This window comes from Lissotriton vulgaris, chromosome 10 (assembly GCF_964263255.1).
Source record: "Lissotriton vulgaris chromosome 10, aLisVul1.2, whole genome shotgun sequence".
NCBI lineage: Eukaryota > Metazoa > Chordata > Amphibia > Caudata > Salamandridae > Lissotriton > Lissotriton vulgaris.
Window position 1 is genome coordinate 1,075,655,672 of NC_141698.1, and position 72,089 is coordinate 1,075,727,760.

Sequence of the window (72,089 nt, forward strand, 5' to 3'; positions counted from 1 at the left end):
TCACTCAGGAGAAGCGGCGGCAGGAAACCATGGCTGCGAGCGGCTCCCGGGGAGCGGGGGCCGCGAGCCGTAAATAGCCACAGGTCAAGGGGGCGGGAAGAGGACCCAGGTGCGCTAGATGATGAAGTGCACAGACTGCTGGTCCTCGCAGTCCCACTCCTCACACCCACACCTCGATACAATAAGGTTCCAGTAGGTTTAAACAAGTCTTAGCCCCAAATCGGCACGAAGACGGAAACGGTCCTTTTAAAATGAAGCTATCACTCAGGAGAAGCGGCGGCAGGAAACCACGGCTGCGAGCGGCACCATGTAAAGGTCTCTTGAAGAGGTATGGGTCCCAGGCCATGAAGAGCTTTAAAGACCAGACACAGAGACTTAAACTGGACCCTCTGCATTATAGGCAACCAATGAAGCTCTGCAAGGGCCAGTGAACCCGACGAACGTCATGGTTTCATCAGTGCCAGCTTGGCCGCCACAGTTTGAACTCTTTGGAGGCACTCAATCAAGAATTTGGGGGCCTCTAACAGTAGAGCATTACAGTAGTCGAGTCAACTGAGGATGATACTACCAACAACCAGCGCTCTGACCGTCTTTGGCAGCAGCAGGAAGATCTTTCTTAGGGCTTTAATCAGGGAGAAACAGTTCCACACTACCTTAGTCACATGTAACTCCAAGGTTAAGTTCACATCAAGCGTCACGCCCAGATTACGTACTGCTTTAGATGGAACCAGAGTAGACGTGGTTGGAGAGGGCCAGAAATTGTCCGGAAAAAGGGAAGGACCTTTCCCACGGCGCAGTATAAGACTTCAGTCTTATCTAAATTAAATTGAAGTGAATTAGTTCTTAACCAGAGGGCAGTAGCCTGCATGCAATCATGAAAAGTTGTCAGAGAAATAGACTGATTTCCCTCTAGGGAGATGAAAAGTTGGGTGTCGTCGGCATAGTTTACCACTTTCACACCATGTGCCTTCATGATTCCAATTAGGGGTCTCATATAGATATTAAAAAGAATAGGGCTAATGGCCGAGCCCTGAGGAACACCATGGTGGATGCTGGAAAACTTAGACTGATACGGCGGAAAGGAGACCGCCTGACATCTGTCAGAAAGATAAGAGCGAAACCACTCTAAAGCCGTCCCTGACACCCCAACTTCTTCGAACCTGGTCAGCAGAATACCGTGGTTGACCATGACATTGTGATGCATCACCCTAGATGCGTCCCGTTGTAAATGTGTTGCAATGTGGGGCATTGTTTACGAAGCCGCTGCGTCACAAAAGTGACACAGCGAGAACGTAAAAATGTCACAGGGGCTTGTAAATCTGCCCCCAAGAGTTACTTTGAGATTCAGAAAATAGCGGTCAGCTGGCGCATTTACTGTTTTGGTTACCATGACTGATATGTATCCTCTTGACGCAGGGGTTCTGGGTGGACCCTGTACGCACCTCTAAATGTTTACTGGTTAGAAATTTGTCACCTGAGAGGGGCGGAATCCTTTTAGACTTAATTGCCTGAAGGGCAATAGGTATACTGCCTCAGCCTCCTGTAAATACCAATATCCCACCAAGGAGTATTGACCGGGAGCCTTTATTAAGGGAGGCAATGTTTTCCTTACGGCAAGTCATTTTTGTTAAGCGTAAGTTTGGGTTTCCAACATTGTTTGACTCTTCCCATAAGACAACATTTCGCATGATTCAATTTGTCAAAGAGCCGGAATGGCAGCAAATGGAGGTAGGATCATTCTCTGATTTAGTCTACCATGAGGGCTCTCCCTGTTATATAGAGATCAGAGAAGTCAAGAGAAACTCCCAGCAGTTGCTGCGTGTTATTGCATTTATGTAAAATATAAAAAGATTGAGACAGTGGGCCGAGTTCTGATTGCTGCAGCTGATCTGATATTTCAGTGCCGAACCTCTCTGTGGCAAGGTCTGAGTCATAATCTAAATTACTTCCAGTATCCAGCGTGACCCTGTTATTTGGGTCGTCATTAATAATAGCTACCAGGGGCACTGCAGCATCCAACACAGGTGTCAAGGTATTGTGGTAGTTAATACTTTTTCCATGCTATCTAGACTGCTGCCAGATAACTCTAAGACCTCCCTCTTCACTTGTCCTAGGTCACTTTGTATTTCGGCGGGCATGATCAGCTTTGTCACTGCTCGGCCAATGGTTACTGGTCCTACCATCTCTAGAGAGTGGTCACCACAGCCTGAGATTTTAAAGCTGATGAGAGAGGTAATGTTGCTATTTGGACTTTCCATTTGTAGGAGTCTTCCACTTTGAGGTTTGTTTCTACATTTTCGGCCGCTGGGTAAGGATTCCCCTCGTGAAGTACCTGGATTACTGATATAATGTACAGAGTTGGTGGAAACCCCATAGAGGGTGGTATTACACTTGGCTGTGTATTTTTGGGTTTGGCTGGGAATTTGACCTTCTCTTCCAGGTCGCTTACTGTCCTCAGGCAAGATTTCTTCTCTGGGTTGTTTTGGATGGTAAGTTTTGGTTAGAAAAAAAAGGTTCTATATTACTTTGAGATTTGATTTTGTATTTAATTGTTTGGTATTTTTATGTTCTAAGCAATTAAAATCCATGAAAGGCACATACATATTGGAAATATGTAGAGCCAAAGTAATTCCTGCTCTATTATATGGAGCTCCAATTTAAGCTTCATCATTGCACAAGAACCTTGAGAAGTTTTACTCAGGACTAATCCGGGCTATCTTTCCACTTTCAAAAAGCAAGCTAAGACTGGAATTGGATTACTGTTGGAAGCTGAAAATGGCACCTGAGGAGTCCCTAAAAAAATTGATCTAGAACAAACTGGCATTCCTGACTGGACTACAACATGGTTGTATTCCAGTCAAGACTACAACCATGTCAAAATAATGGCTATAATGGCTGCCAGGAACTTAAGTTTCAGAACCAAATTGTAGGCCTTCAGAAAAGTACAAAAAGCACACCTCTTATAGCCATTCTTCACTTCTCCCTCTCTGCAGCCGTATTTACTGATCAATCAGAAATGCTCGAAACATATCAAATACAACAGATTCCATTTATTACCCTTAAAGACCCATCAACCAAGGAAGTTCAAAGATGATTACTTGTGTAGGTGGATTTTTTATTGCTATTTTAGAATTGGCACTTTTAGAAAGTGAGCATTTCTCTGTGCTTATAACACTATGTGATTTGCAGCCTGAGTTCATTCCAAATTCTAGGGTAGAGGGGCATGTATACTTTGTGCATACTTTTCATGCAGTCATCACACAGGTTGCACTGGGTACATCTGCACCCTGAATAGTCTACCGGGACTGGGACACACAGAGGGCTTGATTATCCCCTACTGATGTCTGGAGTCAGGGCTGGGATTGAACAGTTGTGTTGTGCACTTCTAAGATTCTTTTGAACTTACCTCCACATCAAAGAGATTTTGAGTATAAGTACAGGGCTCTGACATCACATTTTTAGATCACTTCTGAACCTGAAAGAACCTCAGCTGGAGTAAAGGCTGCTGCTCCCAAAGAATTGCCTCATTGCTGTGACTGACTATTCCCAGGAACTGCTGCCCTGCTTTGATGCGCTGCCCTGAAGGCTGCTGAACTTTGCCCCACTAAGAAGGGCTACATACTGCTCCCAAAGTGACACCAAGGGCATGCTGGCTTGTACCCTGTTCTACTACAATCTCAGGGCCATGCTGCCGAGCACCTCTGCCGTGGGACTTCATTGCCCTTTAGTCCAGCAAAAGCATGTGCTACTTGGGAACCTATTATCCAACAGCACTTGTGGGGAGTCCCATTTGTGGCACAAGCGTGTAGAGCTCTATCTGCAGCTCCTTAGATTTCCTTCAACCACAAACCAGTGCATGTAAAGCGCATTATGTTTGGCTGCCTCTTCGCTCTTTAAGCTGCACAATAGTGCATGGCAAACATGCACCTCAGCTCCTGGACAGCACTGGTTGCCGCCTCCTTGCTGGGGAAGTGAGAAGATATGGAGTGCCTAACTCCTGGCACTGTGAGATTGTTTGACACCAGAAGCTTTTGTTTAAACTACAGCCCCCAGCTGAGGGGGCGCGCGATGGGCAGCCTTGTGGGAAGATACTAAGTGACCCCAACTCTCCCCTAAATGATCCCTGAGTTGTCTGTCTGTAACCCCCCAACTCCCACAAGGAAGGCACAACATGGGTAGAAGATCTCTTCTGGTGCCCCCCACCACTGACTCATAGAGTGGGTCCCCAAGGACCACTCTGTGCCTGCACGGAGGGCTGCACCTGAATCCCACTCTCTAGTGTGCCCCCAAACACTCATCAAGACATGGCCGTAACCTCCCTAAAGGGAGCACCCACATTCCTAAGCTTGGGGGACCCAAGTCCCATTGGCTTACTTTTTTCAGTGCTGACACGTATTGCCCCATAAAACAGTTTCCCAATCTCCCCGCTTCACTTGACAATCTGAGGTTCCGTGACGATTTGAACCCGTGTTTTCAGCATTGTCGTAAATACATAATTTTGGTATCAGTGAACCGCAAATGATCCATTTAGCATATCCTAGTGTTTTCGCTATGCTACGAGTAAGAGTACTCCTGTTGCAAACACATTTCTGATCTACCCATGGCATCCATCTTAGAGTATGGCAGCCATTTTGTGTTTCTTGCCCTCACATAGACAATGGACACGCAATGACCTCTGATTACTTCATTTCGATTAAGGACACGTAGGCTTTAGCCGGAGATTCACCTCTCCAGTGACACGTGCACCTTAGAACAGAACACGCCATGGCTGCATGACTCGGCAGAAGCTGCCTCCTCTGCCCGAGGCCAGTCCTGCTATACTGGTTCTCGTGTTCGTTGGCCTGATCATGATTAGGCGGCCGAAGCTGGTATCCTTGCCCATTTACGACCCACAAACATCTCTTATCCTACTTTTCTATCTTCTGCACCTGGCTCTGCTCCTTTCCTTCTGGGCCTTTATTAGGGGGAGGTAACGAAATTTACAATGAGGCGGTCCGGGTCTTGAATGAAAAGTTGACATGAGATTATGATGGAAAAGTGGGAACCCCTCGTTCGTAATGTTTTGACATCAGACATTGTCGACGATTCCTGTGCAACGCCAAATATTTATTGTTTAGGACACAAAGGTTTGGGAATGTATTACATGTAAAGAATTTGCCTCAAGCTCAAATTTTAGTATATAAGGAGCAACCCTTTTTGTACAAATCGAACAGGCTCCTAGACACTGCCCGTGTGTAGTTTCTGTGACTTCTGTGTCCCTGCAGTAATAAACCTTTGGTCTTTGACGCCACCATCGAGAAGCCCGTGTTTCTGTTTATTTGTGCACCGAGACAGGTAGAACTCCGGGGTCTTCGGGTGTTATCCCTGACACCTCTGGACGGAACCAAAAAGTCCAGAACTCCAATTGGCGCCCAATGTGGGGCGACGTCATTCGGTACCGGTCCAAAAGCCCGAAGAGTTCGAGAAGCTTCGTGTGAAGATTCCTGAGGGAGGCGCCCCACTTCATCGATCCCGGCATATCGCAAAAGTGGCCCGACGTTCTCTTCCACGAGGGTTCCCGTTCAGGACGGCTGCAGTGGTCCGTTGCCTTGACCGTCGCCCTGTCTTGGACCCGAGGTGCAGTCCTTAGGACGGCGAGACGTGACGGGTTTCTCCTTGGTGACGTCTTCAGTGCCTCAGTTAAGTATTAAGTGGTTGCTAGTTGGTTACTTCGTAAGGGTTGTTCCTGTTTGGATAAGATCCTTTTAGTTCTTGGTTTGGTTTGATTTCGTAAGATTATCACTGGTTGTTCTAGTTACGATAATCTATTGGTTTAGTTTTGGGTATCGATACATTTGTTCGCTTTTGGTAGGCCTAAGTTCTTGGTTCGAGTGCACATTTCTGTTCGTGTTTTTGTTTGTTCTGTGTTCCGGGTTCTAAAATGGTAAGTCGGAAAAATTGTATGTTGTCGTGTTTTGGTTGCAACAGTGATTCCCGGTTGGAAGACTCATGTCTGGTTCCTCCGATCGGAACTCCTCTATATGATCTATATTGTAAGTTTGGAGTGGGTCCTATATCTTATAATGAGGTATGGGTCCGATATACAGAAAAAGACGGTGTCCTTAGTTGGCCACTGTATGGTAGTTTTGAACCCCAAGTCATTGATAATTTAGAAACGAAATTGTTCAAGAAGAAAGCCCGGCCGGCAATGTTTGATTCTCTTCGTTATTGGCGAAAAGAATCTAAACAGAGAGAAATTAAAAAGTTGAAGAAAGAACAGAAAGAGCAAGAGTTGACTTTAGAGCAGTCTGTTAAGCAGCTGCAAGTCAACGAATCCGAGAAAGCAATGGAGGTGGCCAATAGAGAGCGTAATTTAGCGATAGACAAGTGCTATCCTGCCTTGCCATCGAGTACAGCTAAGATAGTAGAGGACCCCGAAAATGATCCTCTGTTGTCTTACTTGTTACGGTCACCTCCACCGTATGCACAGGGTGCTACTGCTCCACTATTACCGGTTGCTGGACAACCTGGTATTCCTGCTCCTGCTCCCCAGAATCTAGCTCCTGTACCTCCTGTTGTCAATGTTAATGTTCCTTCGGCACCCCCTCTTCCAGGGTTGCCGACTTCTTTGCCTATACCTGTATCACTTACACCTGCTAATTCACAAGCTACTTTGCCTGATACTCCTACTGTTTCTGTTCTATCTGTTCCAACTGCTACCGTGTTTTCTGCTTCTGCCAGTATTATGACTCCACTTTCTGTCCGTCGGAGAATCACTGATTCTGTCTCGAATATTCTATCTCCCTTCTATAAAACTCTGATTAAGACTCCTACTTCTGACTCTGTACAGAGACGCAGTCAGCTTCCCAGTACTGAAGAACGGGGAATATTAGATTCCACAGCTCTTAGATGGATTTCGAAGAGTAGGAGATATAGTACTAGAGATGTATTAGATACATTTATGCAATGGAAGGAACCAACACAACGATATGTGTTCGACGAAATGTGCTCCCTTTTACGTGAGGAATTAGAAGAAGATGACTCTGAATCAAATTTAGAAGAATTAATTAGTGTTCAGAAAGAGTTTGCTGCTGGTATAATAGTTGGTCAGGATATAAAAGAAGCGATGGAACTAATTTTAAGTTATAGGAATGATCCATCACTTCGTTCACCAAGGGAGTTAGAGAAGAGTAGTACTAAGCAGAATCGCCAATTTCCAATGAGGGAGGTTCCTCCAATTTGGCGCGAAGCTGTACAAGCTGATGCAGTCCTTGGTATTGCTGCCGCTCCGGCCCAATTCCAAAGAGTGTGGATACACATTCCGTGGAAGCGAGCCGAAGTGTTAACAGTGAAACAGGCCTTGCCAGATCCGCGTAAGAATCCAGCTGGATATTATAAGGAGTTAGCGCAGACAGTTGAGGCTTGTGTGATGAATCTAGCGGACATTGACATGTTATTTGGGAATGTAGTTCCGCAACCAATTTGGGCTAAAATTCGTAAAGAAAATCATCCAGTTGCTCTAGGTGGTGATTGGGCAGCTATAATTGCAGCGGATGGTCAGCAAATAGGTGGTTCCAAACCCGAACCTCTAATTGCTAACCTACCAGGTAGAATAATTGACTTAATGAAAACTCTGATGCCAGCATTGCGCGTTAACTGGGACAAGTTGTCCGCATGCAGGCAAAAGAAAGACGAAAGTGTCTCCGACTTTTTCACAAGGTTCGAAGAGACTTTTGTAGATCACAGTGGTCAGGATATGAGCACAGAAGGAGGACAGAGACTATTCGTTGATAAATTTGTACACAATTTGTTGCCAGAACTTAGTAATAAATTGAAAGATTCCGAAAGTGCGTGGGCTGTCTCTACGACTGCGCAAATTCTTGCGACTGCCCAGTACTATGAAAACAGGGATAAAGAGGAGAAGGAAAAGTCAGAGAAGAAAACGAAAGATTTAAAAACTAAAGTTCTTTTGCAGCAAGCATATCCGCCTCGCACAAATCAAACTAATACACAGCAAGGGTCATATCAAAGGACAGATTATGGTTCTCATAGACCACAATACCAGTGGAATCAATGTGCGTATTGTAAGAAAGAAGGTCATTATAAGAATGAGTGTCCAGTCTTAGCGCAAAATAACGCTGCAGCAGCTCAGAGAGGTCGTGGTGGTTTTGTTCAAAATCCTAGGGGTCGTGGACGAGGTGCTATGCCTCCACAGACAAATGATCGCCCTTCTAATCATTTTGATCAGCGAAATGGACAGTCTGCTCAACAAAATAGATCTCAGCAATATCATGTTGAAGACTATTGTGAAAATGATGAGGGATTTCAGCAAAATGAGTACTAGGACAGCCATGGACAAAGAGAGGGAGTAGTATCAGTTCCAGTGGATCAGAGTGGGCCTTATGTCGCAGTAGCAACATCAGGTGTAGTCGAACCGTTTCTGTTGGATACTGGTGCAGCAAAAAGTTCTATCATACATGAGAAACTCCCTGGCGCACCTTTGTCTGGCTTAACAAATGTTTCTGTAGGTTTTTCAGGCGCCCCTGTTTATAACCCCGTATCTGGTCCTTTGTCTATTTCTGTTGGACCCCGTCAATTGAAAGCACCTTTGATTTTGACGACAGGTTGTAATGAAAATCTGCTTGGTTTAGACTTGTTAAAAAGACTATATGCGACATTGTACTGTTCTCCGGAAGGAGTACAGCTTACATTGGGTAGAAGAATAACCTCTCCAATGTACTTGTCGATGGATGCGCTTCCACCAGAGCTGCGTTCTCTCCCTGATACTCTTTGGGCGACTGGTCCTAACGATGTAGGTCTTTTAGAAATTCCACCATATGTAGTCACTTTGAAAGCAAATGTAAAATTTCCACGAATCCCACAATACAAAATCTCTAGTGAAGGTGAACATGCACTTTTATTGATTGTGCAAGATTTGATTAAGAAAGGCGTGGTTGAAGAAACTAGAGGAAATGTCTGTAACAGTCCTGTATTGCCAATTCTGAAACATACTGATCCTTCAAAGCCTCCAGTATATAGGTTTGTTATCGATCTCAGAGAGGTTAATAAAATTGTGATTCCACAGTTTCCTGTGGTTCCAGACATCACTGCATTGTTAACGTTGATTCCTGCAACAGCCACATGGTTTTCAGTCATCGACTTGAAGAATGCCTTTTTCAGCATTCCGATAGCCGAGGAAAGCAGAGATATTTTCGGCTTCTCTCTAGGAGGTCGAAGCTTCAGATTTAAACGTGCTCCACAAGGCTATTGTGAGAGTCCATCCATTTACAGCCAGGCATTAAAAAGTCAGTTAGATTCCTTTGTACTTCCTCCTGGTTCTGCTTTAGTGCAGTACGTAGATGATCTTTTAGTGGCTGCTGATGACAAGGAAACTTGCAAAGCAGCTACAATTTCTTTATTGCATCATTTGGCTAGTTTGAATCACAAGGTGTCACCTTCGAAAATGCAATATTGTTGCCAAGAAGTAACCTACCTAGGTCATCTCTTGTCAAAGGAGGGAAGGAAGTTGACCCCAGAGAGAATAAAAGCAATTACGCAGATGAATGTTCCTCGCACACAGAGAGAAGTACGTGCCTTTTTAGGTATTACCTCATACTGTAGGCAATGGATCCCAAATTTTTCTCTTCTAGCAAAACCATTGGTAGCCTTGACTGGGAAAAATGTTCCGAGTCCGGTGCCATGGTCTGCCGAATGTCAGGAGAGTTTTTCTGAGTTACGAAATGCACTGTGTTCAGCTCCTGTATTGGGTACACCCGATTACAGCAAGCCATTCACGCTCTATGTTCACGAAAGAGAAGGTTGCGCGTTGAGTGTTCTGACACAGAGATTTGGTGATAAACAACGCCCTTGTGCGTATTTTTCATCAACACTAGATCCGGTAGCTAGAGCGTTGCCTAGTTGTTTGAGAGCTACAGCGGCAGCTGCGGCTTCCATTCGACAATCTGCTGGTTTGGTGATGAATAACATGCTAGTGGTCATGGTTCCTCATGCTGTGGACACACTCATGAATCGAACTAAGACGCAACACCTTACCAGTGCTAGATTATCTGGCTACGAGCTGACACTGCTAGCAAGTCATATACAGATCAAAAGATGCAATGTATTGAATCCAGCAACATTGTTGCCGACTAATCAGGAGTCGAGTGATTCTGAACCCCATGATTGTTGTTTCAGAACTGAGGAAGAGACAAAAGGACGAATTGATTTAAAAGACACTCCGTTGTCAGATCCAGATGGCACGTTGTATGTTGATGGGTCATGCTTTAAATTGGAGAATGGTGATGTGACTGCTGCCTATGCAGTAACGACTTTGAGCACGATTGTGGAGACTGCAAGAGTGAGTCAGAATTCTGCCCAAGCTGCAGAATTGATCGCTCTAACAAGAGCGTGTGTTTTAGCAAAGGGAAAGAGAGTGAATGTGTTCACAGATAGTCAGTACGCGTTCGGCGTGGCCCATAGTTTTGGCCGTTTGTGGAAAGAGAGAGGTTTCATTACGTCCCATGGGACTAAGATTCAACATGGTCAGCTAGTTAACGACTTGTTGGAATCTCTAACCTTGCCGACTGAAGTTGCGATTGTGAAATGCAGCGCTCATAAAGCAATCACGGATGATGTTGGTCGTGGGAATGCTTTTGCTGATGAGACCGCTAAACAGACAGCTAGGAATATGATGAGTAGGATGTATGTTGCAACGTCTGCAAGATGGATTTCGGAGTCTGGAATGTGTGAGGATCAGTAGAAAGTGTGAAAGAAATTCAGAAGGAAGCGACTGAGGAGGAAAAGCGTGCATGGAAAGAAAGTACGGGTAAATTGGACTCAAGTGGGTGTTGGATTGATTTGTCGGAACAACAGCGTTGGATGTTGCCTGATGCGTATGTGCTTGCAGTGGTTACAATGGCGCATGGAGCAGCGCACATTAGTTCTAAAGGGATTTGTAAGATGTTGGCTCCAGTCTGGAAGAATGATGGGATTAGTAAGTGTGCAGAGAGAGTGGTGAAAAATTGCATGGTATGCCTGATGCATAATCCTGGCAAGGGAATCCCTACACCTGCTGGTCACTTCGCTCCCCCTTCTTGCCCCTTTGAAGTGATCCAGTTAGACTTCATTCACATGGATCGTTGCAACAACCTAAAATACGTCCTAGTGGTAGTTTGTGCTTTCTCCAGATGGATCAAAGCATATCCACTGAAGGACAACACTGCCTTGTCAACTGCCAAAATTCTTCTCAAAGAGTACTTCCCTAGGTATGGAATGCCACGGATTGTATGGTCAGATAACGGAAGTGAGTTTGTAGGGAAAGTTATGTATGTGTGCCGGTTTAGGGATCAAGCAGAAATTTCACAGTGCGAACCATCCCCAGTCTGCTGGTTTAGTTGAGGGTTACAATGGCACCCTCAAACTAAAACTTGCTAAAATACAGGCATCCACGGGTTTGTCCTGGCCAGATGCACTACCCTTGGCTTTGTTATCTACGAGAGCGACTGTACATTCTAGAGTAGGGCTTAGTCCTTATGAAATAGTTTTTGGTCGTCCGGCTAATGTTTGGGGAGTGCCAAGGCCAAAAGAATTCTGTTCTCTGGAATATCCAATGTTGATTGATTACCTTTACGACTTGACTGCTAAATTGAGTCTTATTCACCAACAGGTTTTCGATGCATTGCCAAAGCCACCGGAGAGTCCAGGTCATCAGCTGAAACCAGGGGACCACGTTGTTGTACGGAATTTTGCAAGAACGAAAAATCTTCAACCCAGATTCGTCGCCCCTTCCAGGTGCTGCTAACGACGAGAACTGCTATTCGTGTGGCCGGTCGGAAGAACTGGATTCACACGACGCACGTCAAACGTGTGCCCCTGCCACTTCCTTATGATAACTGGGTGAAGAAGGGAATTGGTGCCTCTGAGTTTGAACAGATTCCCAGGTTTATCCCTTTCAGCGATGCCGAACTAATAATTGACACATCGAACTCTGACTCTCCTCCTGAAATTACTCCTTTGAATTCTGAACATTTGTCCTCTACATCAGAAGAAACTTTGCCATCTGCGAACTTAAACATTGCAACACCTGCTGAAAATACACTGTTTCCAGATCAAACAGCTCCTGCAAAACTGAGATACAATTTACGGTCTCGCAATATGGACAAATAAAGCAGGAAACTGCCTATTTTACACATTTGAAATTCTGACACTTTGCCTCCAGCCAGGAAGTTTGCTATTGTTTTATTGTTTTAAAATTGCCTTGCCGTCTGGGTAGCCGTAGGGTCGTGGCTGTGTGCCTAGTTGAATCTGCGGGGGTCAGACACAAGGTCGATCTTTCTGTTAGTTCTGGGAACTCCCAGGGCTGATAGAGGCATTTTCATCTACGTACATATCATCAGTGGTCGCGAGCGGATTGTAGAAGATGGAGCTTCCTGAGCTGCAACGAGAAAATGTAATTTATGTTCGCAGAAATAGACTTTACAGAATTCTTTATAGCAAATGTTTTCTGATGCAATGTGCTATTACATTTTTAATTGTTTTGATAACGTTGGTGGGTGGAATCGTTTTTGGTGTGAATTTAATTTTTATGCTGGTAACTACAGTACCTCCCCTTGATCCTGCTACTTCTACTGTTTCTTCTATGCATTCTTTTCACTCATTTCCTGAACACGAACAAGCTCGACGCTCAGAGTTTATCAATAACACATTTGTACAACTCTTGCACCAACACCAACTAGTAGTCAACACTACAGACTGCTGGGTGTGTGGCTTGATACCCCACACTATGGATAAAGGCATTCCCTATCTGGTTTTGCCTTTTAGCTATAATGGATCATTTCAGGCCTTTCAGACCATTTTTGCCTATGCCCTTGAGACCTATCCTCCGCGTCCACCACGTTCCACTAAATACAACTCTGCCAACAAAGCTTTAGTCCAGGGAATTATTGACATGATAAAAGACGTCAATAATACTCCATCTTACCCTAGAGATGAATTACGGGTATATTTGAGTTGGAATTCTACAGAGTATCGCCTTAGTTTGGGAGAAAGCAAGCGTAAAAGCTCCACTCCAGTCTGGGTCGTGCCTCACCGAGGTCAAGTCTGTTTGCAAGGAAATGGGAGAAATCCGAGAGCTCAGCTGGGGAGGAGTGAGTGCGTTGAGACTTACGTGTTTCCGTCTAACTCTTCCCCTGCCTTTCTTACTGCTAGGGGTACCTACTTCATTTGTCAAGACAGAGCGTATACATGGTTGCCTGCTGACTTTTCAGGTTCATGTTATATTGCTCGACTATTGCCTCCAACGTACACTGCTTCTTCAGACTATCACAAGACCAGAGTAGCAAGAGGTGTCTTCAGTAAGGAAGATACCGCTGGTCAGGAAGCTGGAGACTTCTTCAAAGGTTTCCTTCCGTTCTGGGGGCCTATGGCCAATAGCAGAAATCTACGTCAGCTAACACGGGTAGTTGAATCTACTATTACCGAAACTGCTGGTGCCCTTAGCAACTTGACAGCTGAGCTTCAGGCGGATCGACTCATGACGTTGCAGAACCGTATGGTTCTAGACGTAATACTTGCAGATCGAGGTGGGGTATGCAGAATGATCCAATCGAGCTGCTGTGTCTTTATTCCCAATAACGCTCCAACAGTCTATGAGGCGATCTCTAAACTACACAAGATTTCCGACTCTATACACGTAGACAAGGGAAACTGGTCCTTCATGGAGTGGTTTTGGACTCTGATATCAGCGTGGGGATGGAAGGTTCTGATGGTCATTGGTGTCATCTTAGTATTCCTATTCTCATGCTGCCTGATTATCCAGTGTGGTCCAGCTTTGTGTAGTCTCTGTGCTGCAACCTGTTTCAGAAAACCACCTGCGTTTGGAGAAAAGGCACGAGAGAGGATGATGATACAACAGCATGTCACTGACCTGATGAGCATAGAATTAGACTCTGACATAGACTGAGTAATTGCCTATGTAAGGGCAAAAGGAGGGTCTGAGGTTCCGTGACGATTTGAACCCGTGTTTTCAGCATTGTCGTAAATACATAATTTTGGTATCAGTGAACCGCAAATGATCCATTTGGCATATCCTAGTGTTTTCGCTATGCTACGAGTAAGAGTACTCCTGTTACAAACACATTTCTGATCTACCCATGGCATCCATCTTAGAGTATGGCAGCCATTTTGTGTTTCTTGCCCTCACATAGACAATGGACACGCAATGACCTCTGATTACTTCATTTCGATTAAGGACACGTAGGCTTTAGCCGGAGATTCACCTCTCCAGTGACACGTGCACCTTAGAACAGAACACGCCATGGCTGCATGACTCGGCAGAAGCTGCCTCCTCTGCCCGAGGCCAGTCCTGCTATACTGGTTCTCGTGTTCGTTGGCCTGATCATGATTAGGCGGCCGAAGCTGGTAGCCTTGCCCATTTACGACCCACAAACATCTATTATCCTACTTTTCTATCTTCTGCACCTGGCTCTGCTCCTTTCCTTCTGGGCCTTTATTAGGGGGAGGTAACGAAATTTACAATGAGGCGGTCCGGGTCTTGAATGAAAAGTTGACATGAGATTATGATGGAAAAGTGGGAACCCCTCGTTCGTAATGTTTTGACATCAGACATTGTCGACGATTCCTGTGCAACGCCAAATATTTATTGTTTAGGACACAAAGGTTTGGGAATGTATTACATGTAAAGAATTTGCCTCAAGCTCAAATTTTAGTATATAAGGAGCAACTCTTTTTGTACAAATCGAACAGGCTCCTAGACACTGCCCATGTGTAGTTTCTGTGACTTCTGTGTCCCTGCAGTAATAAACCTTTGGTCGTTGACGCCACCATCGAGAAGCCCGTGTTTCTGTTTATTTGTGCACCGAGACAGGTAGAACTCCGGGGTCTTCGGGTGTTATCCCTGACACCTCTGGACGGAACCAAAAAGTCCAGAACTCCAAATCGCTTGCTAGCTCTTCTAGTTCTGGGTGCATTGTTGTCTTGTTTATGATGGACTTCCTTCACAAACTCTAACTGAGACATGGCTTACCCAGAACTACACCGCAATACCTTCTCTGGCTCTTCCCCAAGGCTACTCTATAAAGTACCTAAACAGAGTGGGTGGGAGAGGAGGAGAAATTGCAGTGATTTTTAAAGAGTCTTATACTTGCAGATTTTCTCATGAGAATATTTCAGACTGTGATAGCACTCTCTTTAAAATTGCACTCAATGATAATTTTACGTACTCAGGGCTGCTAATCTATCGCCCTCCGGGCCCGGCCAATTCTATAAAGGAAGCTCTGATTCCTTTGGCAGCTAAGCTGGCAATAGAGACAGCCAATTTTAATATCATAGGAGATCTGAATCTACACTTGGAAACAGCTCACAACACAGTCAGTATTAATTTTTTGTGAATTTGGGGGCATGTCAATTGAGGCAATGTGTTCCTGGTGCCATGCATTCCGCTGGTCATCTGCTTGACCCTGTTTTCTCTAATATCCCTTCGCTAAAGTTCCCTGTTCTTCTTCCGATGGCTTGGTCCGGCCACTCTCTTATATCTATGTCTATATGTCTTGAAGGCTCTAAAACAGGGCCCCATCATACTCTCACTGTTAAGCGCCCCTGGCATAAGCTTGATCCCAACAAATTCTGAAATCTTCTTTATACACAGAGCCCCAAACTGCCCTCCAACATGGAGGCAGCTAACAGTCCCCTTCATGGATGGATAAGGCATGACTTAGACAGCTGTATTCCAGCAAAACTAACACACAGTAAAATAATTCAGGCCATCCCTTGGTTTAGTGAGTCTTTGGCCTTAGCTAAGAAAAACTGCAAGGTCCTAGAACATGCTTGAAGACGCTCCTATGAGCCCGCAGCAACAATATGCTACATAGAGGCTATCAAGGCATATCACAAGCAAATTCGGAAGTCGAGAGCCGAATATTTTGTTGACAAAATAAAAAACAGTTATAACCCCTCTAAAATTATTTTATCTCTCCTGAAGAGCTTGACTAAAGCCTCACTGACAGCAGATCCCAATATTTCCTCTAATATCCAATGCGAATAATTAGCCAAATATTTTATGAGGAAAGTAGAACAGATCTATGAGAATTCTGGCTCACACATTAAGCACTACTACTCAGAGCCGCCTATTAGCCAACCTCCCACACTCCTACATGCCTTTCCCATTTTGTCCTTTGAAGATCTTCTTATTCTCTCCAATAAAGTAAATTCCGGTTCTCCCGGCGACCCGCTTAGGCCCGATCTTTTTCTAAAGTTTTAGGACTGTCTGCTCCTTGCCTGTCTGGTATTGATTCATCTATCACTATCACCAGCCTCAGTACCAGCTGCGTAGAAGCATGCTAAAGTACTTCCTTTACTAAAAAAGCCCACATAGGGTGCTTCAAAGCCTGAACATTTCTTCCCCATCTCTCTTCTACCTTTTCTGGCCAAACTCACTGAGCCGCATTTTAATTTTATTCTAGCAAATTTTCTGGAGGCTAATCAGATCTCGGACTCCTCCCAAAATGGCATCAGACCCCAACACAGCTCTGAATCCTCACTCCTAGCGGTCGCAGCGCACCTGTGCGACACCCTGGACAAGTGCAAATCCTCTGCCTTGATGATGCTTGATCTGAGCGCTGCATTAGACACTGTTTCACATGAGATCCAGCTGTGTCGTCTTCAGGAAATAGGCATTGGTGAAGCTGCACTGTCTTGGTTCACCTCTTTTTTAACTGATAGATCTTTCCAAATTATTTCCTCTCCCTATCAGTCTCATATTCAAAAGAAATGCTATGGGGTCCCACAGGTCACCACCTTGAGTCTTACCCTTTTCATTAACTATATTCTCCCTTTAGCCCAGATGGCAAAATCATGCAATATCACATTAGTATCCTAGGCTGATGATATGCAATTTTTGGTATCCTTCGCTTATAATAATTCTGTGCAAAACTTAGTGAAATTCCAAGAGGACATGGCAGCCATTGCTGAGTGGATGGCTGCCAATTGACTTCAGCACAACTCCAGCAAATTAGAAATCCTTCTCTTAGGGAGAGATGCCCGTATGTCGAGCAATCACTGGTGGCCTCGCACACTAGGTTTACCTCTGCAGCCCAAAATAGCGGTAAAGAATCTTGGTGTCTAGGTCGACAATGGTCTGTCTTTTGAAGCCCAAGCAAAATAGGTGGTAGGCGTCTGATTTGGACTCCTGTGTGGTTTAAAACCCATTCTGGGATTCTTTAACTCCCACACTCGCCAGATCATAGTCCAGTCTACCATACTCTAGGCTAGATTACTGAAATGTGCTGTTTTGGGGGGTTCAATAAAACAGTGATCAAAAGGCTTCAGATAGCCCAGAATGCTGTGGCTCCGTTTTTATGCGCCCTTCCTAAATTAGGTTCTACCTCTGGCTATATCCATAGGTTGCACGGGCTCCTGGTGGAACAAAGAATTGTTTTTAAAACCTTACTTTCCCCCCATACAATTCTAACTCATCAGGGTTCTTCCATTCTAGCCAATCTGCTCAGTCCTTATGTCTCTCTGAGCCTTAGGGTCTGATAAGCTACATTTAGCTCATGTCCCTTGGGTGAGAAGGGTGAGGGCAGGAGGCTGCTCTTTCTCTGCGAAATCCCCTGCCCTGTGGAATACACTTCCTCTGTCTATTAGGACTATACATAATCACTGGCTTTCAGAAGAATTGGGAAGATTTGGTTGTTCTCTACGTAATCCTCTGCTCCTTTCGCAGTGTCATCTCACTAGAATAGCGCTGGGATGCCCCATTGCTGGGGCAGCCATGCGGTTTACAAATATTCTAACATAACACAAGCATAACGAAGAACTGCTAGAAGCCATCTCATTTCCCTAAATTTTAACATGTGCGCGTCCTGATCAAAGAGGATATAGGGCTCTTATATCTGCCAACCTGTTACACATTTGCTTGGAGAACAAACCCTGGCACTGCCAGCATTGGGGTGCATTGTTTTTATTTTTGACAAGTGGTACACACAGAAGTATATGCACTCTGCCCTGGGGTTTTCTAATACTCCATGTGCTTTTGTTCTGATAAACTGCAATTCATGTATGTGTCCCTGGACGCATTTACATTACTTGTACAATTATCATGCTTTATGTACTTATGTTGATACTATGGGCCTCATCACGGTTTCAAAACCAAAAGCCTCATTACAATCGAGGCTGTCAGTTTGAAACCGGCCTGACATTCCGTCTGGCTTCCAACGGGCTCAAGTGGCCCATCTGCCAGTCGGAACTGGCACGTAATATGTATGGAAGGGGTTTTAAGCCGTCTGGATTATGATGTTGGTTTCTGGCGGCCTTTCCATGCTGAGCTTTCTGATATGGAAAACCTGAGGAAAATTTACTTTAGGGGCCCTTAGCCGGGCCCTCTTCAGGAAACGACCTCTGGTTGGGGGCCGATGTTCATCCTGCACTGCATGGCAGGCATCTAACTGTACCGCGGTGCATGGATGAACACAAACTTTCCTTTCTGTATGTGAGCTTGTGCTGTGGCTGGTTTCCATCTGCTGCATAAGCTCCCATACAGAAAAAGGTGTTTGTGACCTTCAGCATCCGCAACGGAGCCAGACATCGAAATAAGGCCCTATGTCTTAATGTACACTGTTTTCAGCCTCGCACTGTCAATATAACGAGTATTACTTCAGGGTTGGCATAATATTTACAGTTTTCATGATTATGCCATTTTGGTCTATGTTTATATGCACACTATACTATATACTTTATCTAAGCCTGTGTAGAGTTTTTTTGTGTTGCATTCATTGTGCTACGGGTGTTAGTGTGCTACACAAATGCTTTACACATTGCCTGTAGTGATAAGCCTGACTGCTCTGTGCCAAGCTACCAAGGGTGAGCACAGGTTATCTTTGGTGTGTAGCTTACTTGCCCTGATTAGAGTAGTGGGTTCGGCCTGGCTCAGGTTCATACTCAAGCCAACCAGAAACAGCGCCTATGATATTTTAATATCTTTACTACAAGCAAAGGTAGCAGTGCCTTAGATTGAAGCCAAAACAGAAAGACACCACAATAAATCTATGGGACTGGATTATGTATAAAAGTTACACTTCCCAATGACACTGAGGTTCGTGTCAAGGTCATAGATACGTCAGCGAGCAGCACCCTGCCACTAAAAGTAATTTCCACAAACAAAACGTATTACAATCATTTCAGTTTTCAAACTAAGCACACACATTTTGGACATATTTGTCTTCCCATTATTGTAGTAGACATAAAAGTGTGTTATTACAGTTGTATACACTTCAAGGAAAAACAAAAGGCAGCACTTGTGCATTTGGTGTATATGTATGAATTTCTATACTTTCAAGACAGATCTATAGTTATGTGAATGAAGAGTGTGTTTATGTGGATTGACACTGTAATGTAGAATTTAGAATAGGGGCCTTCCTCAGGACGAGAAAGGACTCAGCAGGAGATCAATGAGCCACTGGCTGCCAGAGGTGAACCAGATGTTGCAGTACTGTCATTTGGCAAATGCATAACAAAAACATGGTAGCAGACAAACCTCTTACACTCAGGGACTAAACTGAGTGATTCTGACACCCATGAAAAATATTTTGTTTTATTGTGGGTATTATTAACGTGCAAACAGAGCACCAAAATGTTGTGCACACCAAAAAGATACATTGCCAAAAATTGAGGATACAGACGTGCAGTGAATTGAGGCTAAGAAATGTGCACAAATACAGAAGTGACCAGATACAGAAGAAGGTTCTGCAAAGAACAGAGGCATAATCCTGTGTATTTTTTGGAGTATTAATTGTTCCTCTTCTACAGGCTGTTCTTAAAAGTTGGGGTAATGTATGTTTGGCAGCCGCGGTCCCTACAGGTAACAGCGGTGAGGCGGTGGGGCCAGATTGGGGCGGGGGGGGATTTTGAGGGATGATGCAGAAGGAAATTGAGGGGCATATTATCAAGCCTGGGCGATAAAATGATCGCTGCTTTATCGGCAGAAAACTGCCGATAAAGTGGCGATAAAGGGTTTGATATTATGCGTTATAGAATGCCAATCAAAGCCCATGTTAGATGTGAAGACATCTAACATGGGCTTCGATTGGAATTCCACAGAGCATATTATCAAGCCCATTATCGCCGATTTATCGGCAGTTTTCTGCCGATAAAGCGGCGATAATTTTATCGCCCAGGCTTGATAATATGCCCCTGAGTTATTTATTTAATTTGGCATCATCCCTCGAAATGCTCCCCCTCAACCTACCCCCCCCCCCCCCCCGCACCTCCCCAGCCCTGCCGCTGTTACCTTCACGGATCGCGGCTGTCGCCTGGATAGTGAATAGTGAGGCTGTCTATCTTGTACACTAGTCCTACTAAACTTCCTTCCACTGGCAGGTGGTGGAGTTGACGGGGACACAGAACTTGTCCTTCAGCTGTTTTTTTGCATCACCACCGCTATATTCATCTATTGTGCATGTCTTCTGTGCCGTTGAACAATGCGGAGTAGAGCAGGATACGATCTGAAAAATAAATTAAAAAACAAAACGTGCTGTTTACCATGAAGGTACGAAAATAGCTTCCAGATAGGTTAATGTTTTCAAATGTACATTTTGGTAAAGTGATGCAGAAACTTTCATGAAATGTAGGTTGAAAATTGATTTATGGAAAATATTATTTTGTTTACAGTGTTTATCGATTTTTTAAATAAAAGTGATGGGTCATTAGGGTCCTTTAATTACTTTTCGATCATCAAAACTATAGACAATAATTGTTTAGTGAGCTTTGGAAAAGTAGAAAAATGGAGCCCAGTTATCCAAAACGAAGCTATTTATAGGTCCGATTATCTCATGAAGCAATAGACTTCAGAAGGTGTGCTCCGAAGAAATGGCTTTTAAAAAATTAAATGTTATAACGTTTTACGCTGAAAATACATTCTGCTAATTTCTCTGAAACAACTGTTACAGCTCAGGGATTCACGCAGTTAAGCGAGGGTGAAGTCTGCCTCTAAAATCATCTTATTCCATTTTTAGACCAGTCTGCAAGTGGCAAAATAGACAAAAATGATTTTTACTCGCATTGTAGTGCGTATGTGCATTTGGGACATATATTAAAAACGTGCGTGTGTGCACATATGCGTTCATGGTTGTTTGTGCATGTGAGTGTATGTTTGTGCGTGTGTGCGTATGTGTGGACGGCCTCAAAGGTTTCACCTGGTGGCCATTGCCTCTGCAAAGCTCCGTGCATGGTGCTATTTTTTTGCACCCACAGGGCACCGTTGCATTGCAGAAGGGGTCACAGATGCATGTGGGGCCCCTTCTGTAATACAGATAGCGCCAGCGCAGACAGAGCAACAGTGCCAAGTTAACCCCTTCCATGGGGGACGGGGGGGGGCTAATTCCCACGGGCTTGCGTGGGGAGAGGGGGCCGCGCGATGCGCCGCGGTGCTCCTGACGAGCCCAGCTCGTCCTGCTGCACAGTGAAGCTGTGCTCATGACGAGCTCGTCACGACTCCGCCCACTCCCGTGGAACGTCCGCACAAGAGGGGAATTAGCCCCGCGTGGGCGTTCCGCCGCAGTTATGACGAGCTGAGCTCATTATGAGCACAGCTCTACTGTGCCTCATGACCAGCTGAGCTCGTCATAAGCGCCAAAGGGGTTAAGAGGGCTTTCCCTCATTTGCATGGTGTTGTGGCCCCATTCCAATAGGAAAAACACTTTGCTTCTGCGCCCATGTCATATTATGGATGCACAACATAGAGTAAGGGAATACCCAGTTGCTCAAGGGACTGAGGTCAGATGGATGTGGGGGGGAGGCAAAGGGACTGTCAGGAGGCTCATTGACTGTGCACCACACAGAAATCCCACACAGTCAGTGTCCCCCTCACGGCACAGCTCTAGAGGGAAGAAGGGAGTCCCATTGACCCTCTCAGACATGCCCACAGTAGACAGGTTCAATCAGTCACAGCACCAACCTGCAGCGGGATCTCTGCCCCCCTCGCAAATGCAGCCCGGATGCCATCTTCATTGTATAAGACAGGCCTCCTACTTTAAACAGCCTCTCTATGTGTCACTTATGTGCGCCCCATCGCAGCACAAGCAGGGACAGCACATCCTAACTTGTTTGTGCACATTAACCCCATCTGTTTGTGCATAGGTTTCAATCAGCTGTTATAAGACCTGCTCCGCAGGGCAAATGTTATGTGCGCTAGAGTGTTTTTAAGTTTACAATTTGCACCTGGGTGAAAACGATGACTTATCAGATAACTCTAGAAAGAATCTTGGGATTGTGGAATGACACAACACATGTGATTACAACACGGTCATTACAAGGACCGCGTTGTTACAAAGCAAACCATTATATCGCAAGTCATTTCTACGACTTGCTGTAGGGGGCGCGCTGGATTTAGGAATAGTATAATTTACTATTTCTACTCCAGCATGTGCAACAGTGGGAAGGTGTCGGAATAGTAAATTATACGATTCCTTGGTTTAGCATGCCCCCAACAGCAAGTTGTAGAAACAACTTGCAATGTAATGGCATGCATTGCAAGAACGCAGTCATTGTAATAACCGCTTTGTAATCCTATGCTGACTATCATACTAGAAGCATAAAGGGTCTGGTTTATAGCATGATCCCAGACAGTCCAGCTTCTCTGACTACTTCTGTTAAGGTGAGGTCATACATTATTGGTTATTTGTTTATTTATGAACTTTCTGTAACCATAGACCAGGGTCTGAAAGATGTCAGTGCTTTCGAGGGGGGATCCTGTGCCAGATTCAGAAGGCATCTAATGATGAACTGAACCTAAGGTTCACCTTACAGCATATCTCTTTTCAGAAAGCATAACTTCTGACACCAATCCAAACTCATGCACAGCTCATAACACAGCACTAAACAGTTATACGGCCACAGCAAACTGGTACCAGGTTGCACAGACAAAACATATTGTGTTACGATCTTTGATTTTGATGTTACTTTGATGACCTCCATAGAGGATATACAGTGGCGTCAAGAGGACAGGATCATAACAATTGCCACCTTCTGAATTTCAATGCATAACTATCCTTAATCTATGAAAGTGGGTCCCTATAGAATCTGGAGTGGATAAAAGGGATGTATGACATTACAATGCATGCTTTTACCACGCATGCTGTTACAACGCAGTTTTTACAACGCATGCTGTTACAACGCATAGCGCTAAGGGGTGCTGGATAGTGAATAGTTTAATTTATTATTCCAACTCCAGTCCCCGTGGATAGTAGGGATGGTGTTGGATAGTAAATTAAATCCATTCCCTATCCTAGCGCACTCCCCAGCGCAATGCGTTGTAATGACATGCGTTGTAATAGTTGCGTCGTAAAGGCACTGCGTGGTAAAAGTTGCGTTGTAAAGGATGTTTCCCGGATAAAAGACCTAGAGTAATGAAGATTACTGGTAAATAGTCAGGCTGATAGTGGGGCTTGGGATAGGAGGCAAGAGTGCCCCAGGGCTGTCACCTTCAGCAGGTCTTGTGATCAGGGACTATAGTACTGAAAGTGCCCCAATGGTGACCCGGGCATTTGTGCCCTCTTTCTGCACCCCCAGGGCAATTTGGTTTTACAGAAAGAGCTGAAGTTGCTTGAGCGGGCCCTTCTGTAATAATGATAGTACTGGCGCACATGTAGTTCCCTCATTTGAGTTGGGCCTGGGCCCCTGTAAATGACAGAATAACCTTGCCCCTGCACCCGTGGCATATTACTGGCATGAATGCAGAGGCAAACATGCCCTCAGGAGGCATACTGACAGTGCACCACAAAAAAGGTGGCACACTGTGAATGCACCCCCTAAGGGCAACCCTCTTGAAGGGTAAAAGGGGGTTGCATGGACCCCTCCCCAGACATCCTGCTTGATGAGTACTCTCGGACCCCTCTTGAACCTGCACTGTGAGACACTGAGCAGCTTTCAATAAGCTGCTCTGTCTTTTACTTAAATATGCTGCCCCAAGGGGAGCTCATTCTTTCTAATAATGCGCACTTTCCCTGTTCGCTTCCGGCGCACATGTTTAAAGGTGCGCAGTGGCGCAAACAGGGAAAGTGTGCTCTTTTGGCAACACAGGCCCTGGTTTGTTCTCAACTTCCCTGATGGTGGGTTCAGTAGGGTTTGTTCTCAACTTCCCTGATGGTGGGCTCAGGATGGGTTTGTTCTCAACTTCCCTGATGGTGGGTTCAGGATGGGTTTGTTCTCAACTTCCCCGATGGTGGGTTCAGCAGAGGAAGCTGGTGACTCAGTGGGGTAACAATAGCCCTGGGGTCTCCAACCGGTCGATCGCGACCTACAGGTAGCTCGCGGAGACCCCGGGAGTAGCTCATGGAGCCCTTCATGGGGTATAAGCCTTTCTGGCTCCATTTGGCCGCCCTCACCCAAACCAGCCACTCGGATTGGAGCAAAGCTGGGGGTGGGGGCAGGCGAAGAGGATGACGCTCCTCTCCTGGAGCTGCAGACTCTTCTCGTGAGAGTCTGACTCCTGTGACGTCATCGTTACCAGCGAGGAGCAGTACGGAGCAGAGACGTGACTTCGACCGCAGGTAAGCTCAATGGATGATCAGATAGATAGTTTAGTGACGTTGGATTCAGTTTTTTTTTTTGTGATGTTGAATAATGTTGAATAATTCCTGGTGCTACACTGACACGCCAGGCACAGGCACAAAAAACGCATGGAACAGAGGGCAGAAAGGAACAAAAAATTAAGGAAAAACGAGTGAAACAGAGGGCAGAAGGGCACAAAAAACGAGGGGAAAACGAGTAAAACAGGGCAGAAGGGCACAAAAAAAGAGAGGAAAACGAGTGAAACAGGGCAGAAGGGCACAAAAAATAAGGGGAAAACGAGTGAAACAGAGGGCAGAAAGGCACTAAAAATGAGGGGAAAACGAGTGAAACAGAGGGCAGAAGGGCACAAATAACAAGGGGAAAACCAGGGGAAAACGAGTGAAACAGGGCAGAAGGGCACAAAAAACGAGGGGAAAATGAGTGAAACAGAGGGCAGAAAGGCACAAAAAACGAGGGGAAAACGAGTGAAACAGAGGGCAGAAGTACACAAATAACAAGGGGAAAACGAGGGGAAAACGAGTGAAACAGGGCAGAAGGGCACAAAAAATGAGGGGAAAATGAGTGAAACAGGGCAGAAGGGCACAAAAAACGAGGGGAAAATGAGTGAAACAGAGGGCAGAAGGGCACAAAAAACGAGGGGAAACGAGTGAAACAGGGCAGAAGGGCACAAAAAACAAGGGAAAACGAGTGAAACAGAGGGCAGAAAGGCACAAAAAACGAGGGGAAAACGAGTGAAACAGGACAGAAAGGCAGAAAAAATGAGGGGAAAATGAGTGTAACAGGGCAGAAAGGCTCACAAAACTAGGGGAAAACGAGTGAAACAGAGGGCAGAAAGGCACAAAAAATGAGGTGGAAACAAGTGAAACAGAGGGCAGAAAGGCACAAAAAAACGAGGGGAAAACGAGTGAAACAGGGCAGAAGGGCACAAAAAACAAGGGAAAAACGAGTGAAACAGAGGGCAGAAAGGCACAAAAAACGAGGGGAAAACGAGTGAAACAGGGCAGAAAGGCACAAAAAATGAGGGGAAAACGAGTGAAACAGAGGGCAGAAAGGAACAAAAAACGAGGGGAAAACGAGTGAAACAGAGGGCAGAGGGCGAAAAAAAACAAGGGGAAAAGGAGTGAAACAGAGGGCAGAAAAGCACAAAAAACGAGTGGAATAGAGGACAGAAAGGCACAAAAAACAAGGGGACAACGAGTGAAACAGAAGGTCAGGAGGGCACAAAAAACAAGGGGAAAACGAGTGAAACAGAGGGCAGAAAGGCACAAAAAACGAGTGGCACAGAGGCAAAATACAGAATACAGAAATATAGGGGCAGCTAAGAACAGAAGGCAGAACGGGCAGAGAGGCACGGGGCAGAGAGGGGAACAGAAGGGAAAACGGGGAAGAAATGAAATTAGGCTTATAGTCAATGAAACTGGGCGTGGGAGGTCTCTCGGAAAAATTCGCGAGTTGCTTCGGGTTCAGTAGCTCACGACGATTTTCACTGGCCAGAAGTAGCTCTGACTACACAAAAGGTTGGAGACCCCTGCTATAGCCCCTCCTGTGCAGGGAGGCCCCCTCCGGCACTGTACGCAGCGAAAAGCCCTAGGTCTGAGAGCTCCTGACTGAGGCCAGAGTGCTGGGGGGTCCCCTCCATGTACTTTGCAGCGGGGCCCTGTCAAGTGTTGTGATGCTACTGAGGTGGCTGGTATGACATGATTGGTAGGGATGGGATCACTGAGGGCATGAGAGTGGAGAGTGAATATAAGGCCATGAGAAAAAGGAGTGACTGGTAGAGCATGAGAGCAGAGAGTGAATATAAGGCCATGAGAGAAGGGAGTGGCTGGTAGAGCATGAGAGCAGAGAGTGAATATAAGGCCATGAGAGAAGGGAGTGGCTGGTAGAGCATGGGAGCAGAGAGTGACAGGAAGGGCATGAGAGAAGGGAGTGACTGGTAGAGCATGAGAGCAGAGAGTGACAGGAAGGGCATGATAGCAGGGAGGGCATATGAGTATGGTGTGACTATGAGGGCATGAGACCAAGGAGTGAGTATAAGAGCATGAGAACAGGGGGTGACTGTAAGTAAATAGGAACAGGGTTTGACTATAAGGGAATGAGAGCAGTGAGTGACTAATAGAACATGAGAGCAGGGAGGGACAGGAAGGACATTAGAGAAGGGAGTGATTAAAAGGGCATGAGAGCACATAGTGACTGTAAGGGCATAGGAGCACAGAGCGACTATAAGGGAATGAGGCCAGGGAGTGACTACTAGAACATGAGAGCAGAGAGGGACAGGAAGGGCATTAGAGAAGGGAGTGATTATAAGGGCATGAGAGCACAGAGTGACTGTAAGGGCATGGGAGCACAGAGAGACTATAAGGGAATGAGAGCAGGGAGTGACTAATAGAACATGAGAGCAGGGAGGGACAGGAAGGACATTAGAGAAGGGAGTGATTATAAGGGCATGAGAGCACAGAGTGACTGTAAGGGCATGGGAGCACAGAGTGACTGTAAGGGAATGAGAGCAGGGAGTGACCAGTAGGACATGGAACAGGAAGTGACAAAAGGGAATGAAAGCAAGGAGTGACTGGCACGGAATGAGATCACTGAATGATTAGTAAGGCTTGAGAGGAGGAAGAGACTGGTATGGCTTGAAAGGAATAGATATTAGGACGAATGTATGACGTTACAATTCAAACAATTACAACGCATGCCTTTACAACCCGGTTTTTACATTACAACTTCCATTACAACGCACGTTTCACAACGTTTTTTTAGAAACTACCATTACAACGCATACAATTACAACGGATAATGCTTCTGGGGAAAAGCGGGTTAAGTGTTGGATAGTGTAGGGGTAAAAATTACTATTCCCACTCCAGTGAGTGCAACAGTAGGGTAAGTGTTGTATAGTGCAGGGGTAAAAATACTATCCCAATGTACCCCAAAACCCATACCCACTCTAAAACTAAAAAATCCCCATTACTTATGTTATAATGGGTTCTAATGGCATGTGTTGACATGGTATGCGTTGTAATGGCATGCGTTGTAGTGATATGCGTTGTAATTGCATGCAATGTAAAGGCAATTGCGTTGTAACAGCTGCATTGTAAAGGTAGTGCATTGTAATGACTGCGTTGTAATGGGTGTTTCCTATTAGGACACGAGAGCGGGGTTATCTTTAGGGTTTGCAAGTAGGTCTGACTCGTAGGGTGATAGCAGGGCGACGAGTCAGAGGAAGTAGTTACGTACGGTCTGATGATCACAACTGGACAACTGATGCAACCAGGGAAAGGCAGGACATTTCCCACACAGTGTTTTGAAATGTTATATATATACCAGGAGTCTTATCCGAGAAGAATGGGAATGTGCAAATGACCTTTACGGATGAATTGCAACACAGTTTGCAGCCGAACTACATGACACAAGTAGTTTTTTGCACTGTGTACTTTTTCATATGCACTGCGATTGCGAAAGGGAATTACAGGGAATGTTGAAAAAAACTATTTGTAGCATTGCAAACATGACACAGAAGTATTTCACAATGGAGAAATGTGGCTCAATGGTTAGAACGGCAGACCCTGATGCAGAGGTCTAGCCCGGGACCAGGGTTCAATTCCCCACCTCGGCGGGTCTTGGGCTCAAAAATTCCACGGACCTGATAATTCTCGCCTCGGTGCCTATTCCAATCATGGAGTCCCACTCTGCAACTCTGGGCAATAGCTTGCTTAATCTCCACAACGGCCCCCACAACGCTAAGGATGCCTGGCCTCCACCTTGGGGGTGCCCAGGAGTGGACGCCTCACAGGGAAAGCCAGGATGGGTTCCACAGCGGTATTCGTACAAGCGCCTTGAGACCCTTGTGGGTGAGTAGTGCGCTATACAAGTATCAATTTACAATTTACAATATTTGTTTCTGTGTTACATTAGTAATGAACAAAGTGTTTTGTTCACTTTCCGAATGTGAAAGATAGTAAGTACAGTGTTGTGTTAAAGTCCAGTAGGTTCAATGACAAGATAAGGAACAAAGGAAGGGGTGGGTGCAAAACTGACGTGCACTCAATGTCAATCCAGTTTTCCGTTCTGTCCGAGTGCAAAAGATGCCCTTTCACATTTGTTGAAGTGAAACGTTTCTTTAAAATGAACCCAGGTGAGTTGTGAGCCGCTGTGTAATGAAATGATGCTTTCAGGCCCTGCATCTTGGACCATGTCTAGCCTTGCACTGGAAATCGCATCCTTCTTGTTAATACACCGCTGAGCTGCGTCACTACTACGACCCTTTCTTGCGGGGGAACTCCCACCCTGCATACATTATACCTGGCGTAGGTATAATGTGGAGCAGGGGTTTACGAAGTGAGGCATCTACCTAGATTTGTCACTTCGTAAATATGGCGCAACATGGCGTATTTTTTACGCCACTGGTGCGTTACAAAAAGTAACGCACCAGTGGCGCAAAAGTGACGCAGGGGCTCATAAATATGCCCCTTTATTTCTAATGTACAACTACCCTGAAAATACAGATTTACCTCTGTCAAGGAAGAAGAAAATCCCTTTTCGAGGTGGAAATAGGAAAGAGAGCATCCTCAAAATTGGCAGATCCAAGGGAAAAAGATTTCTCCGTAGGGAAAGATATATTCCCCTTTGAGAAAAAAAGAGTAACAATGGTGCAATTACACAAGTTTTTCCTCATGCACAACTGTGCACTATAAATAATGGGGCACATGGTAAGCCCTACACATACAAAAACCTAGGCATTCTCAAAGTTTTCCTGGAGTAAGCCTGGAAACCGGCAACTGTTCTAAGCTTCTAATACTCTAGGAATCTAGGAAACCTTTGTGAATTTCAGAAATGTGTAAATTTGCACTCACAAGAGGGTGTAAATCCATTTTCCAATTCCTCTCCATGTTGTGTCCACTAGTTCGCCCTCTCCCCGGTTCTTTTTTCTTTTCTCACTTATTTAGCATCACAAATAGGGCCCAACTTCTCAGACATACTTACGGCACAAGAACATCCTTTGTTGTAGGCCCCATCGACGCCCTTCTTCTCCTTACGTGACAGCTCATCCCAGCGGACACTGTAGCTACAACTGCTCACCGAGACTTTACCACTGATGTTGGAAGCTGCTCATGGACAGTGGAGAAAGCAACATACTTCCATTAGCGTTTGTTACCATAACCTCTCGGACTACAGCGCCCCATCACAAGGACCATCAATTTCCACAAAACAAATTTGATTAAAGGTGGTATTAGGTAGATTAAGAAACACTCCATGAAGATATCATAATACATTAAATGCACTGGTTAGCACTGGGATCCACCACTGTATGGGAAGCAAAGACTCTTCCTGCGTTATGAGCGGATGGAGAGCTAGAAGCATGGCGACAACTTCTAAATGTCTTGAATTGCTGGTCAACAATCGTGGTGGACACAATTCATTATACCTGACGCAGGGGTTTACACAGCGACGCATCTGCCTAGATTCTGCACTTTGCAAATAGGCAGCAACATGGCACATTTTTCACAGTAATCATAATCATGAAATTCAGTAAACAGTTATAGCTATGTCTTCTAAATATAATAGGTCTTTGTTTTTGGGTAAGTAATGGAGAGCTGTTGAAAATAAGCACAAATTAAAAAAACACCTTCTGAGTCCGAGATCTAGTAATTCTTAGCACTTATGCGGGAGGATTCAACAAATCAAAACAGCATCACAGTCTATGAGCAATATTATCCTGTTGGGCGAAGATCACATGGTCAATCTCAGAAGACTTCTTGTCTCACTTCATAACTCTTTTAACTAGCAACAATGCAGCATATTTACAAGCTCCTATTGCCACAGGAACATAACTTTTCACGATGTTCCTGTGGAGATAGGGGCTCCGCCTCATATACAAGGCATCGTTATGCCACTTATGGTGGATTAACATCGCCTTGTAAATAAGACATCCTTTCACGCTATACTCAGCATGAAAGGGGTGAACAATGGGTGTTGGGGTGGGCATCCTGCTGCAACAGCCATTGATTTTGACGCTGCCCTCCTATTTACAAGGGTGGCGGAAATAGGAGGCAGCGCCAAACTTAAGACCAGGGAAAACCTGATCTTAACATAGTGAAACGTGGAGAAATGCTTTATTTCTCCTCAATTTTGCTGTTTCTATGTGTGCTGCACAGCAAAAAGCCATGAATGATTGTTTATATGCAGGAAGGGATACCTTCCTGCACATAAACATTCATTAACAAAAATGACTATTTGCAACTTTTTATGTGTACTGCACAATGCGGCACACATAGAAGTTTCAAATTTGCATTTGTGATTGTTTATGGGTCGAAAGGCAAATCTTCCTGGACATAAACAATCATTCACTCAATGCAAGCACCCTTACACTATGGTGCAAGGGTGCCTGCATTAGCCTTAGGCTACTTAATTTAGCACCAGCGCTAGGGAAAAAGCAGGGATGTGCTGTATCTTTGTAAATATGGCTCATTCCTGTGTTTTCGGAATGGCAAAGCAGGGCGTCAGCATTTTATGCTTAACGCCAAGCTCTGCCAAACCATTGTAAATATCCCCCAATGTATCTCAATAGCTCCATGTGCCAAGCGGAAGTGCACATTATGACAGGTCTGTCCCATGTTCTAAATTGTTCTTGTTGCATCTGAGAACATGCGAAATTCCAAAGAAAATCTCAAAAAACTAAGTACAAACATGAAAAGGGATTACTAACCCACAAGATTTAGTGTTTTTTCAGGCACACATGTGTTCTTGCTCCTACTGTAGTCACTTTAGTGAACTTGCCCCAAGGTTAGAGAATGATAGATCTGTAGATAAGGAGTTTATCTTTCCTGCTCCTTTTGTTTGTCCTAACCTTCTCAAATCCTGACTCATTTTTTTTAGCATGGATGCTTTTCACGATATTAAAACGCACTACTGGGTGTTCAAAGATTGTACATAGCAGCATTAGCAAAATATGCATCTCCCTTTCTTGGTGGGATCCACATTATGCTATAATGAATAAAAGTGAGCCCGCTCCTAGAGTTTACACCTTCTAGTGCAGATCAACTATTTTGCAGCTGGTGTCTCCAGTCCACGCTTTCGGTGTTTTTATCTTTGAGTTTTGTTTTTTTAGATGTTTTGAAACATTCTGGGAAGTGAGCACTGTGTAATATATCCATTATGATAATCAAAAACCAAGTGGTGTTTCACATGAGAGTGTATGCCATGGGGGAATTGGGTCAAGGGGCTCATATAATGCCTATACAAGTTTGGAGGAAGTGGGATAGGGGGCTCAAGTGGAGTATGTGAAAAAGTGTAGGAAATAGGGCAGGGAATTAGGCAGTGTATGTGCATATTTGTAGGAAGTGGGGGGCCTCAAGTAGAGTACAAAAGTGACCGTCTGTGGGATACTGCAATTCTATATCATGATTTGGGATCCCGGTTTTATGGTATTTATTTTTGGAACATTTCCATCTGCATTTATCCATAATTATTTTTTGGCAATCTTAGCTATATTTATCCATATTTATTTTGAGTTTTGCGTATATACGGAGGATTAAAACTGTACATTTCCATATTTATTTAACTGATAGATGCGCACTCATACATTTTTGTCTGTTGTGTTTTAGCTATATAAGCTGCCAAGTATTAGATAACAATACATCCACTGGTAAATACTAGAATTATACCACAAATTTATATTGACACATGCCGGTATTTAAAGAATTTTCCTCCTGTTTTTAATTTTTTCCTGCTGTCCGTCTGCTCAGCTGTTGCATGAATGCATGAAAGATAGCACGGAGAGCCACTAAAAAGCAGCACATATTTCTGTATTTATCCGCTTTTAAAGATAAATGCAGACAGAAAACACATTGGTTTCTGTCTGTATTTATCTGTAAAAATCCGTGAAAATGGAAAACAGGGAGCCTTAATCATGGTGAATACCCAATATCTCCCAACCTAACCGGATAAAGCTGTCTTCTCCACAAGCACCCCCAGAGGGAGCTTACCTGTGATCAAGTAATCCTTGTGGAAGTCGGTGGAAGGATGAAAGTATTCACAACCAGTCACATTCATTATGGTGATGAACTTCAATGTCTTCAGTTTCACAACGCCCTTCAGTACCTAGCAGAAGACATAAATAATAATGTGGACCATGAGCAGTCATCAAATTATCACCTCTTGAGCTCTAAGCTGCAGTGTTCTGTGAGCCCCTGAGGCCTTTGTTCACAACAACAGCTGTGAATGACAACATTAGAATGTTGGAGCTGCGAGCCTTTACCTGCCATTAGAAGCCCGGAGCACTCCATTGTTTTCGAGGGAGCTCTGAAAATTCCAATGTTCTGATATAGCCTTATAGCCCGCCGTAGAGGGCTATACCGGCTATTAAAGGCCCTCTCCAGCGTTAAAGGCCCGAGCCGAAGGCGAGGGCCTTTAACAAGGGAGAGGGACTTTAATAGCCGGTATAGCCATGCTACGAAGGGCTATAAGGTTATTAGAACATTCTACCACTAGAGGACAGAATGTTCTTACAAAAAAAACAAAAAGCCTTTAGGGAGCGTGAGGGGATTGAAATCCCCTCAGGCTCCCTGAAGCCTTTGTTCACAGGCAGAGCTGTGAACAAAGACACATTGGAATGTTGGAGCTCCGGGCTTATACCTGCCATTATAAGCCCGGAGCACTCCAATGTCTGCAATGGAGCTCCCAACATTCCAATGTTCTAATATAGCCTTATAGCCCGCCGTAGAGGGCTATACCGGCTATTAAAGGCCCTCTCCAGCGTTAAAGGCCCCAAGCCGAAGGCGAGGGCCTTTAACAAGGGAGAGGGACTTTAATAGAGGTATAGCCCATCTACGAAGGGCTATAATGCTATTAGAACATTCTGTCACTAGAGGACAGAATGTTCTAATGAAAAAAACAAAGCCTTTTGGGAGCGTGAGGGGATTGGAATCCCCTCAGGCTCCTTGAACTCTTTGTTCACAGCCAGAGCTGTGAACAAAGACACATTGGAATGTTGGAGCTCCGGGCTTATACCAGCCATTATAAGCCCGGAGCACTCCAATGTCTGCAATGGAGCTCCCAACATTCCAATGTTCTAATATTCAGTAGTACTTGATCTCAATACTGTCAAAATCACTACAGTGAACGTTGATTCGGGTTTTCCAGAGATAACTGCTGTTACTTCTGGTTTGCCTTTTGCCACCCTTGGTCTTGACTTTGGTACTCTTGTTCTTGAGGGTTTATGAGGCAAGAAAGAAAAGTCAAGAAAGCTCCAAGGTCCTGGCATAGTTGCTCTAGTTTCTGTTCCATCAGTCAGTTCATAACCCAGACAATTGGATATTATTGTGAGGCGTAAGGTGGGAACAAGAGGCCAACCCTGTGATTTGGCTGGAGGCGAGAGGATCTGTGATGTCGTCTCTGATACACATGGCATTGTGATGAGTCAACATCACCGAGACTTCCTATTGGTAGAACACAGCATCTTTCAGGGGGAGGGAGTGGGCAGCAACATGGCCCCCAAATCCCGCGGACTGTTTTAAGAGGTGCATAACCTGAGATGTCAACTCTGCTTTATTTTTGTAAATCTCTTAAGCAAAGCCCTTCTGACAATGCATTTTGATGCCTCCCTTGAAATTACCTGGACAACTTCAACTTTGTAGCCTTTATCCCCGGCCTGCGTGGTGGCTTCGTGGATCTTGAGTTTGAGGACTGTCAGAAAGAAAACAGACAATTAGAACAAAATGACAATACCAAAGAAAATGGTTATTAATTTTAAGCACAGACACACCCAAGAGACTACTGAACTGAGAGGCATCTATCTTTGTTTCTCTATTTTTGAGTGTTATTGTGTAGTGGTTGCAGATCGTGGCATGGTCGATAAAAGGAGCAGATAAACAATATGGAATATTGTGTTGCAAAAAAGTTTTTTCTGCTTTATTGCGCAGCAGCGAACTTCTTGCCGTTTAATGTTGCAAAAATTTACAACATTCAGCTGCTCAAAAAAGTTCAGGCAGTATCGGGGCGCTCGACGTAGATTCGGGTTGCTCGGCTCCATGCAGGTGAGCAATGTGCCGTGGGGACGGGTTCACAAAGGTGAATTGACATGTGTACCTTTACTCACATATAAATCTACTACTGCATCAAGGTGTAAGTCTACACTCTTTTCCAAGTGATCTTTTCCAAGATCACATTTACTCCTGAATGCGCATTCCTATGTCTCCACCCCTCAATTCAGGGGTGTCAACATAGAAGACAGAATTTACAAGTAAAAAATGGCTAATAGTAACTTTTCACACGTGGGATGGGGGTTTTCCCACCAGGCTGCACTATTGATAGCTACACCCCTGCTTCCATAGCGCACAAATTAAGAAAAATCTGCTCCATTCTATGATATTCGTAAAAATAGACCAACTATCTTGAGGTGCAAATATATTTAGTTAATGTCTAATGAGAAGATTTACAACTCAGCCAAACAATTAAGAAAGTTGGACCTTTCAGATTTCTTTTTGCTGGGCTTTTATGTTTTGAAGCACATGGTTGTTTGTAGGCCGAGGTTTTGCAGGTGAAGCGAAGGAACGAAAGAAACAAATAAAATAAATGACAGTATATCTATTAATCTTTGTTTGAATATCTGCAAAATAACCATCCGCCCTGGTCTTGCAATGACTACATGCACAGACCTCAGCCTCTTGTACCCATATTTAAAGAGGGAAACCAGTCTGACACATGTCTACGTAGCCGCTGTCGGTGGCCAGTCGTCCTGTCATGTATTAACAAGCATTTACAATGCAATGGTTTCGCCTTTGGAAAAGTTCGAGCTATTGGCATTGCTCATGACATTTTTTTTTAACTTATAAATAAATGGCATTGTTATTTACATTGCCAACGGCTGACACTAAAGGTGCAGGCACACCCGTCCAATGGCAGAAGTACTGAGGCTGCCATGAATCTAGAGTTCTGTACTGCCGTTTACCAACCTGTGTTGAGAGTTGAGAGGTTAGATTTCTAAAAGTGAAAGTTGAAATCGCATTGCGCTTAGAGCAGCAGGGTGTCTGGCAGCTTTAGCCTGGGAGCCGCCCCCTCTCACCCCTCAGCGCCAGTACACATAGTGACGCAAACACATTGTACTACTGAAAAGGGAGGGCTTGGAGTTATTAAAGAAATGGATATGCCCAAGACTATCAAAGATGTGTGAAGTTCCAATATCTGGGCCCGGGCCGCTTCAGCTCCCTTCCCAGGCTCTAGGCGGTCTCAGGAGGTGTCCTCCCCGCCGGGGCCTCGACCAACAGAGGCCCCCGTGGTACCATGCACCAGTCTCTGGGGGCCCCAATTGCAGCGGGCTCCCGTGTCAGGCCTCCTTCTCACGCGGGGCGGCCTCGAACCCCAGCCACAGGCACGCCCCCCCGCTGGCTTTCCTCACCTCTGTAGGGCCCCAGGTAGCGCAGGCTCCGATCCGCTCAAGCTCACACGCGGTGGCAGAAGGCCCTGATGCCAGCGGGTCCCCTGTCACTCATCCGCCGCCCGTCGCAGGTACAACCTCAGTCCCGGGCCACAGCTCCCGGAGGCCCCGTCTTCAAGTCGTGCAGAGTGCACCCTCCTCCGCCGGGCACAGCTCACCCAGGGCCCGATCCGCCGCCTACTCGCGCCACACCCAGGGGGGCCCGATGTCAGTGGGCCTCCCGGTTCTTGTTCGCCCGCAACTCGTGACCACAGGCCCAGACCCCAACCTCAAGTAGGAGCGGCCCCGCTCCCGGGGAGACAGACCGTCCCCTCCGCTCCGGGCCAGGCAATTACCAGCAGGTTCGTCCAACCCGGGGCCCTGGTGGCTAGGGGTCCCCGGTGCAGCTCTGGTGTCACAGTCACAGCGGGAGGCCCCGATGGCAGTGGGTCCTCCCACGTCAGGATAGCTCCGTCCCACGGGGTTAGGCCTCAATCCCCGGCCTCGGGTACTCGCGGCTACGCCCCTGGAAGCGGGAGGGGGGGGCGGGAAAGACACGGACAGCGGGGGGGGCGGGAAAGACACGGACAGCGGGAGGGGGGGGGGAAAGGAACGCACTCACCTGGACTTCTTCCGGCGGCCGTGGTCGGCATGAAATGAGGAAAACAAACACCCCAACAAAAAAAACGAAACTCCGCCCACCGCCCAATGACGATGCAAAAAGGGTGGAGAGGGAAAAAAATGCAGTAACGCCCACGAATCTGGTCTGGCCATGACGGACAGATCTCTGTTCCAATGGCTAGCCTCCATTTATGGAGCTAGCCAATGGAACAGAGGGCGGATTAAAGTCCCCCATACTGAAAACTAAAGATTTCTCCTGGGGCGGAGCTAGGAGCTCCATGCCCCAGGCGAAACCTAAAATTGGCTGCTTACCCTTGGGTGTCAAAGCAAAAAACCATATCATGAAAAATGGATCAATATAGATACTTACCAATGTCTGAATTGCAATAGGAGCGCTGTAGATGATTCATTATACATCCGCAGGCTTCTGCTGGGGTAAGGGCCCCTAGAAAAAGCACACCAGCCAGTAGGGTGACCCACTTCCTGGTGTCCATGGCTTTCTGAGGAACTGCAAATGTAGCTCAGCTGGAGAAGCTTTTCTAATGGAAAGAAGAATGAGAAACGCACTTTAGGTTTTCTGCAAAAGCAGATGTTGGATATGGCTGCGATGCTTCTGCACATTCTGCGCTGTACCATAAAAAGCATGAGTAAAGTCAACTATGGGTCTGGCCTTTTACATAGTGCAATACGTCAAGCCAATACCATATGTCCCTCTCGGTGAGAATCAACAACTTGAAGACCTCACTAAGGACTTCAGCCCCTCTAGAGGTTACTAGATGTTGCTCCTAAATGAGAGTAAAAATTTGTTCACAAAATCGCAGAACTCACAATAAAAAAATGCATTTACAATGTTGCTACTCTAATGAATTGTGATTGTTTTCTATGGGTTAAATAAATAGGCCCAACTGGTTAAAGATGATGAGTCATTATTGTAACTTGAATAGCTGTCTTAATATCCCTGGAGCACTGAGAAGAAACCCTTATGTATACATAGGCACCAGCAGTAACTGTTAATTTCAAGTACCTACAAAATGGTTCTTCTCAGACTATTTCTAAAACTGAGATGCACCTGTGTGGCATCAAACTCAGAGTTGTTTATAGTGAGCACAGTCCAGGGCTGAACTCTACTGATGCATGTGAGAAATCAAGTCTATTTGGGACAATATAAGGTAGGCAAGACTTCCAAAACATGCAGCACTGGCAGCTGTGACTGAAAGTTCCTCTAGAGTCAGTTATAACAGGTTGATCATTCTTTTACAAAGCTGTAATACATCAAGTGCTAGACACCCTTTTTGAGTCTGTTCCAATCGATTTATCTTTAGAAGCCTGCAGTACCTTACTTTGTTACCAGATGTCCCTCTCAAATCAGATGCAATTTCTTGATTTGTCTCTGCTGCCTTCTCGTTAGGGTTGTGCTATAGAAATACCTTATATATACTTGCATATATGTCCCTCAACGCTGAGGGGGATGACTTCAACATATGATTTTGCATATACAAAGAAGCTGCATATGCCAAACGTGGGTTATCACGATGAACTTTCCACACATTTCCTGATTGCTTCGAAACTAGGTACTTGTACATCGGTACTAGAAGAAACTGTAAAGTAGAGGTGCCTTCAACTTCTGAAACTTGAGGGACTATACTTTTGGTGTGTGTATACATATTCACAAGCATAATGCAATTTCTCAAAATGAAGGTAGCCAGTGGCTGAAGTGGGAGGGCCCTTTGTCATTTACTGTGTACTGAGGTGAGAGGAAGCATATTTTCAGCAACATTTGAAAAATCAAATGGATAAAGAGGGTTGATGAAAAGTATGATGCCAGTAATGCAACTAAAATGTCTCCAGGTCCAGTTTATTCCCGACCACGATGGCGGCCCCGTGTGTTGTAGATTAGAGGATCCACACGTACAGCGGAGTGACCCTTGGAAAGTTGACAGCGTGTAGATGAGACTAACTTGGACGTAAATGAAGACGCACCCCTACCAGGGAGTCATAAGAAATAGTGATTGTACTCCAAATGATTGTTCTCCCGCTGCTGCCGGATTGAGCTTGCTTGTTGTTTATCGCCCTGTCCTGAAGAGGCCAGACCTATTGGAGGCCGAAACACGAACGCGTCGACAGTTTCCATACGGAGGAGTCTTTGTATGAAAATTAATTTTGGAAATGAATGCCTTGTGACACACTTTTGGATTTAGGTTCTGCAAATCTGTGCACTGAACCAGTGGTGTCGGACTACCTCCTAGTGCACCTCCTAGAGTTAATAGGAGGGCACTTAGCTGTTGCTACATTTGTTCTTTGAGGGTGAAAAACTATTTAGTTTTTTTGTTTTTGCTTTTCATTCTTGTCAAAATTGTTTGTGTGGTTTACTGTTGTATATAGGTGTGTATATAGATATGTATATAGTGTTGTATGATGTATTAAGCGTTGGCTAAACACTTCTTGTTTGGTAAGAGAAAAAAGAGAATAAGTAATAAGAGAAAAATAATTTATGCTGATTACAAAAAAATAAAAATGTGTAATCATGTCCCCGTGTATGAGTGATGAAGTACAGAATGTTTGATTAATTTCATAATGCACATTTGGCATAAAATGGGTGAATTAGTGGTCTCCTATTTCTAAAGAGCGTAGTATTTGTTCCTCCTTCCTCCATTGTTCTTGTTTTTTGTCTCCAGGCCAGACCTAGTCATTGCCACCCTGACTTCTATGCAAGTCAATTTTAGATGTGGGCTCTTGCTCGTTCCCTACTGTAATTGGCATGGAGAGTTAATTGGAGACTCCAGGTTCACACAAGCCTTTGGAGAATTAGACACAGGTACTTCTTCTTGACAGTTGTTTACTGACATAGTAAGCAGTCCTGGATGGCCTTACAACTCCAAGGAGAGCATGTATATCTGAGAAGGAGGAGAGGCTGATGCCCTTAGTACTTCCTTGAATGATGTGGCTGTGACTGTATATTTGCAATGTGTAATGTTGTCCATTTCAAATGCATTGCAGCGCTTCCAACTCAGAAGAGCTCAGTTCATGGGCCATGTGTGCAGTTTGGAGACCAACCAGGATTTCATCTGTGGCCTACATTCATACCAAGAACCTTGCGTGTCCAATACTCAGTATCCACTGCCATGAGCTACCTGGACACAGGGGCAGGGGACTGTGGAAATCAGCAAGCCCACCTCTATGCATGGGTTTCCAGTGTACCAGTGTAAACAGCCCTGACATGCATGGCCAAAGAGGCCGGTACATATCCATGATGAGATTAAAGCACTGCCTCAGAGATGTGACAGAAGCAGATTCTAAAGCATCCCTTGCACATGCAGAGGTCGGTGGAATCTGCACCTGGCAGACTTCCTATTCCACTGCAGCAGCCTTGCACCTTGCCAAACTGCTGTAGATGAAGGTGGAATGGAAGCAGGAGTCGGGAATGTCGCATGTCTGCAGTATAAACCTAATTTTACGCCACTCATGAAACACATTCAGTCACTGAATATAGACACCAATATTACTATGGCATACTAATATTGAGGACAGAATATCAGAAGGTAAGTGCATATAGGGATGTATAGATTTACTATACCTAATTCCACATCTGTGTACCTTGACTCTATATGTAGCTGTAAGTAGATATAGGTAAAGCTAGGTATAGAACATCTAGACTTAATTACCTGTCAATATTTCATTTTCATTATTCTGTCCTCAACATTCTGTCGCATCGATATTGTGGATTCAATAATCATGGAGCACCCCAACACGTGAGAGGTGGAGCAAAGAACAACATTCCTACCCTTTGACCTCAGTCGGTCCCTTCCCCATGCTCACGCGGCTCACGTGATGCAGTGCATAACAGAGCAGTGAGTGCATGTCCAGTGCACTGCTATGCAAGGAGGGCAAGGTTGAAGATATGAGTGCAGCTTTTGTGCTAACCAGATGTCCTGATAATGAATGGTGACCTAATATGGCAGTGCTGCCCTGCATTTGCGAAGGGTTCTTGCTCCCTTATACATCTCTGGCAAAGCATGTATTCAGTCGGTACTTTGCATTTGCTGAAGTGAAAAGCATTGACTGCACTCAGGTGACCTACAACTCCGAGCTGCACTTGTGTGATGCTGAATGGAAGCAGCGGTGTTGAGATCCTGTATCTCTTTGGTCAAGGTCCTATTGGACAAGACATTTCTTTCTGATTGCACCATGTGACCTAATACTGATGGGGGTATTCCCTGCCATGCACTCACCATCAGTCCTTGTCTCCAACTGAGTTTTCCCTATCCTTTTCCTGTCGCATGACCACAGGCACCAGAAGTGGCATCAGACTACAGATCCTTTCAGTCATACACATTAATGAACCATTCTCACAATGTTCTTATTCATCTGCCTTGAACCCCAAACATATTTTTGCAGTAAGGAAAATTTGCATAATAATATAATAATTGGATGATTATGGAGGAGTGCCTATTTGCTACAAACAGGAATGATTTTAGGTAAACCTGTTCATTAATAAGGGTAGTGTACATTAAATGCATACCTTGTTTACATAATTATATGTACACTAGCTCGTATACGGAGTTGTCCACATGCAACTAAGAGGATACAACTTGTGTAAACGTGCATTAATAACTGGCTGGCTCACCAGAGTCTCCTATGTCCACTCTCGATTTTTGCATCGGCGCACGGAAGGATCATTACAAAATGTAAAAATGTTTCCATAGCTGTCATCAGCTGTTCCACTTCCACTCTTCAGCTGTTCATTAAAACTGGCACCTGCCCAATTCTGCCTTTAACTACTTTACCGCGGCCCCGATTTTCCCGCAGTGCGGCACTTCCGCAAAATGGGCTGGCCGCGTCGGCCATTGGCCGACGGCAGCACTGGGGAGGTAGTGCTGCCGTCGGCCAATGGCCGACGGCAGCAAGGAAGGGGTTAAACACTGATTGGCTTATTTATTAGAGCCCTGTGTCACTTCTGCACCACGTAAAGTAGTACATGCCTGACCAGGGCTCTCATTTCGATTTTTGAAGCTGCGCGAAGACACCCTGCGAGGCTTTAAGTGGCCTCATAAATCATGGGTAAGGTGGTACAGGGCACATTTCTGTGTCACCTTACTCTGCACCCAGGAGTTGTTCCATGGGCATCGCAGTGAGGTTTCGCACGCAACACCCATGGGATTTGACGCTACCCAGATTTACAAAGTGATGTAATCCTGGGGACGCAACAAATTCATCGGCTTCCTGAGGTGAGGCACAACAAGGAGAAATATGTTTATTTCTCCTAGTTTTATCCTCTTTCTGTGAGTGCTGCATTCTGCAGCACTCACAGAAAGCAGAAAGTGCCTTCCTGCACAAAAACAATCCTGCATGCAACGGAGGCACCCTTGCACCACGGTGAAACTCTGCCTACGTTGTCGATAGGCGGCCAAAACTGCACCAGCGAGGCAGAAACGACAGGAATGCACGGTATCGCTTAAATATGGTGCATTCCTGCCCTTTTCACTCGGGTGTAGGGCAGTGCAGCACGGTGCCTTGCTCCACTGCCCTATGCTAAAACCCCATAAATGAGGCCTTAAATTCTCTAGATGCACTTGCGCGGTTCCGTGCCCAAACACCCTAGTTAACAAGCCCTGAAGACTCTGCATGCTCTTCAGTTTTGACTACTGCGGGACACCATAGCGAAAAATGTGCATCCAGGCTCATAGAGGTTGCTCAGTTGAAAACCCTATGTCCAAGCTGAGCACTCCTCCCTGGAAATGTACCTTAAACCACTAAACATGCTCTGACTTGTAGGGCCAGATTCACAAAGGTAAACATACCTGTTTCTGTACCTTTATATTTGTGGTCACAAACTACGAGTTATTAGTAAGTTTACGAATGCAGAGACTCGGTTGGTAAATTCTGCACAAAAAAGATAGGTCAAGCCATCCTTCAGAAGCCAAGAATGAAGCCCAGGTATCCCAGATGTGTATGCTTCAGTACAGTAGACATGCAAAGATTTGAAAGACTCTCTCAATTAAGTTTGTTGAGAGTCTGTCAATTAAAGAAGGTCAAGACGCAAACGAGGAAATTAGAGGAGGGTCTATTTAACAACTGATTTATGATTAATTTAAAGACTCAAAATAAGCTGACAGTCAAAGAACTAAAATGACTAACAGGCTTAGGGGTGGCATGCCAGATCTGTGGGGCCCTGACCCGCTGGCACAGGACTGCCCACCACATTTAGAGGTCCTTGTGTCCCCGGCAGTGATCTTTGTGATGAAAGTGACTTTTCTGGTAGGGCATGGGATTTCATCACTCATGGATGCTGAGAAGGCCAGAAAGCCAGCTTGTAAGTGCGCTGGATTCTTCCCCATAGCTGGTAGAACAAACATACACATCCTCTGATATCCTGACCAAACTGTAATCCAGGACATCAGTAGGACCGCAGTGAACACTCCATTCTTTGGAACAACATAACTGTGAGAATAGTATTTTTAATAATATGAAGGAAAACAAAATCCTCACACTTAGCCAGAAAGATTGTAGTTCCAATGGAATACTAAGGGAGCAACAACGTATAAGATCCAATCTATTATGTATCTGAAGGTGGGGCTCAACTATGCATTAAACTCAAAATTCATCCTCTCTCAAATTTGCACTTAATAATAATAATAATAATAATCCACATTTGTAAAGCGCACAATCACCCGTAAGGGTCTCTAGGCGCTGGGGGCTGGGGGCCGTCGGGAAGATTAAGCAAGCTATTGCCCAGAGTCACATGGTGCTGGGCTAACCTGCCGCCGGAGCCGGGGATCAAACCGTGATCCCCAAAATCCGGAGTCAGTCACCCTGGCCGCGGCGCCACACCTCTCCCCAGAAGAAAACTTAGCATTAAACTCTCAGGCCTATTGCAGTTCTAAGGATCTTGAAACAAAATATGGCTCAGCCTTAATTTAAGGTTTAAATTCCTTTTCAGGAAAAACCCGGGACATGCCTTAAAAGAAGTGTAAATTCTTGTTAAACAATTGTAGTCCCACTACAACAGTGCTGTACATTGACACAATGCACTCTGCACTGGCCTCTACCTTTGATAGAGTTACCTTAGGTGTATATCTTGCAAGCCATAGATGTGCCTGTTGGCGCTAGTAATTTATATTTAATGGTGGAAAGGTCTTTGTTAGTCAGAACCATGGTGAGACTAGGCAAATATTCCTCTGGAAAGCTCAGAATTACAGATGCCATTCTAAAACATTTATACAGACCTTCCTTACCTGTGGCTTCAAGCTCAGTTCTTGGAGGTGGAACAGTGTTGATGCTCTTCCAATGCTTATTTGGAATTTAAAGGCTACGTGTGTCCTTTTATAAGGCAGTCAGTGATTAGCAGGTAGGTCAATTGTCTTTCAGTGGGTGAGGCTTCCTAGAAGTACTAGGAAGAGAAGCACAGAACACTCCACCTGAGTGACGCATCACCAAGGTAAAGTATGAAAGGGAGAACAAAAACAACAATGTAGATTATGGTGAGGCTCATTTGAAGATAAAGAGATACAAATGTCAAAGAATGACAAAGACAAAACAAAATGGCAAGGGAAACTAAATTAGAATAAATGCCACTTGTATGGTAATGTTAAGTTTGAAACAGCATGAAAATGAAAAAAAAGAAAATGCACAATAAGAAACTTAGAAGGAAACAAATGCATAAAATCAGATATCTTTTTTTCAATTCAAGTCTGAGTGCATGTTTATTGTGGATGTTGGAAAAAGTCAGTAAAATCCTCTACACAGGACCTTTGTGCCATGTAATGTTGTTACTGTGCCACATGAATTTACATAAAAAGTGCAACTATAAAGAAATATGTACAAAAATTCAAAATTGCTTGCGTTTTTAGGGACGATCTCTTGTGTATAGTCATTTTAACATGTGCCACAGTGGTGCTATAGGACTTCTTAAATGAACTGTACAATTGTGTAGGTTTCTTGTGAACTGTCTGCACGGTACACGTCTATCATATACCTACAGCAAGTACCAAAGGCCCAATTGTAAGAGAGGAAATATAAAGCCCGCGCATTCATGAGGAGCCTGCTTAATAAGCTATTGTTTTATATTTCCTGAGTAATTGTAACTGGAACAATTACCACTGTCATGTTAGGTGTGATGGGGTAAAGCACCTCACTACGCATCCGTGACCCCGCATGCTGTCACAACGCGGCCTTTATAACGACTGCGTTGTGACAACGCATACCATCACTCCACAAGTCGTTACAACGACTTGCGGAGGGGGGAGAAGGTGTTGGATTTAAAATCCAACTCCTTCCCTAAAGTCCGCACAGACTGGAGTTGGATTAGTAAATTTTACTATTCGAACATCCAGCGACCCCCCTCCGCAAGTGGTTGTAACGACTTGCGGAGTAATGGTATGCGTTGTCACAAAGCGGTCGTTGTTATGACCGCGTTGTGACAGAATGCAGGATAATGGTATGTGGAGTGCAGAGGCATATTCTTGACGGGTCCAATTCTGACTACAGATTGCGTAATCTCCCAAAGTGTGCTGAAGATTATGTTTACATTGTGTCATCTGGTAAACTGGCAGACAGGTTACATGTATCACATTCTCTATCTGATCTGAATCTCAGTACAATTTAACCTCGACTGACTGCATGCTCTCTTCTATTTCCCATTCCTATTTTACTCTAAAACATGCAAATGTATTAGCATCCTGAAAAGAACATATCTTCCCTTGCTAGAAAGCATTTCAGACAAATATGATTTGTCACTCTGCTCGCTTTACCACCTACTCACCTGCCCAACTGCGCTGCCTTCGGGGCCCATGGCCGTTATCTGCCTCCATCTGCTCCCACATCTCGTCTCTTGGCTTAGCTCCTCCTGCCCCTCTGACAATACCTTGGCCACAACCTGTGCCCCCGACTCCCTCTAGCGGTAGCGCTTTTCCAGCTGCTTCTAGATCTCTTACGGCTTTCTATCTGAACACTAGGTCTGCAGTTGCCCACGCCCATGAACTGTCGGTCCTGCTGGATCTCCATGCCCCCGACCTTCTTTTCTTAACAGAAACTTGGTTCCGCGACGACTCCCTCCCCACCTTATTGGCTACTCTACCAGCTCCATATTACGCTATCCGTGCCGACCGGCCTAATGGCAAAGCTGGAGGCGGGGTGGCGGTCATCGCTCGAACCGACCTCCCTTTTCAGCCCTTGTCCCTTCCAGATATCGCTACTACGGAGTATTTAGCCATCCGTACCACTTCCATCACGCCCCCTCTCACCTGTATTCTCATCTATCGTCCCCCCCAATCTCCCTTATTGTTCCTTCCGGATTTCTTGGAAGTTCTGGCTACTATCACAGTCAACAACTCCTCCATTTTACTTTAGGGTGATTTCAATTTTTGGCCTTCTGACCAAGCCGAATGCCCATCTTCTAAGGAGTTATCAGACACCCTTTCCTCTCTTAACTTCATTTCCCATATTCACTCTCCCACCCACGTCAAAGGTCACACTCTCGACCAGATCTGGTCCTCTAACTGCCCCGTTGAATCCCTTTCAATCTTACCCTGTACCTGGTCTGACCATCACTTGATTTCCTTTTCTCTTCCCATTCACCCCCCGATCAAGCCCCCACTCCCTAAAAACACCTGGGTTCGAGCATGGGGCCGAGTAGACCCAGATAGTCTATCCTCCATACTCACTTCCTCCGCTCCCCTCCTCCAAGACCTATCTACCAGCTCCCAGGTCACGGCCATTGACCAATGGCTCTCTGCAGGCTGTGATACCATTGCTCCTCTGAAGCGGGTCTCAACCAAACGAGAGAAGGACGCCAACCAGTGGTTTAATCAAGATCTTAAAGCCACTAAACTGGCGGTGCGGCGTGCGGAGCGGGCCTGGAGGAAAAACTACTGCTCCTCCTTACGTTTAGAGTTTATAAACATCCTGACCCTATATAAGAAAAACATCCTTGAGGCAAAAACCATCTACTTTTCCTCCAAAATCCTCGCAGCCGAAAGCAAATCGAAGGAAATCTTTTCGATTGTTCACAATCTAGCGTTTTCGGATAGAACCTCTCTCAAACCCACCCCTTCTCTGGAACTCTGTCACTCCCTAAATAATTTCTTCATTCAAAAAATCGTAACCATTAAAACCAACATTCCCCCTCCTTCCCCTACCTTTGTGGACCCTCAGTGTCCTCCTCCCAAGGACTATCTCACCACCCTCCCACCTCTAACTAAGGAATCAATAACTGCCATAATTCCACTTGTTAAATCTGGGTCCCCGCTAGATCCCTGCCCAGCTCATATCCTCCGTCATATCTTCTCTAGCTGCCCAGATCCCCCCCTCCGCCTTCTCAACAGTTCTTTATCCCAGGGTGTGGTACCCAACTCACTTAAATCTGCTGTAATCGTCCCTATATTGAAAAAACCTGGTGCCGATCCCTCAATCCCAGCCAATTTCCGTCCCATCTCTCTCCTACCGTTCCTGGCGAAAGTACTCGAGCGTCACGTCACCTCCGCCCTGAGCTCTTTCGTGGAGAAGAACGGGGCTCTTGCCCCCCGCCAGGCCGGGTTTCGGCCCGCACACTCCACGGAGTCCGTAGTGCTTTCGGTCCTTGATAACCTCAGGGAGGGAATGGATACCAACCAACCTCAGGCCCTGGTTCTCCTCGACCTCTCAGCCGCCTTTGACACGGTGGACCACTCCATCTTACTTTCCCGTGTCAGGGCGGCGGGGATCGGGGGTACCGCGTTGGTCTGGTTATCCTCCTTCCTGAGGGACCGCACCCAGGCAGTTCGCCTGGGTGACTTCACTGCGGACTTCCGCGACATTCAGTGCGGGGTTCCCCAAGGTTCCTCCCTTTCCCCCCTCTTATTCAATCTCTACATCTCCCCTCTTATCTTTTCACTGCAACAAATGGAGGTCACCGTATTTAATTATGCGGACGACCTCCAGCTTGTGTTCAACCTTTCTTCTTCCCCCGACTCTGTCTCCAACTTTCAAACTATCATGATTCACATCCGAGACTGGATGAACCACAACCATCTTAAACTCAACCCAGACAAGACCGAGCTGGTGTTGACAGGTGGTTCATCCAGCCCCTGGTCCCCCATCTTCTGGCCCCCTTCCCTTGGTGCCCCACCTGTTCCCTCTACCTCAGTTAAAACTCTAGGCATCAAGCTCAATTCACAACTCACCCTTCACTCCCAGGTTAGTTCTGTGGTTTCTTCCTCCTTTTTGGCTCTTCGCACTATTCGCAAGGTGTCCCGTTTTTTTTCATTTGATGCCCTAAAACTTATCACTCTTGCCATGGTCGTATCCCGCCTGGATTATGGCAACGCCCTATATGCAGGTATCCCTGCATATAGTCTTCGGCGTTTGCAGCAGATCCAAAACCAGGCGGCGCGCCTGGTGTTCAAACTCCCAAAATCCTCCCATACCACTCCCCTCCTGAAATCTTTACAGTGGCTTCCTGTCTGGGCCCGTGTCCAGTTTAAGCTTGCATCTATCACCTTCCAAGCACGACTGGGCACGGCGCCAGCTTTCATCTCCTCGGAGATCATTCCCTATGTTCCATCTAGGGAACTGAGGTCATCTTCCCAATCCCTTCTTACTGTCCCACGGTTTCGAAGAAAGAAATGGGGAGGCTCGAAGTTTGCGACCCTCGCCCCGACTTTTTGGAACTCTCTGCCTGCAGAGCTCAGAGCTTCAACCTCATACCTGTTATTCCGGAAACAACTCAAGGCATACCTTTTCGCCAAATCCTTTAATTAATACTTTAGTTTCTCATTTTTCCCCTACCCCGGGATTTCTGCTCTGACCTCTTTCAGTTTTTAGCGCCAAGAAACCGCTGGTGTACGTGCGCTGTATAAATAATTTTAAATAGAAATAGAAATAGAAATAGAAAACATTATTTTTACAAGTGGTATTAAGCAAGACACCTATAGTAGGAACAAGGAGTTAAAAAGAGTACATCTATACTTAACTATCTATACATACCATTACAATGTTATGGTACTCGTTATTTTGGTTATAATATTTGTGTACACTATGTTTTTGTAATTGATATTTATTTATTTATGTCATTTTTAAAGCGCACTGTAACCCTACGGGCATTCTGGCATATTCTTTCATACAAACCTCTGAGCAGAACGGATGAGGCCTCACCCTGAATTATTTATAGCAGGGTTACCAAATGTCTGTCAAAGATATCTTTGAAACAGTCCACATAACTGTCAAGATGGAAGTGGGCCTAAGGTCCTCTCTCTGTAGAGCCAGCAGAACCGGGACATATCCTTTGCTGCACGGCACAACCCCAAGCAGAAGGGATGCATCGTTGCTTCTGTACGGATCAGACCCATCATAAAGACATGCATTGCCATCGTAGCCGCAACCTCTTCTGAACCACCACTGTCCATCGCATCCTAGGTGCAGGGCCACGCATCCCTTCTCGACAGCCGACTCCACAACCATTCAGAATTCCACATTTCTGCCATGCAGCTCCTCGGAACCGATGCATCACCCCAACTACACAACGCAACTTTGATGCCGGGATTCGCTTAGCAAGCCCTCGATGTAGATGTAGGTCCTCCAATTGCAAAAATCAAAAAAATTAAAAACATCTACATATTAGAACCGATGCATTGCTTTGGCTGCACAACACATCTTCGAAGCAGACCCTCACAAAGCTTTGCAACCCAGGATTTAAGGTATCTGTCCAACCGGCCTATCTCATTCCCTGTAGCTTACCCGTGCTCCCCCGCAGTCCCAATGAACTTGTGACTTTGTCCTGGTCCTGTGTGATCAGGTCTCCACAGTTGGTGCTTGTGCATGTGGCACTTTTTGTACTAGAATCTTTAAAATTGGATAGCTCCAACTACTAATTATTTTGGGTCACTTTGCTCTTGTTATATTTATCTTTAATTTCTCTGTATTTCTAATCTGGTGTGGGACCCCATTTCTGATGGGTTTTCATTGTATCACTGTTTGAAGTGTTTCACAAAGATCTTACAGATTGCCTCTAAGTTAAGCCGAACTGCTCTGTGCCAAGCTACCCGAGGTTTGAGCATGGGTTAATTTAGGGTTTGCTTGTGACTTCACCCTGACAAGGATTGTGGTTGATGTTTGGCCAGGGCTCACACCCCTGTCAACCAATGTTAGAGCTGATAATCTTCAGGTTGTGTTTCCCTAAACAGTTGGTGTGGGATCCCATTTCTGATGGGTTTTCATTGTATCATGCCATTGCAGGCATGAGTGTGCGCAATTGCACCTATGGTGTTTTAAACATGTGTTCAGCCTGCCATTGCAGGCCTGTGTGTGCAGAATTGCACTTACACACAGGCTGGTATTTCTAAATGCCAATCCAGAGGGTACCTTTCACTACCACTAGAGCACCCCTAGGGTAAATATTAAGGTGTGAAGCAGGTGGTAGGTAAAATGAAGGGCAGGTACACCTGTGTTCCCTGCCCAGGTAGTCAAGAGTACCCATGTGTGTTTTAACTACATATGAGGTCTGCTCTTCCTAGAGGTTAACATGGGGGAATGGTTGAAATTACTTCAAGCTGCAATAGTACAGCAGCCTCATAATCTTTCCTGTCGTTGAATTCACAATTGCAAACCCTCTCCTGTGGTAAAGAAGAATTTGCCATCATTAACATAGAAATGCCACTTCTAGAAAGAGCGTATTTCTATGGTTTAAAACTATGTGTGTGCCTTTTAGTTTGACTCCAGTCAATACTGGAAGCTGAGGGAGCATATCCGTGCGTTCCCCAGCAACAGCTTTAAAACATTGGGCATGCAACTGTAACAACAGACCTTTGCCATTTGAGGACGTGGTTGGACATACTGTAGGAAGAGGTTTTGACACTTGCCCTCTAGGAGCTAGATCATGGCCTCTTTAAAAGATTAAGATCTGCATTCCATGTCATTTGCTATCTAATTGGATACACATTTGTTTTTTGCAGAAATCTCATGTACTATATATGGGATAAAGTACCCCCCCCCTCCTCCCCCGGCCGTACAGTATAAGGTTATTGTAAGTCACCGAGGAGCACCATGACAATGTGGAGAAAAGAAGACTAAGGCTGAGATTCTTTACAAGGCTATGGAAAGAGGCGGTGACTTACGATATCCTTTTAATTTACAGTAAGGGGTACTTTATTCCATATAATACCATCGCGTTTCCCACAAACCATTTAACTTCTTGATGTGTAGCACGTTCATATAAAAGAGAAAGCATGTTTGCAAAGATGAAGATTAAAAATAGAATCTCTAGTGCAAAATTAAGCACACCAATATGTTATATATATGTTCCCCAAAAATATTAGAATCAGTTAATTGTGAGTCCGTTGTTTTTTAAAGGCACAATAGCTCGGAATGTGTAGAAACATGCAGAAAGATTCAACTTTTTCTGTAATTACCTACGGAATGGAAAAAATAAACATGTTACTATAAATATCTCCTTTCTGCATGTGACTATGCAGCTAGAAAAAAAGAGAAGACAGAAAAGCAATGTTTGATTTTGTTCATTAAACAGATGCTTTAATTATGCTTTGTAACCAGACCTGCCTTAGGCATGGCTGCTGGTTCTGGCAGCAGGCATTGTGAGATCAGGACTCAAATGGAATAAATACAGGCATTAATACAGGCATTGCAGAATAGCATGTATACTAAATGCCTTAATGCCTGCAGTGAATTCAAGGCTTTAATTAGTGTAATGACTAATGAGTTGGTGGTCATTCTTATCCTAATAATTCTACCATTTCAGCCAATACACAAACTGTTCACTTTCGAAAACATAGACTGTATCTAATTGGATGAGCACGTGATCTTAAGCCACCACCTAATTTAATTACTAACTGAGTCAAAGCATTTCCTGAAAAGTACAGCCAACGCCTTCCTTCTCGAATTCAACCACAGAAACTGGTACCAGCCTGAGCACAATTTAATGCCTCTGATTTGACTAATATTAGCGCAGTCTTTTACTCACTGATTTACTTCTCCGCCCTTAACCTATTCTGCAACAACTTTAAGCTGAAACATGTTTGCAGCGTGACCAGCCCAAACACACCACATGCAGCACACAGATGGCTAAGTAAGAATGACTGTCGCCAACCTGTGGCTGGACAAAACCCTAGCAACAAGCAATCACAAGCTGTGACACCCGTATCAGCTATAATTGAGTGGGACACGGATCAAGCATAAACAGGACTATATAGTGCCCTCACCAGTAAAAAAAATCGATAAGTGCGTGTGTAATTAGATATTGATTATTCAGAGATGTGGTACACAAGGAGCACGATTATCCTGAATGGATAGTAAACGTCTACGCCTACGGATATCCTCCTAAACAGTTTAAAGTTCTTTCAAACAGGAACATTTGGAACAATAATACCTTTGCCTCCTCATTCCAGTCTACAATATGTATTTAGTCAGTATTCACTCTAGAAATCCATACTTTAAAATGCCCATAGGTGCAGAAATGAAGGGGGGTTGTCTATTTGTGGTTCAGAGGTGAAAACATAGGTTGAAACATGATAGGGGTCTCTCTACTGGTGTGGGGGGTCTGTCTAGTGGTGTGGGGTCTGTCGAGTGTTGTGGGAGGCAGTCTAGTGGTGGTTCACAGCTGCAGAGTTATGGGGGGTTTCTAGTGGTGGTTCATAGGTAGAGAAATGATGGAGATCTGTGCAGTTGTGGTTTATAGGTGCTGAAATCATGGTGGGGGGCTGTCTAGTGGTGGATCTTTAGCAGAGAAGTGATGCGTGTCTGTCTTTTGGTGGTTTATACGTGCAAACATCATGGGATCAGCCTAGCTGTAGTTCATTGGTGCAGAAATCACGCAGAGCGTCCTAGTGGTGGTTAACAACAAACGTGGTAACAGTCCTTGTTTTGTTTATTGAGAACTTTTGTGTATGATGATAGATGTTCAAATGAACAGGCTGTACAAATCAACCGTTGAGACTTGGTTAATCTGTCATTGACATAGGTGTACAGTGTGACCTACATGCGATGAATATACCTGTGCACGCTTGAAGATGTTGTCAGTCCACAAATATGATACTCACAGTTCGACAATCAGTACAATGGCCCATGGCAGTGAAATCGGAAGCAAGAGTGGGTGGCTGCACCTTGGGATCATCTGGGATTGTGGTGCACTACTCATGTAGGGGGACCATAAAATCCATCCTCACAGGGGCCCCATCAGACCTCTGCCTCCGCCATGCCTACTTCACAAAACTGCAACCCATCAGCACCATGATAACACCCATTTTGAATGTCTCCAACACTTTGCAGACATACACAGACACCTGGACACTTCCCAGCCCTTGATAAATTGCCAAAGAAATTCCTCCATTAGCCCCCATCACTCGCCAACCATAGACCGATCTCCCTGCTACCAAGGTCTCAGAGAAAATCAACAGACGTCTTAACAAATACCTCAACATCCACAAACCTCTCGATACCATTCAGTCTGGTTTCAGCATAGCATAGCATGGAAACTGTTCTCACCCCACCACAGATGACCTCAGTATGACTCTTTACGGAGGAGACACAGTGAATCTCATCCTCCTGGATCTCTCTGCAGTATTTGGCATTTTCTCCCACCCTATCCTCATTCAGCATCTGCAGGACATCACAATCCTAGGACATGCACTCAGATGTATCTGCTCCTTCCTGACTAGAAGGACCCAGACAGCCAGCCTAACTCTGTACACCTTGGATTGCGGCAATCTCATCTGTGGAGTTCTGAATGGAAGCTGCATTAACCTGAACCTCTTCAACTTACCCGCCCCTCCGACGAGATCAACGCTCTGTCCTACACAATTTATTTTCTCCCTCACAGATAAGATGCCCAGTACCAGATCAAGTTCAATGCCTGCATGACTGAAATTGCCCACTGAATGAAGATTAACTTTCTAAGCCAAACACCAACAAGACCGAAATCATGATGTTCTGGATGATAACTTCACAGTGAACTCCACCTGGAGATGAACAGACCTAGGTCTGACACTCACCATCACCACCCACACCGAGAACCTTGGAATCGTCATCAATACAAAAGTTGACATTGTGAACGCTGTCACCTCCTCATGCTTTCATATCCTGAAGATACTGAGGAAGATTTCCAAATGACTCGTAATCAGCACAGGGAATACCGCCATGCATGCCGTAGTCTGAAGCAAGTGGAACTACAAGAATATCATCTATGCTGGGATCAACAAAAAACTCACCACACCTGAAGGAGCTCCACTGGCCCCCTATACACAAATGATCACAAGTCAAATTCCTCACCCACACTTATAAGGCACTACATACACTGGCACAGCATACCTCAACAAACACATCAGCTTTCAAAAGCCTTCCAGAAAACTTGGCTCCTCCAGACTCCTACTTGCACACATCCCACGCCTACAGAAAACCAGATTTAGATGTTGATCCTTCTCCTACATTGCTTCTAAAGCCTGGAACGACCTGCGACTACACATAACAGCCTCCTCCTCACTTCTTGAATTCTGCATAAAGCTGAAGACCTGGCTTTTTGAGTAGTACCACCAGGGGCTCCCTAATCTGCGATACCGGACTTCAGCGCCAGCAGCACCATCAACTTTACTGCCTTACCTGGGGCTGCTCTTTGCTTTTTCTCTCGCCGCCTGTTCCTGCCACCTGTCTCCCCCCGCCGCCGCTGCCTTTGCCATCCCGGCGCGGCCCCCGAGAGGGGGAGACTACGCTTCCCAGTGTGCTTTGCGGCAGGAAGCCGCGAGATCCAATTTCCGCGCCTGGAGGAGCATAAAACCCATCTCCAGCCCTGCGTCGCGTCTGTGGCCCTCAGAGGCCCAAGGAGGCTGGGCTAGGCCATACCACTTACACCTATTCCTTCTCAAGCCTGACTCTCAGGAAAATAGGTACCGTGGACATATTACCCTGCACCATAATACTGCTGTATTGCTAGCTTGTACCCTTACTTATCCAACTGCTAATAGTACGTGTAGCATTCCATCACACAGCTATTATGTCTACAAGGGGAGATAAATCACTAGTGGGGGGCTCCCGGAGGGGTAGACTCGATCATTTTATCAAGAAAGCGGCGGCCAGACTCGAACGTGAGATCACTATTACTGAGCGCCGTATCTCTACCGAGATTCGAAACAAACGCTCTTCTTTAGGCCCCCTACAGCTAGCCACTACCCCTGTATGGGACTCAGACACAAAGAGCTCTCTGACCAGTAATATTTCCACTCCCCCGCAGTTAAAAGATCTTACGCAGGTAACTGACTCATACAGCCTAAATAGTAGCAAAGATTCTAGTATAGAGCATCCCCTAGTAACACTATCTGACGAACCTCCCACCAGCTGCGGTGCGTCCATTGGGGCGTAGGGTCGTAGCCCCAATAAGCCTGGAAGCACCGTGACAAGAGCACACTGCACACTAAAAGTATTTTGGGAAATTGGCATGGATAGCACAATATAATAAGCGTCGCAGCGCAGCGCTTCAATCTGGGACACGCCCGATTGAATCCGGAGAGTGGGCAGGCAGGGGGTGGGGCTGTCTGGTCTGCTGCAGCTTGAGTGACAGTCTGCAGCAGGCCAGCAGCAGAACTGCGCATGAGGAATTGTGGCTTGTACCTAGCCCGAGCCTGCGCGTTAGTAACCTGACTTAAGAGGGTCCGAAGGGGGTGCTGCTTTAGCCGGGCCGCAGGAGCCTCCGGGGTTTCAAAGGCACCAGGGCGAGTAGGCAGTGTGCCCCCCTAGCCAATCCTGGCGCTGCAGGCAATCCATTATTGGATGCCGCGAGTGGGTGGTGGCACACTGCCTCAGCCGCACTGCATATGGCCAATCACTGTGACTTCAGCATGTGAAGTCATGCAGTGATTGGCCATTCGGGACATGCGCGCGCCATGACGTTTTCCAATACTAGTAGTTTCTACATTCTAGTGTAGGGGCTCGAGTCTCCACGTGTGCGCAGGCAGCAGCAGACGTCCGGCGAGAGGTGACTTCACTTCACTCAGTCTGGGCCCGGCCGCCTCGTCACCATCACACGCTGTGCCTGTGCCTGCCCTGGCTTCTCGTTTCGTCGTGTCGATGATCGGGCAATACCTGCCACACAGAAGAATAAAATAGTAGGTGCGTGCTCATGTCACTCAGAACCACGAGAGCCAAGCATTGCAAGTAAATAAATGAGACTACATTTTCCAAGGTAGGGAATGCAATGTAGTTTTTAGGAAATGAGAGCTTGGTTCAGTGAGGGTGGGTTACTTAGGCTGCTAATTGGCTGTTAAGGAAGGAGGTGTTAAAAAACAGGAGGGGTTTAAATGCGGCATTTGTGAAATGGATGGGAGACATTTTCTGCCCAATGGCGTAATGAGGAGGGACATGTCACTGTGTTGAGGCAGGTATGTGAATGATCGTGCTGTCGAATGTTAGTTCAAATATTCTTTAAAATGCATGCGAGCAATAGAGGGATGTAAGGGGGTGTATTAAGTCATTTTGTAGAGGGAGTGGGCTGTGTTTGAAATGCATGGGTGATAGGGTAAAGAGTGATAGGTGTGTGAATCAGAGAGTGGTAGGACGAAGGAGAGTGTAGAACAGTGAAGAAAAGGGGAATACTAAGGGTTAAGATTTCGTTTTGAGCATGAGAAGTAGAGCAGAACGAGTGGTGAGTGGAAGTGTACATGAAAGGGAAGGGAATTTGGAAACTAGCAAAGTACCGGCATAATAGCTGCCAATTGACGTTTGAGTTCAGGTGCATGTTAGGAATGAGGACGGCTGATAAAACAGGGGGATAGCAGAGAGGGAGGCGAATTGGAACCAGGCAGGGTCACGATTTTAGTAAGCACACGTGGGATGACACTGAAAAACAATTTTTTTTAGTAAATGAGGAGTTGAATAAGAAGGTGAAACCCGCTTTATAAAAGTAACTCGTGTGCAATTGTTTAGTCCTATGCATCGTAATTTGATTCAGTTCGTTGCTTACAGGGCACCCGAATCATGTCCCCTAGGGAATGTGGGAATGTACTTTTATAATGCACATTCCATTCCTGATGTAATTATCTATGAGGCAGTGAGGCACTTATCTCTTGTGAAACCTTTTCTTTAACCTACTTCCAATAAGGCTCGAAGTCTAAGTGGGTTGCAGCGTGAATGTCTGTCATTCTTTGCATAAAGGACTGTGCTTTTGTTGACTCCTTGATTGTGAAAAAATCTGTGAAGACAATGATTTCCTCCCAGGTACACTTTCCCATCTGGTAGAAATCTTTTCAGAAGCACCTCTGCAACAGAACCTAGCTACATTTGGATTGAAGGCCTACTTTTTATACTGGAGAGTCCTGACTCTTGTATCTTAGAATTGAATGTATATCTGTCGGTTTTGCGCTGTACATGATTGTTTCCATCCTGATGTCAGTCTGGCATGGCACATATTGAGAATGCTATTGTGTTTTGTACTGATGAAGATCAAATGTATTCATGGTGCAGGACCGAAACGCTGACATATATATCCTTATTTCCATTACTGTCATTCTATTACTTGCGTCTTTTCATTTGTGTGAAGCCAATAGTTGTAATGCTGCTGGGTGTGTGTTCCTTCATTAATTATATATATATATAGCGTCACTCCCCATTTGTCTCCGAACTGATTTTGACCACAACTATGATTGATTGAGACAATCAAAGGCGCTGGCTCACCATCCTGTGATTCTGGACAAATCTTTGAATCTAGAAAAAAATGAATGTGTCTTTGTGTAATGTAATCTGGTGTTCATGCAAAGTGCTCTGAAGCCCTGGGACCTAGTTAGCGCTCCATAAAACTGCAAAAAGGTGAGGGTTTAGCCCTACTTGAAGTTTTCACCAGCAATTAAATACCTCTTAAATTATTACCTTCGGAAAAAAGCGTGCTTCTATGCTTTTTTACTTCTGCAAATGTTCCCGAAAATGTTCGGCATTGTGCTGCTGTGTTTTCTTTTTTCCTTGCACAAACATTATTAATTGACGTCACGGTGGCCTCGGGTGGGTGCAGGAACTCTTTGAGCTCAGAGCAGGCTTTCCAACTTGTCGTCAGATGAGGACACTTGGTATAAAACAACATATCTATAAACTGGCCCCGACACTGAGAGGAACTCACATCCTACCCTACAGCACGGAGCATGCTGGAACTTGTGGTTTGTTACATTAAAATTTCTGATTATGGGATAAGACAGAAGCCGTGGCATTGGCAATCCGGAAGTACAGGGAAACGCTGGCAGAGATATGTTCACAAAAGTCTGCCTTTCAGCATGCGTATATGTACTCAAAGCAGAACGGTGTGGCGCGATGCCTTCTTCGGATCGGAACGGATGTACAGTACACTTGGTGGTGGGTCTGCTGTTTATGTAATATGTGGATTGCCATGGGCTCTTTGATTAGTTGAGGCGGAGAGTCAGTGGGTTTAGTGTGCAGTCTGGACTGGTTCATCATGCTGACACCAGTTGCTGCAAGTCCTATCTCATCAAGTTGGTGACCCTTTTAAACTTACTAATGGCAGATGAATGAAACCGTAAAGGGGACAGATGGGTCTTCAATCTGTGTGTGTCTCCTGACCATTTAATGACTGACAATATGCTAACGGAGGGGTCTCGTTATCGCTCCCTGCTTTTTTTCTTTTTCAAGCTCATCCACCTTTCATTCTCTCAACTGATTATGCTGTATTTGTTTCAGAAACACAATGGAATAGCTCTGTTACAGCACTTCCCATTAAATGTATTTCAGGATATACCTCTAATTTCGCAGCTGTTCTACTGAGTAAAGGTTTGGTGTCCAACGAATCTGAGGCCTGTCTCAGGATGTGTTTGAGAGAGCTCCTTAGTAACTCTCAAAATATGAGTTACTCAGAAAGATACCTGTACAAAGGCTTCCATCTGATTACTTGTCTACAAACTGCGGCTCCTGGCCTTCATCCATTTATGCTCCTTGTCTGATATCTTTCAGCGCCAGTCTCCTTTTCCAAAATTACTCACACTAGTTTCTCTTCGCATCAGCACCAGATCGCAAAATTCCCCCGATGACCTGGCAATCTTTTCATCAATGGCTGACGCTGGAATATTATGCACTACAGCCATCCGCCATGCAGGCATATAAACAAGAAAATAACCCTGCCAACTGCAACTCCCTTTTAGTAAACAAACCAATTCTTATGGTGAAGGTTGCCCAGACTAAATATCACCAAGACACCATTACATTACCTCTCTAGCAAATCACAGGTTGTCCACTATTTCTGGACAGAAGGAGTGTTCAATGAAGAGGAGGAGGGCAGTGCAATCTACCCAATTTGCATCTGCTATTCGTTTCCCTCCTGAAAGGGTGGTCTCTGCTGGTCTCTCGAAGCCACTTCCATATTGTTTTAGTGTTAGCCCTGAATCACGGAATGTTCTTCCTCCATGATGCTTAATAAATTCCTCTAGGTTTCTTCTTTTGGACACCTTTTGCGGTTCAGGTACACTTGGCTGGAATGTAAGTTTTTGGGGATACACTAGTGTGAAGGTTTTTTTCATAGGTAATGTTATGTTGGTCCTTTTTCAGAATGATTTTGAAGGGAGCAGAGCAGCTTGAATTTAGGGAGACAGTGGAGAACCTTCAAGTTTAGGGAGAGTGGCAGACCTTTTCCCGCATTAAGCATACTTGAACTTCCTAATATTTAGAAACAAATGAATAGGCAAGCTTAGAGTAGGGTAGCATTCTCCGTCCTTCCTCCCCTTATTTATTTTCTTCTTTTTCCATTACTTTTCCAATCTTGCCTGTTGGACTTGGCCCTTCTGGCAGGTTCACCCCTGAACTTCTTGCTTTTAATGGTGACTTGGTGATGGTGAATTTTGGGGTCTGCGCACTGTCACTGTGTCCCAGTGGAAAGTGTGTGCGCACTCTGAGTGCGTGGAGTAAGGTTGGCCTGCCCTCCCAGAGGAATGCATGGGGAATGTCGGTGTCCGTGGTAGTTCCTGATGCGTGAGGTGTGCATGCTCGAATTTGGTATGTGCGAACTCATGAGAGTGAATGCTTCGCAATGATGTATGTGGCATGAGTGTGTCTTGTGCGGAAGTGCCACTTCTAGACATGGCTGTGTATGTGCTGTGAAGGTGCTGGCGTGTGATTGGCTGGAGCTGGCTGGGATGCCAGGCTCCATGAGTCATGATTGGTCTGCCCGGTGGTGAGTGTGGAGATTAGCATGCTGATGGCTGGGGAGGAGTGTACCTGTGTCCTGAATGAGGCTCGGTTTTCCCCAGACAGTGCTGGCTCTGCCCCCTGTGGTGCGACTGATGACCCTAGCCCTGCCAGTGAATAGAGTGAGGTGATGAGCACATCAAGGGTGCTCCAAAACCAGCTGCAACTGGTTTCTCCCCCACCCTGCACCTACAGACAAAGGAATGTGGTGTATAAAAATGGGGCTGTGTCCCCACAGAAGTTGTTCTCTTCCAGGATCCTGAGGGGGCTGCTGCTGTTGCTGGGCAGGAGGACCGCCACTTGGATAGTCTCCCTGCCTGGAGACCCAGTGAGCTGGCTCTGGGCCCAGCCTTGCCCCCCTGCCTTGCTGAAGGACTTTGCCTGGACTTTGCTGGCTTCCAGCACCTGGAAGCGCTGCATCTTGACCCCTAGCTCCTGAGAGCGCTTTATTCTGCCCCTAAGCACTTGGGAGCGCTTTCTGCACAGCCAGTGCCCACCCGGCATTGGCCCGTTTATTTTGCTGATTTTAATGCCCCTGGCGAGTACCCACCTCGCCAGGGGCCTTGCCGCGATTTTGTTGGTGCCCCCCCATAGCGAGAGCCCACCTCGCCTTATATTTAAATTAGAGGGAGCCCACCCCTCGGAGCATCGAGTTCACCGCCGCAGCCCGGGGTGTTTAGAAACGTTGCCGGGCCGCTGCCAAGTGCGACCCAGAAGTGCCCACCTCCCTGCTCGGGCAGCGCTGTCATTGGCGGACACCCGAGGCAAGAAGCCAGGCAAGCTGCAGCAGGACGTGGCCAGGTCTGTAGCAACCAAGAAGTCCCGCCCCCGCAGCCCAAGAGAGGAAGCCGGAAGCTGCCTGCCAGGGCTCCCATGTGAAGGGAGAGCCCTGTGGAGAGAGAGAGAGAAGAGCCAGCGCGACCGGAGGAGCCAAGAGGGAGTCCCCCGGCCGCCACCAGAGAAGAGCCCCGCCACAGACCCAGTGAGTGGAGGGCCCCTTGGTACACTGGGAAGAGGGGGAGGCGTCGGGGCACATTGCCCGTGACCGCCCCCCCTGCTGGTGCATTGTGATTTCGAGCCCCGAGGCTCGTGGGGGCAATTTCGAGTTGAGTCCCCCAGAGGGAGGGGGATCCCACCACGCCGCAGTTGCTGCCGGAGCCTGTCGAGGCTCCCCGATCCAAGGCGGCATTTGTTTGTTGGAGCCAAAGGGCTCCGGGGGTGCATTTGTTGTTGAGACCCAAGAGGCTCGAAGCGCACCATTGCCCTTAGCAGTCCCAAGGAGGGGGACTCCAGCTTACCCCACCAAAGTTGTTTGTGAGCCCCGAGGCTCTGACAAGTCCGCAATCTGTTTCGAGCCCTGAGAGGCTCCACGTGGCATCACTTTGTTTTCGAGCCTAGGAGAGGCTCCAGGGGCATTTTTTGTTCTACAGCCCTGAGAGGGGCTCTTGAGTGCCTACATTGTGTTTCAGACCCCAGAGAGGCTCAAAGGCCCCATTGATCTCTAGCCCAGAAAGGCTCTAGGGGGCCCGAGTGCTGTGTTCTAGCCCAGAAAGGCTCTAGGGGGCCCGAGTGCTGTGTTCAGAGCCTGTGAGGCTCCCGCGTTGGCCCATCATTGTCTACACAGCTGCCCAGCAGCTGCCCAGCAGTGGAGAAGTGTGGCTCACTGATTAGAGTGGCAGACCCTGATGCAGAGGTCTGGCCCGGGACCAGGGTTCAATTCCCGACGCGGCAGGGTCCTGAGCCCAAAATGTCCACGGACTCGATAATTCTCGCCTCGGTGCCGATACTAATCATGGGGTCCCATGCTGCAACTCTGGGCAATAGCTTGCTTAATCTCCACTACGGCGGCCCACCCGCTGCGGGATGCCTGGCTTTCACCTTGGGGATGCCCAGTAGGGGTTATCTCACAGGGAAAAGCCAGGATGGGTTCCCAAGGCAACCGCCTTGATGCCTTCAGGTGATACGTGCGCTATATAAATCGCAATACATTTACATTTACTGCCATGTTTAGGCCCCTGACATTTGGGACAGTTCTGGTGTTCCTGCTTAAAGGTGATTTGTGCGCAATTGTTCTTGTTCTACACCGCTGAATGTTTTTATGCATCATGTGCCTTGCTCTTACACCGCTGAATGTATTTTATGCATCATGTGTTATCTGCACCTCTGAATGTGTTATGCATCATGTGTTATGTGCTTATACCCCTACAGGTATTGTGATACTTAGGTGGTTGTTCTTGCTGGTACAGGTGGTGCTAGTGAGGTCCTAGTTCCCTGCGTGACCTGTTCCTAAGGTGGTTAGGATTGCGGAGGTGGTACTTAACCTTTACCAGTAGTTACTGGTTGTGTACTTTATGTTCTATTTTGTGCTACAGTGATTTATATCCTATGTTCTAAGTGCTAATTCTACCAAGTGCTAAGTCCTAAAGTGCTGATTCCTGACAGTTGTCCAGGTGGCCCTGTCTTGTACATATCCTCTGTAAATTCTGCCCGTGCCTGTTGGCACATTGTAAAGTGTGTGTTTTATCTAATGTGTTTTGGTATAATACAAAGGCTATTTTTTATATATAACCTTGTGTGGAGTATCCTTTGTGGTGTTCCTTTTAGTAGATCGGCGTGTTCACAAGATGGCTCTGGTCAGGGCCGGACTGGGGCATAAATAGAGCTGGGCGCCAACATCGAAGCTAAAAAAGGTGCGCCCTGTTTGGAAATCAAAGCACCTTTGAACATATTAAGACAGGCTGTATGAGTATTTTCCAAGGTAAAGACTGCAAGGAGGATGTGACATAACTGAAGGCAATCTATGTTTTAATATCAGGTTACTCGCAGTGCATACATACCCAATACTAGTCCCAGCTGGCAGAAGTTCGCTGAGAATGTGTGGTTTGCATGTGGGAATCGTGAAGCAAGAGACTAGCCTTGAAATCGGTTTTCTCTCACCTGAATTGGGAGGGTTGGTATGCATGTTGTGTGCTTATACATACAATCTAAAGCATACTCATTTTTCAGGGCACACATTGAAAGAGGCACCCATATTGTAATGCATGCTCAATGCAGTTTGGGCAATCTCTTCATCTGCTAACTAACAGAGGGAATAGAGCAGCTCTCATGGTTGAAATCCATGCCAAGTTTTTGCCGCTGTTGTAAAAGTCATGGTTGCATATACGATCACTGCCTTAATTAGAGCTTTGAGCTTTTGCTGTCTAGTTGTTCTTACCATGGTGGCAGTTGTGGTTATTGTTGTCAGGAGCATGGAGAAAGCTCCATGGCAGGAAGAAGAGAGAGTGTAACAAACATGTTTTGCACTGACCTGTAAGAGAAGGTTCCCAACTGCTGTGCAACTTCTTCTACTCTTAGAGCTTAGATGTTCATGAAAGTCTTATAGTCTGAATTCAGCAGCGTAATAGGACGGAATGTATGAAGCTCTGTGGTTATACTGAATAAGCAGCTACCTATGTTATGACATCTATTAATGTAATAACTGCACTTTCACAATTGCTTTATTAACCTTCCTGCTTTCTCAAATTTGCTTGAAAATGCACCATATGTCCACGCTTTTTTCAGAATTTTCTCCGGGGGAAATCCCCCAGAACCCTCCTTAGGGGGTTCGGGCTGGCTCGCTGCGCTCGCTCGCTACGGTGCAGTATGATTATCATTTTGCGCCCCACCACTTTCAAATGTCACCACCCGCCCCTGGTATCTGAGGATCAAATGTAAGCTCCGCATTGAATTTAACCCCCAAGTTTCTGACCACAGGCGAAGGGCAGGGAGGATTGCCTATCTCAGAAGACCACCTAAGGAAAAAGTCAGGTATGGTTTTAGAACCAAAGAATAGAACTTCGGTCTTGCCTGAGTTCAATTTCTAAAAGTTGGTATTCATCCCGTTTAATACTGATCTGAGATTTTAAAAGAAATCCATGTCGAAGGAGCATTTTTGTGAAAGGCCAGGAATAGCTGAGTATTGTCAGTGTATGAGAGACCTTAAATTCTGAAAGACTCCACGATGTTGGCCACAGGTGACATGTATATATTAAAAAACGGGAGGTCTGAGAGCTGAACCCTGACGAACACTTCAGTTTAAAGGTTTAGCTGCAGATGTAACAGGAGGGAGAAAGAGAGGTCACAGAGTTTTATAGGACTTAAGCCAAGACAAAGCATGTTCAGTAACACCCATGCATTTAGACTCTTAAGCAAGATGATATGAGAGACTGTATCCAAAGCAGCTGAAAGATGCAGCAGCATTAAGATACCTGGAGAAAGTCAGTTAAGATTGTGTAGTATCCTTAGGTTGTTAATATGTTCATTTACTCCTCTGCTCAGCCAGTGTGAGTGTTCCGGTTAGAATGTTAGTGTGAGTGGAATGCTTAGGTGCATGAGTGTTGTCAGTTGAGGATGGGCTGAGCAGCTAGGAGGCGGCTCTTGGTGGGGCTTAATTATATCTACATCTAAGGAACCTAATAAATTACTTCTGTTTATACCTGGCCACGTCTACAGCATCTATGTATGACACCAGAACATGTGGGACCAGCCTAGTACATTTATGGCGACGATCTAGAGCAAAGAACCTACTGCCACTACTACATTTACAGATGAAGAGCAACCAGACTCAAGTAACTAAGGAAAGGAAAAGTAACCAGTCAAGCTAGAAATAAGCAAGAACGCCTCGCAGCCCCACCAGTGTCCACAACTCTGGACAGCCCAAGCAAGGCGTGCTGTACCTTTACAACAACAGCAAATACTGTTAGAAGCCTGTGTAAATGTTGGAAATGAAACTATGCCACAACAAATGTCCGCAGTGCCTCAAAATCGTTTACTGTGCCTCAACCAACGTATGTCATGCAGCAAGAAACAAGGTAATCTGTGGCTGCCAGTGTTTTTGTCTCCAGTGAGAAGTGTGCTGTTTCAGTTTGACATAGGGCGTTTTCATCTTCATCATTAATCATTTTATGCAGTTCAAGTCTTCTGTTGCCATCGGTTTTGGATGTGTGATATTTTCTATTAGCACTGCACTAGCGCTGCATCTGTGTGATGAGTACATGAACCATCGTCAGGCTTATGGAATTTGTCTACATCGAACTGCGTTTTGAAGGAAGTGATACCCCTGGTGAGCTCTGGGGTCTGTGTGAGCTTGGAAAAAGATGTGCGAAATCGTTTATCTGTTTGCTGCCGGTTTTATTATCTATTTTCAAGTCTCTCTGCCGGATGAAGATGTCACTTTCATTGTGAGTACAGAGATATTTAAAGACATGCACACAGAGATTTAAAGACGTTTAAAAATGTTTTGAAGATGGTTGAGGTGTGAGCGTGTGAAGACAGTTAAGCCATTTAAAAGTTCAAAATTGGCTCGCGCTTACCTGTGAACAATGCTTCTCGGTTCCTCTCTTCAAGCTTCGATGCTGTCCTAAGCAGCTCTGTTGTTTGATACTGCTAATGGACGTTTGGGAGCAGGAGTGCGCTGTTAGCCACCCGGCTTGCGTCTCCCCACGTCCCGACATCTTTGAATTAGAAGATCAAGGCTATTGTTATTCCTCTTTGCTGAAGGTCTTCGGTATCCTGCCAACCATGTGTTCACCTAATCTCTCAATAAAGTTTCTTTTTCTCCAGCGTCACAACGTGGGATTTCTTCCTCAAGTGCCCTCTTCATTAATTCATTGGTATGTTATTGTCTGAAGTCATCGGAATACTCAACTCACCGGGCACTCCATAACTGCTTCTGTTTTCATCGCGTATTTACAAACACAATGTTATTTTATTCTCAAGCGTCATTTTACACCAGATGGGCCTCTGATGCTTGCGGTGAGTTTGGTGTGCCAAGTTTTGATCTCGATCGTCTGGGAATGTTGTCTGCTGGTCAGCGTTTATGTGTGTGCTTCAAAGTACTTCGTAAATCTGCCAAGTACCTTGTTTTTTTTAAAAAACTGTTATCGTTTGAAGAATACCATCTTTTGGCAGTATGACATTTGGAAATATCGAATTTTTTTAACATGAATAGTTCTACAATGCACTGAACAAGGTTACACTGCCATCTAGTGTCTTAAATTGGAATTTTTGCTTCATATTTGTGACAAACCATCATTCAAAATTATTTTGATGTATTTCTACTGCATTTATTGCTGAAATGTTTTCTCTCACAGGTAAAAGAAGGCTATGTAGTGTCTTGTTTTTGCAGTTTGCCAACTTTCTTGATTTTCATATCACATGTGATGTTTTGTTGGCATGGGAGTGAGTTCTTAGTCCCATGACCCATTAATTCAGTATTGTAATCCCTGCATAGGGATGGGAGTGGGGTTTCAGTCCCATGACCTCATGTTCGCACCTTTTGATATTGTTATCGTTGTAGTACTTTATTCGATAAAAAATTTATCATAAAAGTAGAAACATACTCCAAGTACAAACAACCCATAACATTCATAAAAACAAGAATACAGATCATAAATACAATAAAAAAGACGTATATACAATTAAAAGAGAAAAAGACCCCGAAGGCTCATAAAGATAGTATGGCAATAGGGTTAGGAACAATTAATCTGGATTATGTTTTATTTATCTCGCTCAAAATCTTCTTTATCTGCTCTGTGCGTATCTGCAAGGCTTTTCCCAAAAATGTTGCAACCCCACATACAATAGTCAGAGATGTTACATCTGTTGTGAGGATGCGCAGGGCCTTGTGATATTGTCTAAAGCCCAACTCTCTACATATTGGCTTTAGCCATCGACTTCTGGCCCCCCTATAGGCTTTACAAGCGAACAAAAAGTGGGATAAAGACTCTTTAGGGGATGGACAGCATTGGCATGTAGCATGATCATGCCGTAAAGTGTTCCAATTCCCAGTGAATGAGTTTAATGGTAATGTTCCATGCCTGAACTTTAAAAAAGAGTTCTGTCTCTGGGGGATTGGATAAAGTCCAAAAACGGTTCGAGCTTTCTAACAGACTTATGATCCCAAAATTGGTCGGTTAGAGACCCCCACTTTGGCCCCTGTAATTCCTCCTTCTGCACTCAATCCCAGTATATTTTCTTGACAGTCTCTTTCGGTGGGGGGGATTGGGACCGCCAAGACTCACCCAACCCCATGTGTATGACCAACTCCCTCAACTTGCTCAGCCAACGGATCTTGTTGCAGCTGTTCAAGTTGATAAGTTCGTCAAGCACCACTGCATAGTTAGCCAGTTCTGGTGACCTTCTTAGACGCACCCAGACCAGTAGCAGACGAATGTCGAACTATGTCCTTGATTGAACGTCTACCCATATCAAAAAGAAGGGGCTTTCAAGGGGTTGAGACTGGAAGGGTGACTAAATCTCTAAAGAACTTGTTCTCAGCTTTAACCAGGTCCGAGGTGTTCTCGAACCCCCACAGTTCCAAACCATAGACTGCTGAGGCCAGTGCCTTCTCTTCATATGCTATAGTTCTACTAATGGAGCCTCGCTGGTCTCTTAGAATGGCTCCCTAAACTCTCTTGTGAAAGCATTTTCGAAACATGGGAATTCCAGTTCATTTTGTTATTAACTCTTATTCCCAGGTAATCGAATGCCTCAACTACCTCCAAGGGCGACCCATTAAGGGAAATATTAGGCCTTTCCGATTTTTTGGATGAAGACAATGCCATCAGTTTTGTTTTGGAGGTGTTGATAGTTAATCCACGCTCTTCACAAAACAAGCTAAACCTGTCCAGGAGTTTCTGGAGACCCATAGGTGTTTAGGACATCAGGAGGGTATCATCTGCGAAGAGAAGGGTTGGTGTTTTCTCCTCCGCCAGGACTGGGGTGTCGGCCGGGTCCTCCCTCAAATGGTCCTCCACCCCATTCACAAAGAGAGAGAACAAAGTCGGCGCCATCACACAGCCCTGGCGGACCCCTCTATTCACAGGAACCCTCTCTGTCAACTCTCCCTGACTCCCCCATCTAATTTTGGCATAGTTGTCCTTATGTAATCTCTTGATTAGCTCAAGGAGATAGCTCGGGAATCCCATCTCGTGTAACACCTGCCACAATTTGTTGCGGGGCACCTGATCGAATGCGGTTTTCAGATCGATAAAGGCCCGGTAGAGGCAGCCTTTCCCAATGGACACAGATTTCCAGAATACGGCAAATAATCTGAAAACCTAGTCCATCGTACCCACCCTCCGCCTGAAACCTGCTTGAAAATGCGACAGGATATTCCCTTCTTCTAACCACGACCCCAATCTGGAAACAATGACCCTGCCAACTACCTTCTGAATTACATCGATTAAACTAATCGGTCTGTAGTTGGCAGGGTCCTCTCCGTCACCTTTCTTGTAAATTGTTACCACTTCAGCTGCCTGCCAGGACTCGGGGATATCTTGGCCCAGTACAATCAAGTTCAACAAGAGGCTGATGTAGTTAGCCCAAGGTGTAGGGTCATGTAGGAGTAAATCACCAGGCAGGCCACCCGGACCTGCAGCCTTGCCTGGGGCTTTGTTCTTAATGGCTAGTTCGACCTCTTTTAAAGTAAAGGGATCAGGTCCGGAAGAACTTTCAAAACCAGATTCTAGATGGGAACCAAGCGCTGGCTCTAGCTCTAATTCCGCCTCACCACAATACAACTTAAAAAAATGGTTGTGCCATTGTTGTTCCGTAATGTGATATACGATAGGGTCCGATCCTCTTCTTTTGGAAATGTTTATTAATTCCCAGAATCTGGTCTAGTCTTTTAATTGGGCCGAAATTTTAAGGTCCTGCCAATGGTCTTCCTCCCATTCCCGCTTTGCTAGATTTATAGTACTGTTATAATCCTTTCAAGCCTCCCTTACAGCAACCACATTTTGTTGCCGTAGTGCTAAATATATAGCCTGCCTCTTTTTCCTGCAAAGAGCAGTGTACCATATATTGCCTTGCTTTAATCCTTTACTTTTGTGCCCTCTAGGATCCTTTATAGTAAAAAACAAACTCAACTTCTCCACCATAGTCCTATAGAGATTACTCACATGTAAGCTCTGCTTGGTGCCTGGGACTGCATTAAAAGAAGCAAGTTCTGAATTCCCTAAATCTGCTATTGTTATCACTATATAGGGGATAGGAGTGGGTTTTAGTCCTGTTTCCTTTTAAAATATTTTATCTCTTACTAGGGATGAGAGTATGTTTTTAGTCCCATCATCCCAAGTTTAAGATATTATATCCCTGCCTAGGGATGGAAGTGGGTTTTTAGTCCCATGACCCTCTTCACATATTTTATCCCTGTCTAGGGATGGGAGTGGGTTTAAGTCCAATCACCCCACGTTCACAGTTATTTACCTCTGGGATGGATTTTAGCCCAATTTCTCTGTTTAAAGGGGGTTTCAGTCCCACCTTTGTTATGTTGGTGTTGGGTGTTAGTCCCTTCACTTATATGCATTTTGACATGTGTGTGGGTAGTCATCTTTTGATGTCACACCGTGCTGCATTCTGTTTTTCATGCTGCACAAGTCCTTGGGTGTTCGTCCCATGTGATGTTATTTGTACATTTGGGTGTCAGTCCCAAACAATGTTTGTTTATCACTTGGGTCTTTATCCCATAGTCTCCCTCACATGAGGGGTGGCGTATGGGTTTTTGCCACAGTCTTCTCACGTGAGAAGTACTTCCTTGGGTGTTGTTCCACTCATTGTAGTTTAGTCTGGGGTTATGTTTTCCCCTCACTTCTGTCATATTTGTCTTGCTAACTTGTTGTGTGAGCTCTACATTCGCTACTTACTTATTTTATTTGTACATTATTAAAGGAGGAGGATAGTGTTAGTATTTTTCTATCTCTATCACTTGCTTCCTTCTTTCTTTTCTTGGTTGTCTGTTTCCCCTCTTGTGATGGGTCTCCCTCATCCCTGGGTTTACAGATATAGTGCTACTATTGTATATTTAAACTGTGTATAGTTTTTCTCTTTATTGTTATTTTCTCTTTTGTTTTTCATTTCGAGAGGAAGAGGATAATGTAGTATCCTTAGGTTGTTAATAGGCTCATTTACTCCTCTGCATCGAGCTGCTCAGCCAGTGTGAGTGTTCCGGTTAGAATGTTAGTGTGAGTGGAATGCTTGGGTGCATGAGTGTTGCCAGTTGTGGATGGGCTGAGCAGCCAGGAGGCTGCTCTTGGTGGGGCTTAATTATATCTACATGTAAGGAACTTTATAAATGACTTCTGTTTATACCTGGTCACGTCTACAGCGTCTATTTATGACACTAGAACATGTGGGACCAGCCTACTACAGATTGCTTTTAATATGCTCAGAAACCTCGAGAAGAGCGGTCTCAGTTTTGTTCCCACGCTGAAAACCTGATTGCGAGTCATGAAGCAGAAGGTTTTCTTCCAAGAAAAAAGTGTTGACATTTCTTCCACCAACTTTGCCCTAGTAGGCAGAAGAGAGATGGGCCTAAAGTTGCTCAGAATCTTGAGATAGGCAAGAGGCTTCTTACGTAACGGTAGTATCAAGGCCTGCTTCCATCCAGAGGGGACTGTTGCTTTGCATAGAGATTCATTGAGCAAATTATTCACCCAGGGATTAATTACTGATAGAGCCTTTTTAAGAATAGTCTGGGGACAAGGATCAAGTGGAGATCCGGATTCACAGTTAGCAAGATAGATAAGTAGCTGATATGTCAAGGTAAATGGTAGAAAAACAGGACAGTTGTGGGGCAGATGAAGGAGTGACAAAACCTAATGGCGCTGTAGTAGGATGAGGAAAAGAGTTGAAAATAGCCTGAATTTTATCACGAAAAAATCTGAAAGTTCTGCACTGAGTTACATTGAAGGAGAAAGTGAATTTGTTGTCACCACAAGGGAAAGAAAGGCGTTAACCACCTTAAACAGATTTTTGGGAGAGTTATCAGCATCAGAGATTGACAGAGCAATAGAAGCATTAGGGGCAAAGTATATGGCTTTATGGTATTTCCTAAGAGTCTGCTGATAAGTTGCCTTGGCCTCTGCATCACACTTAGTTTTCCAGAATCTCTCAAAACCTCTCATAGTTGGATTTAGGAAGCTTTAGACAGTTGGAAAAGCAAGGGGCTGAAGGCCTAAATCTTTTAGCAGAACACACTTTCTTGGGAGCAAAAGTGTTGATGGCCAGCTCTACCTAAGCATTGAAGAGCACACCATCTTGCTCCGGTCTGATCAGCAGAGACAATCTGTAGAACGTCAGCCAAAAGCAGGTCGTTAACTTTATGCCATGGTCTGGACATTTTCTTGATTGTGCAGGATGAAACATGCAAAGTACAACTTAAAATCTGAAACGGAACTTAGGGCTAGATGTAGGTAATTGAAATTTACCGATTCGAAAATACAGAATATTACTGATTCAGTATTTTCGAATCGGTAAATGCTATGTGGGTAAAAAATCAGTAAAAAATACCAAATCGTTAAGATTCGGTATTTACCGAATTGGTATTTACCGATTCGGTAGTTGCCATTCATTCCTATGGGCCTGGAGGCCCAAGGGAATGAATGTCAATTACCGAATTGGTAAATACTGATTCTGTAAAGTAGAGAAAGAGTCAAGGGTGGCAGGGTGTCACTTTGACACCATGTTGGCACCCCTGAATAGTACTGGTGTGCACATGTGGCATACATACATGCCCTAAGGGCATGTGTGTCGGCCACATGGCACTGGTGTAAATGCACACATTTGCATTTACAGAGGGTTTCTTTATTTACCACCAACTAATAGTTGGTGGTAAATAACGAATCCTTAAGGCACAGAATCACTCTTCAAAGGGCTTCCTACATGTCATTTACTGATTCGGTAAATACCGAATCGGTAAATGATGATTCGGTAAATACCGATTCGGTATTTACCGAATCAGTAAATTTGCCACCTACATCAGAAAAGCCTATTACCGGTCGGTAACGGACGATTTTGGCTGTTACAGACCGGTAATTGCCTTCCTACTTCTGTCCCCAAGACACAATCAGACCATGTAAGATTAACAACCAGGAGTACTTTGATCAAGAGAGTGTTGGCCAAAATAAGATCCAGGGTATGTCCAGCTACACGGGTTGTAGGTCAAGTTTGGTTAATATGTGTGACCCTGTGACAGATTCCAGAATGTCTTTGGCTAGGGGAAGAGGATAATGATCCGTGATGGAAAAAAAATTTAGATCGCGATTTGTCAACACAGGGTCTTTGTCAACACTTTTACTGATCTCATGTATCATGAAAGATCTGTGTGATTGCTAGCACTGCCTCTACAAGAACCTGTTTCTTTTCTGTCAAGAGAAAAGAAGAAAAGGTTTTATTATAGAAAAGAATAAACAAACTCAAATTATCTCTGTGATATCAAATCATTAAATATTTCTTTATCTTAATATTTCTGTAAACTTTGTTGTCCCAGAAAGGTTTCTATCCGCTGAAAACCATGTCATACAGCAGCCAC

The 72,089-nt window shown here is 45.2% G+C and overlaps 1 protein-coding gene across 2 annotated transcripts; it reads right to left on the bottom strand.

Moving 5' to 3' along the window:
• Positions 1 to 20,276: 20,276 nt before the first annotated feature.
• On the bottom strand, positions 20,277 to 43,895 carry LOC147689335 (metalloproteinase inhibitor 1-like). 2 transcript variants are annotated; one of them, XM_086942138.1, is made up of 6 exons: positions 43,825 to 43,895; positions 36,963 to 37,131; positions 34,172 to 34,242; positions 32,544 to 32,658; positions 29,542 to 29,663; positions 20,277 to 20,495 (listed from the first exon to the last, which is right to left on the bottom strand). In XM_086942138.1, exons 2-6 carry the CDS (start codon positions 37,084 to 37,086, stop codon positions 20,349 to 20,351), a joined length of 579 nt encoding a protein of 192 aa, XP_086798264.1. In that variant the 5' UTR covers positions 37,087 to 37,131; positions 43,825 to 43,895; the 3' UTR covers positions 20,277 to 20,348. The 2 variants fall into 2 exon arrangements, with proteins under 2 accessions (XP_086798264.1, XP_086798265.1); XM_086942139.1 differs by having other exon boundaries at positions 43,816 to 43,876.
• Positions 43,896 to 72,089: the final 28,194 nt, after the last annotated feature.

What these genes read in the sequence shown, in the direction of transcription:
- LOC147689335 (XM_086942138.1), bottom strand. Translation starts at nt 37,086, where the DNA reads ATGGACACCAGGAAGTGGGTCACCCTACTGGCTGGTGTGCTTTTTCTA. An exon ending in CTATTGCAATTCAGACATTG is followed by an intron (nt 34,243 to 36,962) that starts GTAAGTATCTAT and finishes TCTTTCTGACAG; the next exon opens with TCCTCAAACTCAAGATCCAC. An exon ending in ACAAAGGATGTTCTTGTGCC is followed by an intron (nt 20,496 to 29,541) that starts GTAAGTATGTCT and finishes TTTATTTTTCAG; the next exon opens with ATCGTATCCTGCTCTACTCC.